The sequence below is a fragment of the Microtus oregoni genome, unplaced genomic scaffold, assembly GCF_018167655.1.
Source record: "Microtus oregoni isolate MIOR12 unplaced genomic scaffold, Mior012 000028F_ref0000031, whole genome shotgun sequence".
Taxonomy (NCBI): Eukaryota; Metazoa; Chordata; class Mammalia; order Rodentia; family Cricetidae; genus Microtus; species Microtus oregoni.
The window spans coordinates 30,872,617-30,944,705 of NW_024543087.1; the positions used below are offsets into that span (position 1 = coordinate 30,872,617).

The 72,089-nt window shown below is 38.2% G+C and overlaps 1 protein-coding gene and 1 long non-coding RNA gene across 7 annotated transcripts; one reads left to right on the plus strand and one right to left on the minus strand.

The window, feature by feature from the left end:
* Positions 1-583: 583 nt before the first annotated feature.
* Plscr4 (phospholipid scramblase 4) lies at positions 584-38,281 on the minus strand. Of its 5 annotated transcripts, none has more exons than XM_041677254.1 (10): positions 31,052-31,135; positions 21,279-21,306; positions 20,266-20,338; positions 19,951-20,061; positions 12,800-13,023; positions 10,507-10,549; positions 9,064-9,290; positions 4,003-4,164; positions 2,642-2,800; positions 584-2,008 (listed from the first exon to the last, which is right to left on the minus strand). In XM_041677254.1, the coding sequence occupies exons 4-10, from the start codon at positions 20,021-20,023 to the stop codon at positions 1,961-1,963; spliced, it is 936 nt and encodes a 311-aa protein (XP_041533188.1). In that variant the 5' UTR covers positions 20,024-20,061; positions 20,266-20,338; positions 21,279-21,306; positions 31,052-31,135; the 3' UTR covers positions 584-1,960. The 5 variants fall into 5 exon arrangements, with proteins under 5 accessions (XP_041533188.1, XP_041533185.1, XP_041533187.1 ...); XM_041677251.1 differs by lacking the exon at positions 20,266-20,338 and adding an exon at positions 22,412-22,530 and having other exon boundaries at positions 31,052-31,130; XM_041677253.1 differs by lacking the exons at positions 20,266-20,338; positions 31,052-31,135 and adding an exon at positions 38,249-38,281.
* Positions 31,018-54,911, plus strand: LOC121464349. 2 transcript variants are annotated; one of them, XR_005976510.1, is made up of 4 exons: positions 31,018-31,123; positions 36,260-36,315; positions 37,111-37,463; positions 54,794-54,911. It is a non-coding gene; the product is annotated as an uncharacterized LOC121464349 (long non-coding RNA). The 2 variants fall into 2 exon arrangements; XR_005976509.1 differs by lacking the exon at positions 54,794-54,911 and having other exon boundaries at positions 37,111-37,707.
* The last annotated feature ends 17,178 nt before the right edge of the window (positions 54,912-72,089 follow it).

Sequence of the window (72,089 nt, forward strand, 5' to 3'; positions counted from 1 at the left end):
CTACCCATGGATGGTGATGCTGTGGACTCTAAAGGAGGAACTGTGACTGACACTTTCTTTTTTAAAAAAATTTATTTATTTATTAAGGATTTCTGCCTCCTCCCTGCCACCGCCTCCCATTTCCCTCCCCCTCCCCAGATCAAGTCCATATACCAAAGCTAAACCAAGACCAGGTGAATGATCTAAATAGACCTGTTTGTCGCGAAGAATTAGAAATGGTTATCAAAAATCTCCCTTCGAAAAAAAGCCCAGGACCAGATGGTTTCAATGCGGAATTCTACCAGAACTTCCAAGAAGAACTAATACCTATACTCCTTAATGTATTTCACAGAAATCCTTCAGAGAAATCTCAATAAAATCAATAAAAAAGGAAAAAAATATCTCAAATTATCATATATAATTGACAAAATATTTAAAAAGGAATGTTAGTTATTACTGTTCAGTGCCTCAGGAATTAATTAGTAAATCTATATAAGAGTGAAAAGAGCTTAGTGATTAATAAGCCATTACTTTTAATATATCACTGGAAAGCATTCAGACTCAGTCACAACTCAGGAAATAAAATACCATCTTGCAATTAGTTCTATTACATGTTTATTTAAAAGTCTAAGAACCTAAGGGGACAAGAAACAACTTAACTATAAAAAAAAGAATCTGTTTATTTTTTAGTTACATTGGTCAATTTTTTACAATCAAATTCCATTATGAGATACAAAAATTGCATGAATTACATTAAAATATGACACCACTTTATTATGATTAAGAATTTTTTTTCTGTTAGAGAAGTATTAGTATCACAAACACTAAAGTAAGAAACACAGAGATGTAAAGTATCCTGACTTGCATTATCAATGTAAGGTAAGTGTGGGAATACAGGGCTGTGGGTGGGTAAAATGACAAGTTCATATACAAGCTCTAAACAGTATGTGCAAAATCTGGTGTATGTGTAAAATATAAGATAGCACTACAAAAAATGCATACATCTAGTCAAGATTAGAGTTGAACTTAAAATATAAGGTATTGAGTTTTTAGAAAACAATCCATATATCATATTTTTATTAAAAAATGAATAGCAGCAAGTAACAATCTGTTACAAATAACCGAATAAACCAAACTTTATCATAAAAAGATTACTGTAATTGAAAGTGAAGCACCTGTTTCAAAAAGAGCGGTGGGCTAAGCCTCTTCTCTTACTCTTCATTTAATAACCTCTGAAAGGAAACATCCGTGGAAGAACACAGTCCACATGCAGACAGAAGCCAGAGTGAGAGACTCACTAGTTGGTGTATTCATACATACACCGACTGTCCTTAGTATGGCCTGCTGGTCCTCCATAGTCCTCACTGATAATTGAGAGAATGTGGAGGCAACATATTTACTGTGTTTTCTGATTGTTTGTGTGTAAAGAATTGTTTAACATGAAAATCAAGTCAAGTACTGTTGAACAATGATACGATTTATACATTCAGTTTTTATAAACTGTCATTAAGACACCCTGGTCATTAGACTGATTTTGAAAACATGTCAAATGAGATACAATATGTAATCCTCGACTTCAGGATAAACATTCGGATATAAGGTGTGTGTGAATGTTAAATGTGCATGTAAGAAAATGTACAAGGTACTGGGACACATATCCTGACTTTATTCTTTTTATTTTTATTTTTTTTTATTTTTCGAGACAGGGTTTCTCCATAGCTTTTTTGGTTCCTGTCCTGGAACTAGCTCTTGTAGACTAGGCTGGCCTCGAACTCACAGAGATATCCCTGCCTCTGCCTCCCGAGTGCTGGGATTAAAGGCGTGCGCCATCACCGCCCAGCTCTGACTTTATTCTTGAACTTATACCGGTGAAAACAATGTTCAAACCAGAGAAATATACTTGTGAATAATTGAAGGCTGGCTGTGAGTCCAATGTACATTTCTCTAATTTTGTTTTCAACTGATGCTTGGCTTGATCCCTCTATACTGATGAACGTCGTGAAGGAGTCCTTTCAAAGTACATGAAGTCCTGAAATGGGAAAAGGATTATAGTATTTAGATTGAGAAATGAATGACAGATAGATAGAAATAATTATACCAAGGCATTTTGTAATTTATCACAGTAACATCCTATTTCAGTAAAAGTAAACAATCTAATGAAATATTTATGAGTATGGCTAACATGTGAGAATGCAGATGGACAATAAAGCTTTTCATATTCAGCACCGACTAATTTTTAGCATTGACTGAAGGAAAACCTCGGAGTAAAACTGAGAGCAATACAACACTGACGAGCATGATTACAGTTGACACACAAGAGGAAAAGGGCAGCTGCTTCGTAGTTACTTTATTATACTAATTATCACCGGACAGCTGTTTAGAAGTAGTGAGAAAGATAATAGGAAACAATGAGTACTGTATCCTCTGTCTGCCACCCTCCAGATATGCCCCAGCAGCCTTTACTTAGCTCAGATCGATCACTCTGTAATAACAGTATTTTTCTCCCCGCTACAAACCTGTAAACCCCATCACCAAGTGCCAAACCTGCACCTAGAAGTGGCACAGACAGAAGCTGGCCTAGCTTCAAAATGAATTTTTTCCTATAGAATACTACTTCTCATCAGACGAAATGATGCTCTCAAGCCCACAGCGAAAGGCTTACAATGAGGAAGCAAGTGCCAAAAATCATCGCTTTCATCTTCACGTCCAGATCCAACGGGAAGCGAATCTCGAAGTGGTCGGCGTTTCCCATTGTTGATAAAAAGCCATTCCACTTCCGGATGATACTGCCGATGTTAGAGGCTCCATCTAGAGAGCTGACCTGCAATGCCAAGAGCGGGACGTTATGATGGCTTAAAAGTGTCAAGGGACATACCTCTGTCCTCTTCTTAGAAGCAGTTTGTGGTAGGATAATATAAAAGAAACCCACTAATGACATCATTTCAAATGAGGAATCCTAGGATGAAGTGTCCTGAAACTGTTAATTACTCACGTGGGATATACCTTAAACCCCCAATCTAGTGACTTTTCCTCCTCCTTAAATATATCTTTTGGGGATTTTTTTTTCCAGAAGGCATGGTTTTAATTGATGATTAAATTGTTTTCCGTAGTAGAGGGTGAGAATTTGGGAATTGGAAGTCACCAATCAAGAGAGCCTCTAAACAAAGCTAGGGGGCGTGTAATACACACTGCACACCACTCAATCTCCTGTGAGCTAAGCCCAACCAGTTTCAGCAGTTCTAGGTATAAGAATGGGCTTCAGCTTCTAAAAAAGGGACTCCAACATTTGACAGTAAAAAATACCTCTTACCTAGCTTCTAATGTCACCTAGTAACAGAATGACCTCACAGAACCTGCGCCGGAAACCTGGTTTGTTGTCATTTTCTACAGTGTTCTAAATAAGTGAATGATGTTTCATTACATGGCGATATAAAATAAAAACTAGAAAGCTTTTTTGTATCATATGAAGTAAAAAAAAGGAATAAATAATAATAATAATGGTAATTTAGTGTGTTGCAAGCCTTATCTTCTTAAAAGGCTTTGAGAAAGACTCCCAAACCTCTGGGCTTTTTTTCCCTAGCAATTTCTTTGCCAGTCCCTGGGAAAATGCAAAACAAAAAATTGCTTTTTGAGAAAATGTTGCACTATAGCCCTGCCATTCATTTATATCCATGCCCTTATGAATTCTCTAAATGTTGTGATTTGATAGATTTTGCAATTAAAACCTTTACTCCCATTCTAAAAATAACTAGGGAAAAAGATGATATATATCAAGAACAGTTATTGATCTAATTATGATGTTTACTCCCAAAAGTATTAATGCTCTAAGTGGGGAAAAAACCCATTTTTTAAAAAGGCAATGCCATTCACATTTAGAAAATGTCAAGTAACCACAAGAAACCATGCGAAAAGGATTTGTTGTCAACTTGTGATTAACTTTTCCTTCATACCATTCACATAAATCTGAAGACAAGAACATTATGAGGTTATAATGGACAAGGTAGAAGCAACATATGTATTGACCTCGAAGACAGAATCTGAACCACAGCCGTAGGTTGCACACGGCCCACGCACTCTCATCATGCTCTCTCTCTCCTGATTTTGGATGCTGTAAGTGGCTCTGCATAAGTTCCAGTGTTCTGCAACAAATCCAATGGTGGCACCGGGAGGACACTGCACTTCCAGCTGCAGAGGAAATAAGAACAGACGTTATGATGTTGTATGTGCACAATGCACACCTATACCATGCATGTGCACACACCTGGACATTTTCATGGTCGTTCTAGGGCAAGGGGAATTAATGCTGGGAGGGGCTCATGTTTCCCCGAGGTTATTTGCAGGGTTGTATTTCCAAAAGCACTCTAAAGACATAAGCTCATGTTTTACTGTGGGGCAAAGGACAGGATTAATTACAACTGAACTGTTTGATATAGATTCCAGTTATCTAAGCCCAGTGTTTCTAACAGGGCATACAGCATTGTCTGGCTAGATTTGCGTCCTCTCCCAGTCAATTCTAAATGGTCTGAGGCAAAGAGGACCTGACATGAATCATTCATATTGCTGTGCCATAATAAAGACCTTTGAGCAAGTGATCGCCCATGTCTTTAATCCCAGCCATTGGGAGGCAAAGGCAGATGAGACTCATGAGTTTGAGGTCAACTTGGCCTACAGAGGGAGTTCCAGAACAGTCAGGATATACATAGAAACCATATCTTAAAAAATGAAAAGGAAAAAGAAAAACAACAATGTAGTAATGACCTTTGTTTCATCTAGGACTTTCATGTCTTTCAACAAATACATTTAACATGACTAATTCACTTAAAAAATCATAAGCAGCAAAACTAAATCTCCTACATAACAACTACAGTGGGAAACAAAAGAGAAAGAAACACTGGGGAAATTGTGTGAAAGTGCCCTTGTTTGACGGGAATGTGTTCCAAGACATTAGTGGAGGTCTCAAATAGTTCCGACCCAATACATACCACCCTTTCTAATAAACACATGCCTATGGTCATACAACACATGTCTATAGCAATGTTTAATTTATCAATTAGCCATAGTACAGCACTAACAATCAATACTCTGTCCTATAATAGAAATTATGTGAAAGTAGTCTTTCAACTGCTACCGTGTGTATGGCAGGTGCACCTTGGATATGCTGAACAAAAGAATAATTCATGATCCAGAATTCGCCATACTATTCAGCTTATGGATTGTTTATTTCTGGAAGTTAGTATTAATATTTCAGACTACATTTGTCTATAGTAACTAGAACCACAAAAAGTAAACCTGCTGGTGGAAGTGGAGCAGTTGCTATTCTGTAACGGTAAGAGCCTGTGTGTAGGGACTGACAATAGCATTTTATTAAAGGCTTCAAAAATATTGTACACAATGCTGTTTTAGTTAATTACCTGTATGTTAAAGTTTTATAAAAAGCTGTCAGGAGTTGTATTTCCAGAGCCGTTGTTCATATATACAAATTTGTACCTATACAAAACATTAAATTTGATAGAGCCAAAATGTTATGCCTATGAAATGAAAAAAAAACCTCAGAACTGTGTAAAATCAAATTACTTTAAAAGTTAAGTTAATTCTATCTTAAATAATGCATAAATGCATAAGAGGGTGTATATTAGTGAAGAAGTATGCCTTGACTAAATGACTAATATATGCCTCACTTACTATATAACATCCTTGAATAACAAACTGCAGAGATGCAGAGCAAATTAGTGATTTCCAATAATTAATGATGGACATGAGAGAGAAAGAACAGCGAAGATATGAAGACTGTTTTTATAGTTATGAAATTGTTGGGACTTTGTTATGTGGTGATAGGTAAAGGAGTCTACATAGGTGATAAGGCTATGTAAGGCAAATACACCAAATGAGTCTAAAACTGTCTTAATAATGACATTAGACAAAAAGTAAGTTTATAAGTTTGCAGTTCTGGTTTGCCTTAATCTATTTCTGATCTCCTTTATGGGATTAAAGGCTTTGATTTGAAAACAAAATGCTATGTATGATTATAAATGCCTGATGTATTGAGAAAAACAAGGACTGGAAAAAGTTACCTCAGATATAAAGGTCCTATTACGAAGATAATAACCGCAAAGAACAGTTGTTCTATTAAGAATAACAGAAACACTGATGGGCCTCAACAGTACTATCTATAATCAGAAATTAAGTTTAGAGACTGGTGTGTACTGAAAAATCTTCAGTCTTCAAAGCAACCACTTTGTCAGAGAAGAACTGTTAATTATAATCTCAAATTTGCAGATAAATTGATAAACAGAGACTGTGATAAACAGATTAATGTTTAGGAACATAGCATGCCATTTAAAATTCTTAGGTAGGCTAATTCCAGGCCTAGACAATAAAGTTTGCAAAGTGGTGAAATTGAGGAGAAATTATAAGACCCATGGAGGGGAAAAAAATCAGCAAGGAATTTTGAGACTCTGAAAAACAATAAGAGAGAAATGATGAAAATGAAATTAGTCATCAGTCAAGTAAATAAAACACACAGTGGAAAGCATAATGACAGGCAAGACCAAGCAAAAGTATGAGTTTGAGGACTCAGGGCAATGGCAATGCAACAATACATATATGTCTGTCTATCTGTATGTATGTGTGTGTGTGTGTGTGTGTGTGTGTGTGTGTGTGTATGTATGTGTGTGTGTATAAAGAGAGATATGTACATTTATATATAATGCATATATAAATTAACACATATGAACAAAGCTTCCAAGATTTCTGGGGTCCATGCAAAATACAAGATCTAAGAATCTCTGAAGTAGAAGGAAGGTATGTGATAAAGCCTAAATTCTAGAAATCATGGTATACCTAGAGAAAGTCATAGCAACAAACTGGAGGCATTTAGAACCACAACAAGGATGAGCAGAAGAGAACCTCTCTATGGCATACCATAATGAAGATGCAAAAAATACAAAAGTAAAAAACAATACTAAAGCTATAAGGGGAAAACGCCAAGTCACAAACAAAGGAAAAGACATGAGAAAGAATAGCATCGACGTCTTGCCATCAACCCCAAAACCAGGATATCATGAAATGAAAATAAACAGCTGCCAAACAAGAGGGAAACACCCAACCAAGCTATATTTTAAATATGATAGAGAAATAAAACATTTAAAGAAAAGCACAGATGAAGACAATGAATGACAACCAAGGCAGCCCTGCAAAAAAAAAAAAAAAAATTCAAGTTTAACAGCTGCCCAACATGGGTGCTGGGAACCAAATGTGGCTTCTCTGGAATAGAAGGTACTCTTTCCTCAACTGAGATGCCCTTTCCTCAAATGATTCTAGCTTGTGCACAGTCCACAAAACCCTAGCCAGCACAACTATAAAATAATTGAAAACATTCTGGCATTAAATATTTAGTCTCTCAGTTTCATAAAACAAACAAAAGGACAGAAGACGGTCAGACAGTGGAAGTGTAATAATCGTATAGGAGAGCTCAGTACCCCATTATCATCTTCAGGATTTCTTCTGGACTGAAAACTACCTAAAAGTCTAAAGAACTTTACAGCTAAACTATGCCATCATTCTTTTAGTGGCATGTGGAATCTTTTATAAAAAATTTTTATTTAATTTTTTTTATTTTACATACCAACAGCAGTTCCCCCTCCCTTCACTCCTCTCATTGCCCTCTCTCTAGGCCTTCCTCCCACCCATTGCCCCATCTACTCCTCAGAAAGGGTAAGGCCTCCCATGGGAACTCAGAAAAGTCTGGCATATCAAGTTGAGGAAGGACAAAGCATTCTTCCACCTTGTATTAAGACTGAGCAAGGTAGCCCTCCAATAACAGTGAGATTAAAGCAGTCATTACTGTATCTCCTTACTAAAAAAAAAAAAAAAATCTTGGACATCCAGAGCTAAATTCGACTAAACTTTCAAGAATGAGTTAATGTCTTAAACTTTTTTTCAAATTGGAAGGTAAGAGAAACAAGCAAATTAATTGAGCAAAGGTAGTATTACCCTGGTATCAAAGCCAAATAAAGGCAGAACAATAGCAACAACAACAAAAACCCACCACCATCAACACCACCACCAAAACCTACAGAGCAATTCTCCTGCTCAACAGCCAAAAACCTATCAGTAAAATACTGGGAACTGAATTCAAGAACACAGAAAGAAGATCATACTTTGTAACACATGATCATATTTCTTGGTCCATTCCAGGGATCCAAATGGCCAAGAACATGAGACTAGATAGGCCATGGGCATGGAGGAAAATTTACCATTATTGTGCTAAAGGAACATATTGTTATAGCCACAGAGCAGAGCCTCGATCCTCATCAGAGAAGCTTCTTGCAGTCGGTGAGAATTAACATAGAGACACAACTGGCCAACATGCAGAGAGTGGGAGACTTTGGAGCACTCATTCATAAAGGGAATGTCTTCTTCAACACCTGGACCTCAAACCTTAGGATCTATTCTGAATAGAGGGTGGAAAAAGCCTGAGAACTAGAGGTGATGGCATCTTCCAGGCACAAGGACTAACACACATGAACTTACTGAGACTGTGACACAGGCGTAGGTTATTTTTCAGTAATGCTTTCTTTTTCTGAACCTGTGTATATAAAAGGGGTCGGACCAACCATAACAAAGAGCATTTGCACTGTAGGTCGAACTCTGCCATCGGCAGGGCACTCCAGTCTGGCATTTCATCTATTTTAGGACTGTTTTTGCACACGGTGTAGGCTGTGATGAGTACAGCAATCAAAAGCTCTTTCCAATTTGACACCTGGGAAATATTTGGGTACCAGTACATATCATATGACTACTGGAAGTCCCTGTAAGTACCTAATTGATCAGAAAGCAGTTGTTCACAAAACAGCCTCAAGTTGTACTTGATCCCCATCTCTCACTAGAGAAGAAAAAGGAAAAGTGTGTGTTTCTGTCCTGTGAAATAACTCAGCTTCCTTCCTCCCCACTACTCAGTTTCAGTTTTATTCTGAATGGTAGGGTCAGAAATCTCCATCCCATGTAGTATTGGAAGGAAAAGGCAGACCACACTGTAAAGGGCAGGTCAGGAAGCAAGTGTCGATTCCGCTCCTGTTCTCTGACCTCTTGTCTTGCACAGGAGCAGCAGAAGCAACAGCAGGTGCATCGGAAAGGCCTCTGCATGGTCATGATCTCTCGGCCCAGGCAGTCAGTGACCCGGAGCACAAAGGGTCGTAGATTTCGATAGGCATTCCTTGTGTAGTCATCTGTGTCTTCAGTTACGATGTAAACCATCTGGTCTATGCTGTTCTTGATGTCATACCTATTATTAGTTTCAAAACCTGTCATCACTAAAAGTTAGAATGGAGAAAGAATCTTAAATTAGAACCAGTCAAGACAGGCCTCAAGTTTCCTTTGCTATTAAAAGAAGAGAAAGGAAGGAAGGAAGACCATAAGAAAGGAAGGAAGGAAAGAGGAAAAGAAGAAAGAAAGGAAGAAGGAAGGAAGAAAGAAAGAAATATGGCTAGGAGTTACGAAAGCCAAATAGCTTTTTAAAATTTCAGGTGAAATCCAACCATGTGAGCCATGAGGGTTAAGCATTTTAAGAATTTTAAACAATTGTTAAGCTTAATAAGAAATTATTTAAGTTTTCCCACATAAAGTAATGGCTAATTCAGTTTTCTTGGAATAAAGGAATTCAGAAAACTTTAGTAATAAAACCATTTTGAAGAATCAGACATCAGATCATGAATTGATCAGCATGTGGAACTGATGAAATGACTTGGGACATGCTCCCCGAAGATAAGAAAATAAATCCAGAAAAATAAGAGCCCTATGTGGTGCCCCAAGGGGTGTGCCCGGCTCCTATCCGAGAGTGAGTAAGCAAGCAGGTAACTGAGAAGAGCACAGTGTCACCTGAATGGGATAATTTATTCAGACTTCCATAGCAACAGCCACAGACTGGAACTCAGAGGTCTTAGACCCTGCTTTCTCTTTGCCACTGACGCTAGTGGAGTGTGGGGCTCTGGCTAGCTCAGATCACCTCTCACCTTCTTCTTGTTGTACTCTTCGAAATAAATCGAATGCAGAGAAAGAAAAATGGACACCTGGTCCAAAGGACTAGCCAGATTAGATGCAAGTCATTTCTGAATCTAAGAGATTATCAGTGTATGGAGGATTGATCGATAAAACTACATAGAAAATTCACTCTATTGCTTTTGTGAAAATAAGGTAATAGGAAATAGTCTTCTCTCTTTGAATCACTAAAAGCTCATCAACAGAAAATAAGGCACTAAGTACGAAGTAATACAAATTTCCATCTGATTAAAACACTGCTAATCAAGGGGTTGGAGAGATGGCTCGTAGGTTAAGAGCACTGGCTTCTGGCTGTTCTTCTAAAGGTCCTGAGTTCAATTCCCAGCAGCCAAATGGTGGGTCACAACCATCTTTAATGAGATCTGGTGCATACATGTAGATAGAACACTGTATATATAATAAATATACATATCTTTTAAAAAAATACTGCTACTCAAAACACAATGCTAGTCAAAACACAATTATACATACCTTCTAGAGGCTCAAAATGTTGAAGCACGTGTATGCTGTCCAGCTGCGGGAACAGAGCAAAAGCAATTAGAAGACAGAAAACCAGAATTAATTTTAATCAGCAAGAGGAAAGAATGTGATGACACGGTATTAAAATCTGTCAACCAGGGGCTGGAGAGTTGGCTCAGCCTTAATAGCACCAGTTGTGTTTCCAGAGGATGTTTGTTTGGTTCCCAGAACCCACATGGTTGCTCACAACCATCTCTAACTCACATTCTAGGGACTCGGACGCACACTTCTGGTCTCCCTGGGTACCAGGATGGAAGTGGTACACAGATACATATGCAGGCAAAGCACCTATGTGCATGAAATAAAATAAAAATAATAATTAGAATGTATCAATTGATGACAGATATCTCTCTGAAAATGGAATGGAATCTAAAAATGTAATCATCTGAGATTATCTTATCAGCATCCAATTAGATGGATATTAACAGAGGTGTCTAAATCAGAAAAACACTTTCAGGTAGTTCCACGTTAAAAATCAGAGAGCTGACTGACATCTGGAAAACATCTGCTTGCTACAGTGACAGCACATTGAGGAGCCAAGTATATGTAAAGGATCTCTGGCTGTTTCTCAGTCAACTTGTCTGAGATGTTCACATGGGAGCCAGTCAGGATGACTTAACATAGACTAGACTCATGGGATGCTCTTGTGGTATAGGGAAGGTGAACAAGCCAGAGTAAGCCTGAATAAGACCTCTGCTCCACATTACCTCCTGAATACCTTTCAAAGAGATTAAGTGCGTGAATTTGCATTCAGCTGCATTCACCTAATGCCAAGTTCTTGAACAAGTGCATACTTTAGTACGGATGCATGAGGGTAGCACCATGTGGGTAGGGTCTGGAAAAAGGCGTCCGGAGGGAAACATTCTAAAGTAGCAGTCATGGAAAAGAAAGTTAAGAGCACCTTAACTTTCTACTTTACTTCTACTTTAACGGTACTGGAATTACTTTGACGATGGACAGTTTAGTGGTTTTATCTTCTGTTACAATTCAGAACACCCCAGCAGAAGATAGACAATCTCCTCTAGGACAGACAGATCTTAACCAACACAATTACAAATCATTTATGTCATGAGGCTATTCATAATCACTGAACCCAGAATGCTGCCTAAAATGTTACATTTCACCAAAACTCATTAAATAATGAAAGGTATGTGAGTGTAATAACAAGAAAAAAAACCAACTGGTTATGGATGAAATTGTGTGATTAGCTACAAAAGGACATAGGAGGACACAGTCCATGCTCAATGTAAAACTTACAAATTGATAAGGGATCATTTCATATAAGATATCAAAATGGTTGCTACAATTGCTTGCACTTTTCCTTTGTAAAATACTTAAGAAATTAAAATATAGAAATAAGGATAAAAGCATTGACTATGTGGCAAAAGTGTCTACTGCAGGGCGAAGTGTTCTGCTTACTGCTGATGCTGAAGTTTCCTAGTGAGGTGCTGTGCCAGCAGGAAATAGACAAGCATGTGGGGTCACTGATAAATACAAGGCTCTGGAAAGATTCTAAAGCTGCTGTGGGTGGAGAAGGCCTCGTGGTAGTCTTATCAAAGTAGCACATGATCTGTATGTGTCACCTCAAGCCACCCAACAGAGAAACGACACAAGAGTGTGACTAATAGTTTCCGCAGCCAGCATCTGTAGGGCATGCCTCTGTGTGTTAACAACATGACAACCATTCCACGTTTATCCACCAAAACGTCTCACAACAGCGCTATAGCTTTTATTCTGGCTCTTTGATTTACATGCACAAGAAATTTGGCAGTCACTGTGCTGTATGAAGAAGACATGAATTTTGACTTGAAGCAGTATCTTTACTTACTTAGATTGATGTGTTTTGAGGCTCAGGAATGTTAAAGAGTCTGAGATGTTGAGAAGAAGTTGTGGGTTGTACATTTTGGGACCCACCGCCTCTCCTTGTCTAGTTTTCCCTTCTTACTCTCTTTTTCTCAATGTGAACACTTTACTTCTAAGTAAATGGTATAGCATCAGGTTAGTGACTCGCATTCTTATTTTTCTTATTTCTTTGAGAAAGTCACTTTTATTTCGTCAAAAAAACTCATGTGTCCTATGAATGTGTCCTTGTACCCATTGTCTACCTGTAAATTCCCCATCATGGCTCTCGGCGAGCCAGCCTCTGTCATCAGTGACCCTATTCACTCTAGCCAACATCTTATTTCCTCTGTTCACACCCCAGGGGCATACTTCAAAGGAAAATGTTTTTGAGGTATTACAGTACCTGAGCTAAGTATTCCAGACCAGAAGGGCAGTTGGGCATAGGAGTTGGTCCTGGCATCCACATTACTGGAGCAGGCTGATTGGTCATGGGATATCTGCCAGGCTGGTACTGAATAGGATGGGTACTACCAATAGGATAATACCAAGAGATGGCACCAGGATGCTGTGGAATGTTGTATCCTGTAGGCAAGCCTGTAGGTGGAGGGGCAGCTGGTCCAGCAGGGCCTGTGTTCTCAAAAAGATGAAAATATCATGTATTATCACTTTAGTGTATTGGAAGTTATATAATTTTTACGTTAAAAAGTAACCATGCAACATGTTCTTAAAGAAAACAAGTCCTCTGTTTTCTGGGTATGTACCTAATATATTAGCAACATACTAAGGGAATTATTCACATATTAGTTAATTTGATTCTCTTAAAACTTGTAACATAATTATTCCCATTTAACAGATATGGAAATAAAGATTGACACACTGAGAAACAAAGTAGCCCTTCACTGTATGAGGCGTCTCCTTTACTGATCATAAACGCACTTCACTGGTTTTAATAGGGTCAGAACAAGGTCTAGCACGCAATTATCATCGCCAATTTTACTAGTTATTGCAAAGGGGTCCTTACCATCTGTGCTGGGTTGCCTTTGCTCAGTCACTTCTCTTTGTCCTTTCATCTAGACATCAGACTGCTTACCAACACTGATATCTCTCAGACCCAACTTCTTAATCTCATTTCTTTATCAGGCTACTGAAAGTGGATTGTTTTCAATGACAAGCTTTACCTTCCCTGGCTCTAAGCTTGGAACTTCAAGGTGAACTGTAAATCCAACCTTCTTCCTGGCCTGGGGAGGGCACTCTTCAAGACTACTCCGATCATCACTCTCTTGCCATCTGTCGTAAGAGCATCAACCCCACCATAAATGGCTTCATCTTGGGACCTCTAGAATCTCCTTGGAAGACTCCATCCCCCAATCCTTATTATTGGGTCTAGCAGGTAAATTTGGAGTAGGGGTAGACAATGTTCAATTCATAATACTTATCCAAAGTTATGGTCAATTCTCAATAGTCAAAAATAACCCAAAATCTAATAAACCATATCTAGGCCATCATAAATCATTCAAGGGCCCATGAACAACATTCCCCAATGTTTTTAGAGGGGTATTCAGAATAATAAAATACCATACAATAACTAATGCATAACCTCCTCTTCCATCAGGCCTGCTGAAGTCATGTTTGCTACAGAGGGAGAATGTATGGAAAAACAAAACCAGATGTAGATTTTTTAAAAAAAGTGGTTGTTTAAATTTACTACTCTCAAACATATAAGAAAATTATTTCAGGATTGTTTGTTTAATTGTGGCTCAGTATACCACAATTATAGTGTTTCAAAAAAATAGCCTGGTGTTCTCAGTAACAGATGCCTGGCTCAGTTTTCAACTATTTCCAATTCAACATAATGAAGAAAGTCATCTTGATTTCTTTCCTTCTCTAAATGTAGAATTCAGTGGGCTTTGCTATTGCTTCAGTGCTAGCAAATTTGAGAACTATCCTCACTGCCTAAATCCAGAAGAGTTATCATCCATTAGCAGCCATTTATGTTTTCCTCTCTCATCTTTTGAAACCATTATCTGTGGTTTTCCTAGGCAGGTCATGCCACATAGATGAATGTGTACAGCATATAACCTGTGTGCTAGGTTTCTCTCAATCTGCACGTTTTTGTCTTCCATCCATGTTACAGCACATGTATAGACAAGTGTCTCTGTGGCATTCTGACTGAAAACTTTTCAGGTGCATAACCAGGAATGATATGGCAGTTCTGTTCACCTTTCTGAGAAATTCCATGATGATTTCTATCGTGGCTGCCTGAATTTACATATTCAGGCCACCAACAGTAAATTAAGACTCCTTTTCTACATCCTCTTTAGTAGAACTTGAGTTCAGTCCACAGAACCCAGAATGAAAAGAGAGAAACAACTTCCAAAGTGAGCCTTTACTTCCACACTCACTCACTCTGGTACTCACTGCCCTCCCCCATAATGAAACTTTAAAAGTGTTTTGGGGTGTTTGTATTCCTCTTCTGAACTGTCCACTCATGCCATTGGCCTGTTTGTTGATTAGATTTTTGTTCATTTTTTATTATTCTAGATATTAATGCTCCATCTGATGTGCAGCTGGCAATATTTTCTACACGTTGTAGGCTGGGATCTTCTGCTGCTTGTGACCTTTGCCATGCAGAAGCTTTTTAATTGCATGCAATCCCATCTGTCCATTCTTGCAAGTGTCTCCTGTGCTACTAAAGCCCTTCTCATAGATGTGTTGCCTGTGCCTTTATCTTAAGTGTTTTTCTACAACAATTTCACCAAAGCCCCGATCATTTAATTTCTTTCCCTAGCATCATTTGTTAAAAGATACTGTCTCCACCCACCGGACCCCCCCGCCCCCACAGTGTATGTTTGTGACAACATTGTAATTTGGTGGCTATATCTCTGAATTTATCTCTAAATCCTCTATTCTACTGACTTATGTGATGGTTGTCAACTTGACACACTTCTAAGAGAAAACTTTCATTGAGGAAATGCTTCCATCAGACTGGTCTGTGGGCATCCCTGTGGTCTATTTTCTTGGTTGGTAATTGATGTTGATGTGGGATGGCCCAGGCCAATGTGATCAGTGCTATCTTTGGGATGTAGACCTGGGTCGTCCTGGGCTTTGTACAAGGAAGGTAGCTTTGCAAGCCAGAGGAAATAAGCAGTCTTCCTCCAATGTCTCTACTTTAGTTCCTGCCTTGAGCTCCTACCCCGGCTTCCCATCTATGATGGGATGGTGGACTATGATCTGTAAACTGTAATAAATGCTTTATCTGTCAGCAATAGACAGTAAATTAGAACCACCTGTGTCTCTCTTTTTGCATGCCAGTATCATTCAATTTTTGTGACTACTTGTCTCTAATACAATTTAAGATTATGCATTTTGATATTTTCAGCATTGTTTTTTCTACTTGGGAAACTTTAGGCTATTCTGACAGTTTAGCTTTTGTATGAATTTTAGGATTATATGTTCTAATTTTGTGAAGAATACATTGAGGTTTTGTTGGGGATTGTGCTTAACCTGAAAAACATTTTTAATAATACAGCCATATTTATAACATCAGCTCCCAATTTATGGTCATGAGAAGTCTTGTGTTTTCTTCCACTTCTTTCCTTCATGGCTTCACTTTTTGCAACTTTTATGGTTAGGGGTTTTATCCTTATGTATTTTATTATATTGAAAGCATTGTGAATGGAATTTTTCCTGAAAAGCTGTAATTGGTGTAAAGTAAGACAACCGGTTTTTTGATGTTGTCTTTACATCCTGATATTGTTCTGCAAATGTTTTTAGAGATAAGTGCTTCATGCTAGAATTATTAGGGTCTTTTAAGGATAGAATCATGTCATCTGCAAATGGGAGTGTTTAGATTTTGTCCCTTTCTCTTTGTAGTCCTTGAATTTCTTTTTCTTGTTTCACTGCTCTAGCTTAGAGTTCAAGCATTATGCTGAATAAGATGGAGAGAGTGCGTGCATTTGTTTCAGATAAGAAAATACTCATTTTTTCTTTTGAGTATAATGCACATTATATATGGGCCTATATAGCCATTATTATATTCAAAGGTTTCTTCTATTTGTGTTTTCTTCAGGGTTTTTTTTTAATCAAGAAAAAATGTTGAACTTTCAAAGACCTTTCGTGCATCTATATTTCTTCATTATATAACATTTACTGAACACTTAGCTATATTACATCAATACCCCACTGTATCATAAGCAAACATGCTATCTTAAGTAAAAATAGGAACACTCTCTAAAGGATTTTGTGGAGGGCCTTGGGTTTAGCAACTTTAGTGCCAACAGCTATCTCAATCCTTAAATTACATACACACATCCCAGTCATGGAATCAAAGAGGTCTCGGATTAACCAATGCTGAGAAAAATCAGTACAAGGAAGACACAATCTCAGAGCTTGAAGAAGTTTCTTTAAGTGAAAAATAGCAAAAGATATCATCTTCTGCAAAACGAGTTGTGTAAAAGCTCAAATCCTTGTGATGTAGACATTAAAGAAGTGTAGTTTTGAAGTAGACATCAAGGAAGAGTAGTTTTGAAGCTAAGGGAATCTCTAACATTCCAATCTCTAATAAAAAGCAGACTAATAAATAGTCATGAATGACAAAATCAATTCTCTAATACAATCTCAAAACAAAACAATGAGATATACATCACTTTGTCTAGGAAGCATTTATCATACCAGCTTTGAGTACCAGCAGCTATAACTGAGGCTAGAAACAGACCTAAACACATATTGGTATTTTGGAGCATATTCATGCTAGTAAGAAAAGCAAATGGTCATTATAAAGTGTAGCATACCGATGTGGGACGGGATGGGATTTACAACCACGTTAAAGTGCACAAAACTAGTGGGATTGTCAAGATGATAGAGAGTGTGGAGGAGAGGGGGAGCCAGGCGAGAATGGGGAAAACTAGCTTTTAAGGATAGGGATAGAGCTCTTGATAAAGTATAATTAAATGATGGAGAGTAGTATTTAAAAATGCTTTAAACTTAGAACTAAATGAGAGCAAAGGTGAGTAGCTATGGAAGAAGAATGAGGGACAGTTTGAGTTTATCATGAAGAATGTACTTTCATCCCCAAAAGGACTATTGTAAGAGTACCCTTACAATAATCAGTGATCCTCCTCAGAGTCTCAAAGCCCTCGGTTAAAGAATACTGATCACTATATTATGTGAAGGAGTTAATTACCATATCTTGTACTTTTAATATAAAAGCACTTGAAGCAATAAAAGTTCATGATCAATAGCCTGAAGAAAAGTAGAATTTATGTTAAGGACTTATTCAATATGATTAAATTTCTGTAGTTATATACCAATTTATACAAATGAGTGAGTTTTGTTATAAAGATGTATTAATCCACATTAAATATGAAGAAGAAAAAACGTGGCAAAATTATGTGTAAGAAACTAGTAAGCTATGTTTTTCTGAGTTGGAAATTGCCCTTAAGGGTTTTGACTGTTTCTGCAGGAAAACAAACTAAAGCAAAGCAATCCATGTTCAAATTTGTGTAACCACAAGAGCTCACATTAATTTACAGAAAACTCTAGCATAAAGCCACCTACCAAAGTCATTGTGAGAAAATGCCTATGGGATCTCCTTCTTAATAATTTTTAGTGTTACCATTGTTTTTTATTTCAAAAAACCATGACATTTTTTCTTCTCAAATGGATTCCATATAACAATGGTTTATTTATTAACTACTCTTTTAAAGAATAATTCTGGACAGCATTGCTTTTGGTTGGAGAATACATTCAGAACTAGAATGGAAATTTAAATTAAATTTGAATCTAAATAATTTCATTAAATCAAATTTTACAAGCATATTATTTCTGGTTTCTGTGAATTAGAAGAACACAATTTGTGTCATAAGAATTGACACATCCCTGAGTTATTGGTCACGGAGGTGCCAGAGGCTCTCGAAACAAATAGGTTTTTGTCATTGCTCTTGGTCCCTCAGCTGAACTTGATGGGGCAATCTTACTGCCAAAACACAAACCATATCCTTTGGATATAGACAGAGACACAGAAATCAAGCTGGAAGTGAAGTAGAAGCTTCTTCCCAGACTGCTGGTTTTCACACTGCCAGACGGTGTTATACAAGCTGCTGGGACAGCCATTGACAGACATCAGTCGTCTTACCCAGTGAGGCACCCTGTGAGCTACAACACTGACTTTCCAGGAAAATGTGCTCACTGGCAAAACAGAAGCATTGTCATGAGGAACAAGGAGGCATGATGCAAAAAGCCATCTTGCGTACACAGCACAGGAGTTGCCTTCACGAACCCACTGCACCTGTGGCTACCTCCTCATGAGACCTCACATCTCCCTGAGGAACTACTAGCAGTTAGTGGTTGCTGGGAAAACAGTATCATGTTTTTATAGTTTATACTCTTGTAACTATGTAGCCTCCTCCTATCTTCATGCAAGCAATGCTAACCATACTCTGGGACATACACACACGCGCACACACAAACACACACATGCACGCACAAACACGTGAACGCACACACCAGATAGAGACCGAGAGAAGGTCAGAGGGAGAAACTCACAGAGACAGAAAAGATGAGACTGAGTCGCACACATACGGAGAAGGGTGAGAGAGATACCCAAGTAGGACGGGACTTCCAGGGAAACAAAAAGAAGATGGAGGGGTGACAAAGTATCACAGATGAAAGCTACTGAGATTCACCACAATTCACCGGATCCACATGTGTGGAACTGTCAACCACTTTTGAAGGATATGGCCTAGCCCCTAGATGGCGATCACAGTGACTTTTTCCTGTAGGGACAGTTCATTAGCAGTGTATTTTCAACATTTTCAACCTACCTATTTAATTTGAAGGCTGCCTCCTGCGACTGAACAGGGCCTTCATTTGCTAGACAAGACTCTACCAATGAGCTAAATTCCCAGTCTCACCTATTTCTGATAAAGAGGAAAGCAAGTATTTCCCATAGTGACCAATTCTAACCAATGTTTACTTCTTGGAAATGGTATAGTTACTTCCTAATGTGACTATACTATCTAAAATTTACTCTAGCACTGTGAGAACCCCTCCTCCTGAGTCTCCACCAATAGTCTTTTTTTTTTTCTTTCTTTTTGGTTTTTTCGAGACAGGGTTTCTCTGAGACACAAAAATCTATGCCAGTGCCTTAATCAATGCTCATAGCTATGTCTTTCTATGTCTCTGCCCCTTCCTGCCATTTACCAGAGCTTCATAAACACTTGTGTAACTTTATCAAATTATATACAACAAAGCCTGCTATATTCAATCGCAGCTACCCTCCAATCCCTGGTAGGGTCCGACAGCAGCACCCTCTGTGTTTCCACCATACCCTCCCTCTTCATCTGTCCACTAGGAACGTGGAGAATGCTATCCTTACTTTGACAACTTCCTTCCTCAGTGCCTCCACAGCACAGCCTGTGATCACAGGAATATATTAAAAGTGACACTCTCTCAACATTCGGTACATATTTGCTGAATCAGATGTTTACTGAGAAAGTAACCTTAACTGTCGCTATGGTGTTCGGGAGGAGGGTTATTCTTAAAACTTCACCTTACCGGGCACAAAATGAGAATTGTAGTCAGGAGGGGCATCGGGCACTGCAGTTGGTGATATTATCTGCTTTTCCATCTCTCCTGCAGGCTGCTCAGGGTCTATGGGGACCACACCTTGAGGAAGAGAGGAACAACCCACACAGTAAGTGATAGCATGATTGTAAAATGTACTCTTTTCCTCTTACAAGTACCAGCCAATACACTCATATTTCTTAGGAAAAATATCTATTTATAAGTTTCATAAATTTTACATTGACCGTAGTTTAGAAAATGAGGCCAAGCATCAGCCTGAGCTTTCCTGTTCCTGCTTCAGCTGACCTTCTGTTGACTCCTGCTTGCAGTTAGTCCATCACAGATGATCGTGATTCACTCTCTTATTATGTGGGAAACACTGGAAATAGAAAGGTGATTCTTCATAGTCTTTTGGGAATACGGTGTCTAAGTTCAAAACATTAAATAAATTCTCACTCGCTAAGAATTTAATATAGTCATAAACACATCAGTCAGAGTTGGTACAGCCCACACCTGTAATGGCCCACATTCTTATTGTATTTTTCCAAAAGCCACTTGGTCACAGTGTCCCGGTGGTTGCTGCGAGGGTAATAAAGAAGCCAGTTCATGGTATTATAATTTGCTCTCTTGATATTAAAGGAAATCCGTACTTGACTCACTATAAGGAGGGGGAGTCTCAATTTTATAAACAACTGATTGAATTTTACATCAGAGGAAACAAAAGACTGTAGTGTGATGTTCTCTTCTTATACCCAACAAGAAGAGCCAACATTTCCCTCTCCCACATCCAGATCAAAGGCCCCAGCTCTTTCTGTCTGCATTTGCTCTCCCATTTTTCTTTTGTTTCATTTGAGTTATTCTCAACATTTCAAGAACTTTCAGGTCTGTGTGCAAACACGAGCTGCTTTTACTCCTCTTCCAGAGGGTTATATGTACAAAGAAAGTCCACACAAATATACCGAAATGCTAACTAGTTAAATATTTCAGAATAAAATAGACCTCTTCAAAGAAAACAATCACATAATTCACATGTGAAACAAAACATTAAAAACTAGTAAAAGTAAAAGGGCTGGAGTGAGGGCTCAGCAGTTGAGTCCTTATTGCTTTTGCAGCCCTCATTTTGCTTTTTCCAGTTTCAGATCCCAGCAACCATACTAGGCTGCTCACAACTGTCTGTAGCACCAGCTTAATGGGGATCAGATACATATGGCCTCCATGAGCATCAGAACTCACATGTGTAAACCCAAACACACGCACACACACACATACACACACCTCAAAATAATAAAATAAATCTTAAGAAATTAATAAAATTGTACCTGACATTTTTATGAATTCCAATTAAACCTGAAAAATAAAATACGTTAATGAATTTATGTATACAAATACAATATATGTGTACAACAACAGAGATAGCAGAAAGTTTACAAATTCATAGAGACCAAACAACTCACTACTGAGTGAAAAATTGGTCAAGATAGAAATAAAGAAGAAAATTTAAAACTTTTTATAATTGAATGAAAATGAAAACACAATATATCCAAACCTATGGGACACAATGAAGGCAGTTCTCAAAAGCAAGGTTCTAGCACTAAGTGGTTACATTAAAAACAGAAGGAGAAAGAAGAACAGGAAGAGAGGGAAGGAGGGAGGGAGGGAGGGAGGGAGGAAGAGAGGGAGGGAGGGAGGAAGGGAGGGAGGGAGGAAAGAAAGAAGAATGGATAAAGCAAACAAACAAACCAACCCTGGAAAACTGCATAATAATAACTTAGTGACACACCTACATCCTCTAGGAAAAAACAAGGAAGAAATAGTACCATCAAAAAGAGTAGAACGTAAGAAATAAGTCCAAGGCTGATATCGATGACTTGAAATAAACAGGAAAAAAAATACAAACTACAAATGAAGTGAAGATTTGAACTTTTGGGAAAACTAAAGAGATTCACAAATCAGTAGCCATATTAATTAAACTGGAAATGAAAAGGGAGATTGCAGCAGAAACTGAAGCAATTCAGAGCACTTATACAGACACATTTTAAAAATCTGTATCCTTTCAAACTGGAATACCTCAATAAAAAGAGTGAGTTTCTTGATGTATATAACCTACCAAAGTTAAGTCAAGATGAAATAAATAATTTAAACAGATCCATAACCCCTAGTGAAATAGAACCAGTAATTAAAAATTCCCTAGTCAAATCAAATATGAAAAAACACACCCCTCCACAAAATCAAGGCCAGACTGATTCAGTGTAGAATAAATTGTACCAGATCCTCAAAGAACACATTATTTCCCCAAAAAAATATAAACTGAAGGAACACTTCATAAATATTTTTATGAAGCTATTGCTATCTTGATATTTAAACATACAAAGACCTGGAAAAATAAAGAAATAAAAATATAGACCAATATTCCCTATACATACAAATAGAAAAATTTTCATAAAATACTTACATATAGAATTCAAGAAGATATCAGCAAGATTGCCCACAATGAACAAGATGGCTTTAGCTCAGAGATTCAGGGTGGCTCAGCATACATCCTTGCAAGGCAGTTTCTACTTCAAATGACACCTGGCAACAGCCAAATGCCTATTCAATACCACACATTCTAACCTAATATAATTTACTTGTTTTTATTTTTTGTGCACTGATGTTTTGCCTGCATATATGTCTGTGTAAAGGTGTCAGAACTAGAGAAAATCCTTAGCAAATTTGTATTATTATCAATTCACTAGTAAATTAGGCATGGGTAGAATTACTATTTAAAATTCTCTGTCACTCCATCACTCTCAGCATGTACTCCTAAACAGCCGCCAGACTGTGCTGGGTTTGGGGAAAAGACTTAACCTCTCCCAGAGGCTTAAGTTCTAGCAGACAGAATTGTAAGTTTAGGAAGGAACATGCACCTAGCTGTAGGCAAACAATTAACAAATGTTGGCTAATACAATTTGTTTACTAAGCAGTATATTTTACAAAGAAAAAAAAAGCTAGCTACAAATCAAAAGGACTCTGAGATTTCATCTTATACAAGTCATAATGACTAAGATCGAAAACACAAGAGACAGCTCATTCTGGAGAGATGTAGAGTAAGGGGAACACTCCTCCACTGCTGGTGGGCAGACAAACCTGTACAGTATGGAAATCAGTATGGTAGTTTCTCAGAAAATTGCGAACCAATCTATCTCAAGACCCATAAATTGGGGGTGGAACAGAAGGGGTTGGGGGGATATGAGAGGGAAAAAGGGAGGGGAAACTGTGGCTGGGATGTAAAATAAATAAATAAGTAAATTTATTTATTTTTTATAAAACGTTAGCTACGTTAAAGTCCTACCCCGTTTAGAGATAAGGTCTCTCTAGGCAGCCTAGGATACCCTAGATTTCACAGTGTATCCAGGTTGTCCCTGAACTCACGGAAAACGTCTTGCCTTTGTTTCCCAAATTCTGGGATTACAGTACTGAGTCACCTTACCAAGCTCATTGCATTTTCAACATCATTGTTCTTGGACTAGAGAATCAACTACATGCCTTAGCATAGTACTCACAGTTGAAACCTAAGTGTTGCAGGCATCTAAGTGATACTATTCTCGTGTGGGAGTCATATTACATTTAGTGAATATGAAAAGAGAATATCAAAATTAACAAAATTAGAACTAAAAAGAGGGACATAACAACAGACACTGAGAGAATCCAGAGAATCACAAGGACATGCTTTAGAAACCTGTACTCCATCAAACTGGAAAATCTAAAAGAAATGGATAATTTTCTCTATACCATTTACCAAAGTTATATCAAAATCAGATAAACAAATTAAATAGACCTGCAACCCCTAGTAAAAGAGAAACAGTCATTAAAAGTCTATCAATCAAAAAAAGAAAAGAAAAGCTTAATTAGAATATGCAGGTCTCTTCCTATGCTCATATTTAGCTTCATATGTCACAAGGATCCAAGACAGTTGAATATGTATTGTTTTAACAGTTCTCAGGAAGTGCCTGGGCCTTATTTAATGAAGGAAGCTCTGTTAGGCTTTAAGTTAAGTGCATTAAGGGCATTTACTAGGTCTTTAAAAAGATATCCCTAATTGGTCTTAAAAAGGGAAGTTTGCTAGGGCTTGCTGCCATCCGAATTATTATTTTCTTTCACTTCCATTGAAAGCGATAGTTATTAAACTTTTGTTGTTATATATGCAGTTTAGTGCTAGATAGCAACAAGCCAATGTGGTTGGTTTTGTTCTGGGTTCTAAACCCTGTCTCAGTGACAGGTTTATTCTTGTTATACATGGTGACCCCTCAGATCACACTGGAGGTTACATAGGGGGGGTGACTCAAGGTGTAGTCTGGTCATGCCAGAAAGACACATCACATGTTTAGAGGGTTAGAATGTTCTTATTTGACTGACTGCTAGGGAGGTGGGGGACTAGGTGGCTGGACTTAGTCTAACTCAAAGCCAAAAATTTTAGCTCTCATCCTAAGTACTGAAACCCCAATATAAGCTGAGCACTGAGGCTCAAGTCAGCTTCCTAGCTAGTAAATCCCGAAGTGTCAGGAAAGCAATCACTGCAATTCCACTGGGTGAAGAGGTGAAGGTTTTGCTTAGGGCAACAATCCAACCTTTACACACACCCTATATGTGTAAGTGAAGACCGTAAAAGAGGCATGGCGGCTGTGCGGAGGTCAGAGAAAAACTTTCAAAAGTCAGTGCCTTCTTCTACAGTGTGTGTTCCAGGGACTGAACTCAGGTCCTCAGGTTCAAGCAGAAAGCACTCAAACTCATTGAACCATTTGCCAGCCCCTCCCTCATGTGTGTTTTATTTATCTAATTTTGATTCGTGTTCTTAGATTAAATCTTTACTCACCTGTAGAGGGCTGTCCTGAGTCCTGTGAGTTGTTACAGAAAAGAAAAGGACACCCCTGAAGGGGTGAGGGGACTCATGAGACTGTCAAGAGTGTTGTAAGTGATCTGGAATCCTCGAACTCGTGTCAAATGCCTGATGGGAGGGAAGTCTTGTGGGCTGTGAAAGTACAGAGTCGGTATTGACTCCGGGTAGTCAATGTCAGAACTAAATTGAAATGAGCACCCAGATAACTGAAAAGGTTACTAGCCCACTTTGACTATAGGGATATAATCAGGAACACAGGGCAAGAAACTTCTAGTTTGTTTCTGGTACTCCTGGTTTTATATTATTTCAGAGTAGCCTGAAATATGGGGGCAGACACTTGGTTGTCATCAGAGCTTGCATGCCTTGTGGTTCTGGTTTGGGCAGGCAAGGGTTACTCTAGAGAACTCCCAATAATGTTTCCCAGAACCTAACAAAGACCTGGAGAACTAAACAAGATAGAACAATGCCCAGTGTGAGACTGAGTGCTGGGTTACGTCCACTCAAGAGCTAGCTGAAAGTCACAGAAAATAAAGCTGGCATTGAAGCCACACACTCAGAAGCTGCCCAGGGAGACAGACCTCAAACCAAGTGCATGAACCGCCTGGCAAAAGAGAGACTGCTGACTTTCTCCCTGGAGTTTAATAAGGCTCGGATTGTCCTAAATCATACTCAAAATACCCAGGGAACAACACAAAATTATAGCACAAAAAGATCCAGACAAGGTCAACTTCTAGAAAATAATATCAAAATACGTTAATGCTGGTGTGATATCAATGTTGACTTTCCTGAAAATAATATAGTTTTTTTTTTGTTTTTTTTTTTTTTGATTTTCGAGACAGGGTTTCTCCGTAGCTTTTGGTTCCTGTCCTGGAACTAGCTCTTGTAGACCAGGCTGGCCTTGAACTCACAGAGATCCGCCTGCCTCTGCCTCCTGAGTGCTGGGATTAAAGGTGTGCGCCACCACTGCCCAGCTTAATATAAGTATTTTTAAAATGCTCCAGAGCCTAGAGATGGCTCGCTGGATGAAGGAGCTTGCCACACAAACATGATGACCTGAGTTTGAGTTCCAGAACCTACACAAAGTTGGCAGAAGAAACTGACTCAACAAGGTTACCCTTTGGTCTCCACATGTGTGCCCTGGGCACAGGATCCCCCCCCCACCATCACACACACATAAATACACATCGTGTACACAGATGCTAAAACATTTAAAAATGGTCCAGAAAGTCTGTAAAGACTGAAAGTCTCAGCAAAGAAATGAAAGATACGGAAGAGTAGACATAAGTTTTAGAACCAAGACAATACAAAAAAAACCAAAAAAATCTAAACATAATAGGATGAAATCAATAATCAAATGGAGAATGTGAAAAAGCTACTAACTTAATAGCCAGTCAGTGAGTGAAAATTATCCAGCCAAACAGAGAAACTATAAGAAAAACAAACAAACAGACCCATTATAGAAAAAGAAATGATCATGACCAAAGGTGGAACTCAACGGTAGAATGAATTCTCAAGGTGGATGAGGTCCTGAATTTGAGCCCTGCCCTGCACCATGGCAGTTTTGCCTATTTTCTAAATGTCATATTATAATATCCTTACTATAGAAAACACACACACACACCCGGAGAGAGTTTAGCTCAACTAAATGACACGGCCTTCCTAGAAAGACACATCACTAATGGCGACTTGGTAAAAACAGAAAACCTAAACAGAATCACAGTGAAACAATGAGTCAGCATTGAAGAATCTTCCCACATTGAAGAATCTTGAGAAACCAAGAATACAGGACTTATCTGATAAACCACAAAGTTCCTTAAAAAAAAAAAAAAAAAGAATGAATGCCAAGCTTTTACAAATCTCCCAGAAGAATGATTGCATCCCAATTATCTTGGTCAATTCAGAGTGACCCTCCTATAACCAAACTCAGAAACTATGAAAAGAGAGCTATATTAACACTGTTTAAGCACTTAGACCTTCAAAGTCAGCAAAACACTACAGAACAAACTCTATCCATATCACTATATGTACACTATAACCAAGTGGGATTTATCTCAACAACTATACAGATTTTATTTAATTGAATATACTTCCTTATTACATTTTCTTAAAAAATTTTATTCATATATATTCTTTTTATAACAAGAAATATAATTTTAATATAAAAATCAGCAGCTGTACCATATTATTAAAATGAAAAGCAAAACTTCATTCAAACTCAATAGAGCCCTGAAAAACTTCTAAAGGATCCAATTTTCTGTTTTGGTTAAAAATGTATAAAGCCAAACATTCAAAACCTAGAAAGAGAACAGCATCCATATTTTCTGAAAAATAATCCAGACTGGAAGCAAGCTGTAACCTGCATGACGGCTAATACTGTCGCATGCTGGCTGGGAGGGCACCTCACAACAAAACATAAACTAAGAATCCGTGGAAGCATAGACACAAATGGCTTTGCAAGAACCATAAAATGTTTACAGCACAATCTGTAATATTACAATATAGTTTGTCAAAATACAAAAGGGAGAAAATATGTCAAAAATAAACCCCATTTCTTCTTTACATTATCTACAATTGGTATATTATAGTCTAAACTTAAAAGAAAACAAACGGAAAACAAAGCTGCCAATGCATTCCTTCACAGTGAATTCCTAAAGAAGTAATCCTTAGAGTTTACCAGACAGGAAAGTCGAAAGCATACCCCTCATATAACTTTCTCCATCGATCTTACGCCAGTTTCGTGGCTTCTGGGGTGTGAAGTGTTGGTCATTTGATGGGTTTCTCTGTGATGAGAGAACTAGTAGTGGAGGGACTGGATGGTGAGTCAATTAATAGTCACTACAGGGCCCAGGCAGCACATCCCACAGTTCTGTAGTGGAAGAGTTGCTCGTGTGGGGGCTGGAGCTGAGAAATTACCCAATGCAGGCAGTGTAGATAGGGGTTTCTTTTTATTGTCAAGATAAAGGTGGCAGTTATGTAGATAAGCTCACCAGAATTAGATGCATAACGGATATTCCTAAAACTTCACCACATAAATGAAACCTGACAAGAAACTGGAGAAGCCGCTTGTCAGTGAACAAATGAAAAGCATTGAAAAAAATCAAATATTGGCGTCGCATTGATAACCTAAAATATTCCTTATCTTACTCACACCGTGTATCCTCCCAAAGAAAAGTGTCGAGTTGACTATTTCCTTCCCTTTACTGAAAGTTAAGAGTCCTGTGTATGGGGGATATATTCCAAAATAAGGGTGTGGTGATATGGAAGCAGAGTGAGTGTCAAATCCACAGACAATCATTAATATTAAACCTATACAAACTGTTGGACAAGATGATTCGTTCTTTTCACAAACATGGTATGTACTCATTCACATGTGGATATTAGATATAAAGCAAAGGATAGCCAGACCACAATCCACAGATTCAGAGAACATAGGTAACAAAGAGGACACTATGAGAGATGTATGGATCACCCAGGGAAGGGGAAATATATAAGATCTCCTGGGTAAACTGGGAACGGGAGATGATAGATCAGAAGAGATGGGGAATGAGAACATGAGCGAACAGGAGAGTCGAGATGGGGGAGGGATAGGGTGGGAGAGCAATGAAACAGATATCTTGATAGAGGGAGTCATTATGGAGTTACAGAGAAACCAGGTGCTAGGGAAACTCCCAGGAACCCACAAGGATGACCCCAATTAACACCCTAAGCAATAGAGGAGAGGGTGTCTGAACTCGTCTTCCCCTATAATGGGGAAGAATGGTGACTACCCCAACTGTCATTATAGAGCCTTCATTCAGTAACTAGGGGAAGCAAATGCAGAGATCCACAACCAAGCACCGGGCCAAGCTCCTGGAGTCTAGTCGAAGAAAAGAAGGAAGGATTATATGAGCAAGGGGAGTCAAGATCATGATGGGAAAATTTAGAGACAGCTGAACCAAGCTCGTGGGAACTCATAGGTCTAAACTGACAGCTGTGGCGCCTGCATGGGACTGAAGGCCCTCTACATGTGGGCAAGAGTTGTGCTGCTTAGTCTGTTTGAGGGACCCCTGGCAGTGGGTCCCTGGTGCATGAGTTTTTTGGAGCCCATTCCCTATGGTGGAATGCCTTGCTCTGCCTTGATGCAAGGGAGAGGGGCTTGATCCTGCCTTAATTTAATGTGTCAGGATTTGTTGACTCCCCACGGGAGGCCTTATCCTTTTGGAGGAGTATGGAATGGGGGGTGTGTTGGGGGGAGGTAAGGGGCTAGAGGAGTTGTGGGAGGGGAACAGTGGTTGGTATGTAAAATGAATAAAAATAAAAATAAAGAAAGTAAAGGCAAAAGAGATGGTTTGTTCTTTTCATTTTTGCTTTCAAATTGGGGAGTGTTTTTATTATACACAGTATACAGAAATATTCTCACTACATTTATATAGAACATTGTATTAGGCCCTTTTATATAAGGATCAAAACCTAGCTTAGTGCACTCTCAGGAGTGTTGCCAAGTCATGACTGCATTGTCTTCTGGCTAGGTAAACAGAAAGGCAAGTGGCTTACTTTAGAAAACCTTGAAAAGCTACTTGTACTAAAGAGACCTTATAAAGCATACACGATCTGAAAGCACTTACACAAGCAGTTAAGCAATTGCATAAAACAAATTCACTCCCTATTTCTCATCTGTATATTGAACTTTTTGTGATTCACCTATATGTATTTCTGTGTAGTATATGATACTCGATATACAAAAATTTTGTGGTTTTTTTCCCCTTTATAATAAACATCATAACCTTCAGTATTCTTGAAGAAGAAATCTGAGTTTCCCAAGGGAGTATCTCAAAGAATCTTTAAAAAGAGAAAATGAGAAGAAGAAGATGAAAATCCTCATGAGAGAAAACATTTTTTCCATAGTAAATAATAGCTACTCCATCCAGAAAAGAAACAGATACATGAATTACAAACCACAGATGCTCACTTCAATGTTATTAATTTTCTTATTATAACGTCAGATTTTCTTTATAAACATGCATACATAAATGCATAAAAGGATATGAACACCTTAAGTAACAATAATTCATTCTGTATTCCAAATGTTCTCAAGGGCTGCAGCGTCCATAAAAGCTGTAACTGTGCATCCACGTGATGTGCATTCTTTTGCTCACTTTGTATTTGAACTAGTACTTTGCCATACTTCCACGTTAAAGCATTAGGTCTTCCCAAGGTCTAGTGCTTTAGACTATATATCTTCTATCTCCTGATGCAGCATAAAATAGTCTACAAAACTTAAGAGATTTTTTTCAATTTTGTGCTATTTTATACTATATTAAAGTCTATTTTTTTTCTGTACATTCCAGATTACCTGTAGCTGAGTCTTACATGATGTTACTAGAAAGTTTACTAAACTTTCTTATTGTCCCCAAATCAGCTGCTCCTTGTGGACATTTAAAGAATGTACATATATTATCTAAAAAGTGGCAGCTTTCTGTCCTCTGTTCTGGTGATGCCATTAGTCCATATAATGTCACAGTGTAACTAATTTAATGGTAATAGCATTGCTTCCTTATCTCCCTGTGACCAGGTGAAGGAAGGTGGAAGTTTTGTGTTTACTTCTGTAGTAGTATCTGGATCCCTGCAGTACCCTGGAAAACAACCTTACTGAATAATGTCTTCATTTGTACGTCTGTTACCAGCTCTACATAAAATACTCTACACAAAAGCACAAGCAAACTGCAGATAAAGTTTATACACATTCAGACAATAAATATAAAATTCTAAGTCCCAAAAGGCAAATACTGTACTCTGTAAAATAACAGGAGAAACAGGCTGTATCTTGTAACAGCCTCTGCCCATCAAACTTTGCAGTTATCTGAAGACATCTTAACCGGGCAGAGGCCTGGAGACCTTTGAAGCTGGCTGCCACTGGCGTAAGAGGGAAACAACTGGAGAGGGTTGCCCATATAGGGCCCGCACCCTCAGGAGTTCATGTCACCAGGGTTACCAGGGTCGAATGACTCTCCCAAGGAGCCTTAACCTGGCTCCCCATTGCCCTATCAGAGCAGGGGTGTACACAGGATCCCAAGGCAGGAAATCCCGCCCCACACCACCACGCCAAAGTTGCGCAACCACCTGCTGCTAAAGTCCTGCCTAGGGCGCTGCCCCGCCTCCACCAATGCCAGGGACCCGGCGCCCTCCCGCATTCCGCAAACTTCCCGGGACCCCCGCTCCCCGACGGCCCCCGCTCACCACCCGCATCTGCAGGCGCCTCCAGCCGCGATCCACTATTCCTCCCCCTGGAAGGCAGGAGGTGCAGAGGAGGTGGGGCGATCCACGGCGGGCAGCGGGCGAGGCTCCCGAGAAGGGCTTCCTGAAGGGTGGGGCACCGGCCTCCTGAACCGCAGCCAAGCGCGGGGAAAACATGTTGCGGTCGCCAACGGAGCCCGCAGGGCAGAGCTCCGAATCCGCTCCTCTGCTTTGGGGTTGGCCTCACTGCTCTGATCTGGGAGGAGGAGGGACAGCCAGGAATGGAGTTCTGGTGGGGGCAAGAGCAGGCTTGCTTATGGTTTCTGACTCTAGAAAGAGGGCATTAGTTAACTGGTTAATTAACGCTCTCAGGCACAAATACTGTATCAGACTAATGTGGGTCAGTCCAATATAGGAAGATGAAGGAAGAGGGTGAACCCAAACGTCCGTTGATCTCACACAAAACCACAGCTGGACACAAACAGATCTGAGAGCTTGGCCTTGCTGTGCTCTGGGAGGAGTGTACAAGGGGCAGGCCCTTGGGAGTGAAGTATTGGAATTTTCCATTTTGCTTAGCACGTGATTTGTCAAAATTGATTTAACAATTAATAATGTTTTGTCAGTAATAGCTGCCAAGAACACGTCTCAAATGAAGAAATGGTATTGTATTGAAAGCATAAAACGGAGAATTTGACATCAAAGTCTTAGCAAAAAATTAATGCTTAGCTTTGTTTTAAACTTGTTGAAGGGATCAAGAAATTGAGCTAATGAGTGCTAATATCAGCAGTGGCCACATGAGAGACACCAAAATTTCCAGATCAAAACATGTCTGTGAAGCATTGTTTGGGATACAAAATAAATGTGAGAGCAACCACAAGCCCCTCTCACAGGCCTTGAGCCGCAGGCAGAATGACCAGCAATGAAGGGGTTCTGCTTTTTTTGAGCTTCCAATATGAACCCTTCTGTGGGGGAGTGGGTGATTGATACACTGCCATCTGTCTGACTCCCTGCTGCTTCCCGCCAGTGTCTCTTTGAAATCGGGTTTTGGGTTGTTTTTGTGTCGGATTTGCAATTCTTTTTTTTTTTTTTTTTTTTTTTCCGAGACAGGGTTTCTCTGTGGCTTTGGAGCCTGTTCTGGAACTAGCTCTGTAGACCAGGCTGGTCTCTGAACTCACAGAGATCCGCCTACCTCTGCCTCCCGAGTGCTGGGATTAATGAATAGGGTAGTTTAAATATATTGACTCCCTAAACTCATAGGGAGGAGCACTATTTGGAGGTGTGGCTTTGTTGGAGTAGGTGTGTCACTGTGGGGGTGGGCATGGAGGTCTCCTTTGCTTAAGCTTTGCTCAGTGTGACTCTCAGAAGACTTTCTGCTGCCTGCAGATCAAGGTGTAGAACTCTTAAGCTATCTCTCCAGCACTATGTCTGCCTGCATGCTGCCATTTCCCACTATGGTGAATATGGACTAAACCTCTGAGCTATAGGCCAGTCCCAATTAAATATTTTCCTTTATGAGAGTCGCCATGGTCCTGGTGTCTCTTCACAGCAATAAAAACCCTAGCTGGGACAATTCCTATTGGAGTAGTCCAGTAAAATTAAATTTTTAATAATGGTACCTTGCATTTTTCACAATCCTGTGTTTCTGTTCTGATGTTGACATACACATGTTATAAATGGTACAAAATATGAGGTTTACGTCAGCAGTCAATCATTTGTCTTTTGCCAAAACTTAGAGAAAAAAATAAGATAGCATGTATAAATTTCCATGGATGTGATTTCTTGTAATTTGCTGGTTTTGTTTGTTTGCTTGCTTATGTCTTTATTTTCAGTTCTCTTAAGCCTGGAAGTGAATTTTTTTTGTAGGGCACAACCATTACAGGTGATTGCACAGTTTTTATAAAATCTGAAAATATTTTATTTTATACAGAATAAAATATTTTATTCTGTATATTTTGTATTTAAAACTTATACATAAGCACACAAAGTAACGGATTGCATTGCACTATTTTCTTACATATATGTCAATATACTCTGTTGTTATCCATGCTGCTCTTCACTACCCTGTCCCATTCTCCTTCTCCCTTCTTGTAAGGTCTCTCTTCTGGTTAGGAGCCACCCCACCCCACCTCAGTCCCCTTTCTGGTTTCATGTTCATACATTCCATTAGCTTCTGTCCTCATTAGTTTCTTCCCTGTTGTGATAAAGATCTCCAGCAAAAGCTATTCAAGGGAGCAAGAGTTTATTCTGGCTCACAGTTCAAGGCTGCAGCCCATCATGAATCAGAGTCAAGACAGCAAGAGTTGGAAGTAGGGGGTCATACCACACACATGATCAGAAAGCAGAGAATAAAGAGTTCGTGCTGATGCTCAGATAGCTTTCCCATTTCCATGTAACCCAATCTAGGGAAAGGACCACCCAAGCCCAATTAACCTGATTAAGATGATTTCGCACAGGCATGCCCAGAGTTTCACACATTCCTTCACAGATATTTGCAGAGGATGTTCTCCTATGTAATTCTAAATTCTAATAAATTGATGGCATTAGCTATCACATGAACCCCTTTTTATTTCTCCCATGATCCACTGCTGAGATAGAGAGGAAGAGGTTAGAAAGGGGAAGGGAGAGACAGAGCTATTTACAATGCTAAAATTTCATAAACAGTATGGCCTATGATTACTTATTTGTTAATAGAAGGAAAAATCTTAAGAGTGTAGATAGGAATTCTCCTGTTTCAGTAAAGTAGTCGCTGTAGGGTCACTTCCAAAATTCCCGACTTCACTAGCTATAAGCAGTTGGCTAGGTTACCAGTAGCAGGCATGGTTTCCCTAATGTTGGGTGGACCTCACATTTAAGTAGAAAGCTGCTGGTTATCACCAAAGTTTGTGCATCACTACTATACCCTTAGTGTTATCTCCCGATACTGGTCATTGCTGTGGCTCATAGCAATCACAGCTTACTAGGGCTATTGGTTGCTTCCTTCCCTTGGGAGCTTCCACGGCATCTTCTGGTACTATGTAGGCTAATTCTCGAGGAGGAGGCTTTTGGCTTAGAACCAGCTCAGCTCTTCCTGGTTCTGTGTCCAAAGTACATGGTGTCTTCAACAATAGGGACTCCATATGGTATTTGTCTTTTGTAATATGGTTTTTTACACTAAATGTAGTGATCTTCAGTTTCATTCTTTTTTCCTACAAATGTCCTAATTTATTTTTATGGCTGAATAAAATAAAATGGCATGTTTTCACTTTTTCTTTATCCACTCACCTTGATGATGATCTAAACTGTTTCTATTTCCTAGTAGAAACTAAATCCACAAGTATCTCTGTGTTTAACAGTTAGAATCCTGTGGGTATAAAACCAGGAGTGGTAAGGTTGGCTCATATGGTAGTTTAGTGTTTTAGGGAGTCACGATAACGATTTTTCATAGTGGTCACACGGGTTTACAGAACTACCAAGCCTAGATAGAGGTCTAACTTTCGTACATCTTTACCACATTGCTTTCTTGTTGCTAGGCATCCTGATTGGGGCACATAGGAATTTTAAAGAAATTTTAGTTTTCATTTCCCTAATGGCTAAAGATATCAAACATCTTTAATATTCATTGGCCATTTACATTAGACCATTTATTGATTAGATTTTTTGTTTGGCAGTTATTATTTATACATTGTAAATACTAACCTCTGGTCTAATATATAGTTGGCAAATATTTTTTCTCATTTTGTTTGCTGTCACAGAGGATTGTTTTCTTGGCTGTATAGAAACTTTTATCATCTTATAGTCCCATTTGTCAAACCTGAGAATTGGTTTCTGTGACATGCATTTTCTTTTCTGAAAGTCTTGATGTTACAACTTACCTATATGCTAGTCTATCTATATTAATGTCTTACATTAAAGTATTTTATTTATTTTTAGGTGATATTTGTGTTGGTGAACTATATGGATCTACTTTTCTGAGAAACATTTACTGAAGAGCTCACCTTCTTTCACTAACTAACCACACGAGGTGTTTTGAAATGTTCATGTTTTTTATGTATAAGTTCACTTCATCCACAACAGGGATACTTTGACTTCTTTTTTTCCCACTTTCTCCTGTCTATTTCTTCCTCTGATTTTATTGCAGAATAAAAGTTAGAGCAATGAACTAAATAAGAATGGTAAGAATGATTTTTTTTTGCTTTTTCCTATTTTAGCATAACATTGGGCCTAATTTGTCATATTTGCCTTTATTATGATGAGACATAGTTCTCTAGTTTTTCTGGAGCTTTTATAATGAGTAGATACTGAAATTTGTCAAAGAACTTATCTGCATCGATTGAGATGAGCACCTCATTTCTTTCCTCAAGTCTTTTTCTGTGTTAAATACAGGAGTTGAGTTGGGTGTGTTTTACCAACCTGCCATGGGATGAAGACATCTTAGTCATGGCACATGATGTTCTTAATATATTCTAAAACTTGTTTTGCATGTATGTGTTTGAAAATATTTGTGTCCATGCTCGTAAGGACAATTGATCATAATTTCTTTTGTTGGATTTTTCTCTTTCTTGTTTTCTAAGCCAGTTTTGTTACAAAGGTAATACTGGTTTCTTAAAATTAATTTAATAGTGTTCCTTCCATTTCTATTGCCTGGAAGAAACAGAAAAATATTAACATTGTCTTTTCCTTAAATGTTTGGTAAAATTGGGCAGTAAATTTTCTTAATCATTGACTCTTCTTTTTAGGGGATTTTTATTACTGTTTCAAAGTCATTATTTGTTATGAATCTTTTTTGTTGCTTATGTCTTATTGATTTAATTGTGGAAAATCATGTGTGTCTTGAAATTTTTCCATTTCTTCTAGGTTTTCTAATTTCTTAAAATATAAATATTCAAATACTCTTTAATTATTCTCTACATTTCCTTGAAATCTGTTGTAACACATCTCTTTCATCTCTAATTTTATTAATTCATCTCTTCTCTCTATTTTTGCTAGTTTGGATACAGATTTGATAATCACACTCATTTTTTCCAAAGAACCAACATTTAATTGATTTAACCTATGTGTTGTTCTTTTCATATCTTTCTCATTAGTATCTTCGCTGTTCTTTATTATTTCTTGTCATCTACTATTTGGGGGTTTGGCTTATTTTTGTTTATCTAGGACATTGAAGTACACTGTTAGTTCATTTATTTGCCATCTTTCTCATGCTTTTTTTTTTTTCATTTTTGGTGTTTGTAGGAGGAGGGCAGGCCTTGGCTTGTGTGTAGAAGTCAGAGGATGATGTTTCGTGCTGGGTAAGTTATCTTCATTTGAACTTCTGTTTTCCAGTCTATTTGAGTGGAAACCTCCTGAAGTAATGAAAACCACAATCTGATGTTGGATTCCCCTCTGTATGCTGTGAATACCATTAGTTAATAAAGAAACTGTCTTGGGCCTGTGCAGGGCAGAATAGAGTTAGGTGGGGAAAACTAAACTGAAGGCTGGGAGAAAGAAGGCAGAGTCAGGAAGAAGCCATAGAACCACCAGAGGGAAAAGACACGAGCTGCCAGACGGAAGCTTGCTGATAAGCCATAGCCAAGTGGCAATACACAGATTAACAGAAAAGGGTTAAATTAAGATGTAAGAGCTAGCTAATAAGAAGCTAGAGCTAATAGATCAGACTGTGGTTTAATTAATACAGTTTCTGTGTGTTGATTTCAGGGCTGAACAGCCAGAAAGAAATAAGTGGCCTCCTACTACAACATCCTGTTATTTGCTTAGAGCGAAAGGCTCTTATGAATTTCACATATATTTATGATAATGTTCAGAAACAATGTCACCTATGTTCTTTTGCAGGGGAAGATGGGGAAATATAGTGTCATCAACATCCTATCCAGCTCTAAGGTCTAGGAATGAGACTAACCTGAACACAATTCACAGCTGTATATTTGGATCTAAGGCCCATTCAGTATGAGGGAATTCATGTCCAATACCTCACTAAATGCCCATAGCTGATGATGTCATGTTCCCCAGAGGATAACCTACAACTGCCATTTTCCTAAATGACTGTAATTTCTGACTGCATTCTAAATATTGCTTTTTATCCACAGAGATAAATGAAGCTCTCACCCTTCAAAAGCTTCTTCTTTCGGTAGATGGAGACCACCACAGAGAGATGCAGCTGATCAAAAAGTAGAGAATAATGAAGTGATTGTGAGATGACTATCCCCAGATAGTATATCTACAATAAAAACTCTGTACACCTAAGACTATCAGGACATAGAAGCAACACACATGTAAGAGCCAGAATATCCTCTGTGAGGCATGACAAGGAAATTACAGCCATGAAACCTCAACTTTGTGGTCACAAACAAGATCTTCACAGTGACAACATTGTGAATTGGCATGTCAAAATGTATAGAGGAAATCTCACAAGACCCCACCCCTAGATGAAGAGCTGCAGGTAATTAATGGATCCTGAGAGGGGAATCGATCTTTCTCAGGGGTTAGTCCTCAATATTTTATCTAACCCCATGTGGTCAACCTTAAATACATACACATATAAACAACACTGAAAAGACTTTTCAGGCTGTTATTTATATCCACATATGTATGTGTATGTATGTTTTTCTAGGACACATCACAATAAGGAAAGAATAAGTTATGAGATCATGAGCTTGAGGGGAAATGGTAAGGGATGGACACAGGAGGAGGTGAGGGGAGAAGAAGGTTTGGAAATGATATATAGTATACCTATATTAAATTCTCAAAACATTGCTAAATGAAAAGCATTTAGTGCACAATCTTTTAAATCTGAACTCCTTAATAAATAAGGCCTAAAAAGGGAATGGGAACAAATGAAAAGAGGAAGTAAAACAGGAATGAAAGGGGAAAATCTATGGGTTAGTAATGTGAGAAATAATAGATTTAAAAATTGCAGAATGAAGCCGGGCGGTGGTGGCGCACGCCTTTAATCCCAGCACTCGGGAGGCAGAGGCAGGCGGATCTCTGTGAGTTCGAGACCAGCCTGGTCTACAAGAGCTAGTGCCAGGACAGGCTCCAAAGCCACAGAGAAACCCTGTCTCGAAAAACCAAAAAAAAAAAAAATTGCAGAATGAATACAGAAAAAGAACAGTCATAAAAGCCTACCCAAGGAAGATACAAGCTAAAAGCAAATAAAAGATTGAGATAGAAAAGTGTACATTCAAAATGGTAAGTTAAATTTAATAGTACAATACTGTCACCTACCTGGAAGGAAAGAGGTTCTTCTCATCTTCTTTGGATTTTCAGCATGTGGCAAGAGGACCTTCTAGTCTTGGTAATTCAAAATTGATGGACAGTCCTATTTACTGGATGAAATTTCTGGATGGAGTTTACCATTCTGTAAGAATGTCCCAGTCAAAGACTCTGCTTGCCAGCCATACCCTCTCTTTGAAGAGCTGGGCATCTTACTTTCCATGGAGCTTTTCTGTGTTTCAGACTCTAATATCTGCTTTTACCTTTGCCCCTGGGTGTTCCCTTCCTGCCAGCATCCTGGCCATTTTATTAGGCAATACCCCACAGGTTTTCCCTGAGATAATTGTATTGGCACACTTTTCAGGATGATGTGTTAACTACCTAGGCAGTGATGCATGGTAGTGCCTTCTATACATTCTATATATTCTTAAGGTTGGTCACTGAGATTCTTGTGAAGAATACAATCTTCAGGCGGCTGTGCCACACTTCTACCGAACTTTCCAGAATCAGTCGGGCCCAGGTAGCTCTCTGCCCATTTTGTAGTCAATTTCTATGCCCTGGTCAGGTCTCTGCAGCAATCCTTAGTCTCTTTCCAGCTTGCCATTTCTTTGGTGCCCGAACTCAGGAGAGACAAGATCCTCTCTTTCTTTCATTGCCAACCAGTCCAGTATGTACAGCATGGTTCTTTAAGGGCACTAGTTGGTGGCTACTCCTTTCTACTTCTCCCACAGAGGAATTTGTAGCTCTTTCCTCTGCTTATTTCCTCTTTCTGCAGTATTCACCAAACTCCATTTCAACTGTTGTGCTACTCTTGGCCATTTTCCTGCTTTGTTTCTATTGTTCTTACACTCTTTCTGTATTAAGGATGGATTCTACTCATTTCTCTCCTGACTTTATCCTTCAATAGATCACAGAAGAAGCAACTTGTCAACACCAGTTTATCTAGAATGTCATGCGTTTTTATGAGTATTTTCACTGAGAATGGAATTCTGTGTGCACAGAATTTTCTTTAATTTCTCAATAGTTTTTTATTTCCTTTTATCTGCTGGGACTTAAAGTCATGGTTCTAATATTTACTATTGTGCAGCTAGTCTACAATGTTTGATTTCTTTGTATTAATGCTATTTGGAGTTCTTTAAGCTTCATAAATGGCTTGGTTTCTTTCTTCAAATTTGGAAAACTATAAACCAGTTTCTTTTTTTTTATTCATATTCTCTTCAAACATTTTCCTTCTTTTCCTGCTGGCATTTCAGTTAAATATGTGTCAGGCTAAGAGATTGTCTAACAAGTCTTTGTTTACACTTTTGTCATTTAAATTATATAAACTTTAATATGCTAGAAAGTCTATGGCAAATATTGGATTTGTACTGTCTCTATATGATTTCTTCTTGAAACATTCATATCTCTTCATGAAAGTTCATAACTAGTAATTAATGACAACCATTGTTTTCTTTGAATTCTTGAACATCTTTTTAAGATTTCTTTTCTACTGTATTTCAGTATTGTTTCTGTGGGCTGATACTGAACTTTGACAATGAGTCATGCGCGCCTGTTTCTTAGAATGCATTGCAAAGTTATGTGTGTGTGTGTGTGTGTGTGTGTGTGTGTGTGTACACAGGATATTGTGGGTAATAAAGATTTTGACTTCTATCTTACTCCTCTGAAGAGTTAGTCATTTGGGTGGTCATAGGCTAATCATTAACTTCTAGAGCTCTTTATGTATACTTTGGTAAAGCAGGTCTACTAAATGCCTGAGGCTAAAACTTATCTATCTTTGCCATTTTTCAAATCCCAAATTCTATCTCCCTTGCTGTGGACAAGACTTGAAATCTTTGTCTAATCCTTCCATCTGCTGCTTTCAATCTCCTACTGATATCATAGGAGTCTCTGCTAACCTTGGTCCTTCCAAACCCCACCATGCAAGAGCATGTTAATAAATTCTCATTCCCTAGCCATGGCAACCATTGAAAGGTAGCAGAACTTGTAGCCAGTGAGGCCTCATGGAAGAAAAGTGGTTACAGCTATGGCCTTGATTGGGATATTGAGATGTAGCTCTTCCTCTTCTCTCTTTTGTTCATGGAACATCTCAGAATTGGGGGAAAGGATGTAAGAGGTGGTGAAGGAAAATGAGAGCTGTGAAATGCTGACTTCTGAAGAAGACATGGTAGCTGCATATATAACTCATAGCATCTATGGTTACCTGCATCAGACCCATGCAGTCTCAAGTTAATCAAAATCCCAACATGAATGATAGGTATCAAGAGATTCTACCCTTGGTAGAGTGGCTACTTACAGTGGGTGATTGTTGAGAGAGTAAGACTCTCTCTCTCTTTGGGGAAATGGCTTATGGTAGGTTGTACATTTCATTGTGAATAGCAGTCTGCCCATGAACTCATGACAGTATTAATTGGACTTAGGGGTTTTAAGAACAAAACTGGAGGACATGAAGTTGGAAGGAAGATAGGGTAGGGGTCACTAGCAGGAGTTGGAAGGATTTATGGTAATAGAATCATCATCTGGAACAATGGTCTTGTATATCCTTGTCTCCAGGGATGGGAGTTATAATTTGTTGCTGTTTTTAGTATGTGTAGTATAAAATCATTTTTTCAAGTAGCAGAAGTGTACAGTAGATATAAGAGGTGGCGAAATGACTCAGTAGTGAAAAAGGTTTTCAGTGCAAGTCTGATGATCGGTTCAGTCCTGCCCAAATCATGAGTTTAGGGTGAAAGGAGAGAATTGACTCCTGAAAGTACATGCCACACATTCATCTGTATTTATTCACTCACATACTAATAATAAATAGAACAATAAAACAGATGTATTCAATATGCACATATACATACATAACACAATGATAGTACTTATATAAACCTGAAAATGTTAAGCATAAATCATTGTTTTAAATATAGCCTATGTTGTAGAACACAGTCTTTGAGCAAAACAGCCACCATCTTCAGTGGATCAGCTGTGCCTGACTGTGGAAGATCATCATCATGGGGATTGTTGACTGTTGACATCCTTTGACTAGAAGGAGGCGTTGGAGCCACCACTGAACTCTCTCCTGAGACTTCAGCCATTTGTATGAAACTCTGTTTTAGTTTCAAACTGTTGGCTCATCTCTGGAGATGTTAGAGAAAGTAGCTGGGGAAGGCTAACTGAAAGGGCTCCACCTACGCTCTTATAGAGAAACCACCATACTGAGTAAGGCATTTTTCCTCACCCATGGTCTGTAAGTAAGACCAAGATTCCTCTGGTGGAATCATACTTAGATTTGTGCCTGGGATCTTGTGATAAAAGGATAAACAGGAATTCATGGAAGAGGCCATCAGAAATTCATCAGTGGTAAAACATGACAAGGAATAAGGATAGTGTGGCTTGAGAGAATCGATTAGCGTGGCTACACTGTAATGGGTCAAAGGTCCGAAACAGAGTATTTATTAAATCTACACTAATTACTTAAGCTTTTATTGAGTTATAATTATGATAACAGATTCAATACAAATTTAATTGTATTATATCTCCTTATTTATGGCCTTATTAGTGTAATAAATACTGTTTACTTATTATACACAGTGGGGAGCTAGGGTGTGTTTTCCTTTGCTTATTACATGTTGACTAATTTGTCTGGCCTGTCCATCTAAATATATTTAGTTATTTATGTATAATTAATTCAGGAATAACTTATTTATGTGTTCAACATTTATTTATAAATTTTGTAATAATGCTTAATGTAATAATGTTTCAAAATTATTTAATGCAATTTGACAAAAATTTCTGGAACTACAAAATGGATCAGCATTTCCCCAAAGAAAAATAGTGAAAAAGAGGTATTTCTTCTAGTCTGGAAGTCCATTCATGTGTGGATTATAAGATAATTTCAAACTCAATTAACCCATGCCAGGTTCCCAGTCTATGAAATTACTCTAATATGGAGGGATTTATCTCTTGTCATTAAATACAGGCAAATAATGAACTTAACAGTGTCCTGTTTTATACAGGGACTTCATCAGAGTAGGCTGACACCTAAAATTATATTAAGCAATAGGAACTTTTATAATAAATTAGAGTTTTAAAATAAGGAACTTTAAAAGAATGTTTTATGAGTAGGTCACACAAGTAAACGAAATTTAGTTTCAAACACATATGCATATTTTCTCCCAAATTTTCTTTAATAAATTCATTTTTAAAGAAATATAAAGTCTTATTTTCAAAACGAATTTAGCATTTATCCCAAAATGGAGAGTCCTGACTTTTTAAAGGCATCTACTTATCTGGCCTACTACCTACCATTTCCTCACACGTGCTCCGTGTTGTGTTCATTCTCTGTCTGTTGCGTATGCCATATATCATTGCCTTACCATGCTCAAGACTTTGAATATTTTACTATTGATGAAAAGAGAGAGAGATGTGATATATTCCTGGAAAATACTTTCAATATAGAAGACTTGCATGACTCCTACAAAAATGTGGAAGATGTTAGAGACATTGCTTGAATGATAGTCTGTGGAAGTTAATCTGAAAAGAAATATGTGGTAGCCAGCTCTTGTAGAAGGAGCCCAAGAATTGCTGATACTTCTCATGACACACATATGAACTCACAGTCACACATATGATAGAAGCAGCAGGCACGTGGCCTGCAGGGGTCTGTCCTGATGGGATCCTAGAGCAGAAAGGAACAGTAAACACAAGCCCCAATCCCTAACCAAAAAGCTCTTTTCCATCAATAGCTACTTGCAAATGAAAATTGAATTTTCTCCAAGAAAGTCTCAAGGAGAAACAAACTACTCTTAAGAGTAGGCCTCATGACGGACAGTAGATGGCCAACAGAAGACAAACTCAATGGCATCTTTGGAGGTCCTTTTCTTATAATGTTATGTCAGTGCTTTTCTTTTTGTTTATTTTTATATTTTTAATATTTGTTTTTATTTTACTCTATAGGTTCTTTGTGTGTGTACACTAAACCAAAGGTAGGCAAGCTTAATTTTTGTCAAGAAGAAATTCGTAAGCTTAAGTGTTACAACTGTCATAAACTTGAGTTCACTGACACTTGTATTAATTCAAGAAGGTTGTTGTAACAGTGCGCTAATGACTTGATTTTCAGTGGGCCACCCCTTTTAGTGCATCATATGATGTCCACTAAAACATCAAAAACATAATTGAAGAGGGAATAGCCAACACTGATGAAAATAAACACTATATAAGAAAACCCATAGTTATTCATCTCTTAATCCAAATGACACTGTGATTGCATGTGAGTGCTCAAGATGTTGATGCACACTTAGACTATATTAGTAGAGACCGACTGTCCCTGCACAAAAAGTAAAATTGGTTATACACTCTGCAATGATGAGAGTGTTTTTGGAGCATCATTTAGTTCCTGTCGCTTTACTGCAAACGAGACTGTGAAAGGTGAACGTGTCCCAAAGAAGGGTACTGAAAGAAGAGGGTACTTACAAATGCTTTAATTTTAACAATGCCATACTACAGACAATTAGCTCAGAGAAGTAAAAATTTAGGAAAGAAGGATGTGTCACTTTACCATGAGATAGAAGAAATATTTAGAAACAACTTTGAAATCTTGGTGAATTACAGACAGAAGCAAGTAATCAGATTCTTGGGGGAAAAGCAAACAATTTTTTTTCAGTATATAACTTTGTAATATTCAGAAGTTTTGATGGGCTGCCTCCCACACAGCTCTACAGAGTTGCTTTGAAAGACTCTGTATGTAAGTATTATTTCTATTCTGCTTCCAACAGTTTAACATGATCACGAGTCAGCGCATTTCCTTTGTAGCTCAATAAATGATATTTAATTCTTTAACCATAGAAAGAGCTTTTCTGGAAATGATAACAACCACAGCTGGGACAAAATGGTGATAGTAAAAATGTCACAATCATTTTCCCTCAGAGTTGAGAAGTTAGAGACTGTACATTTGTTCTCTTAATCTTTCTCCATTTTTTTTTTTGATGAGTAATTCAAACTAGTATACTACATTCTACTGTGGTACAATACCCTTCGGTGATCAGAAGATAGAATCAAAGACAGAGACTCAGTAAATACCCTCCCATGAAAGCTGTCTCTTTAAAGGAGAGAAAATCCTGGAGCTAATGTTTATAATTCTTGTCCCGTGTCATCCTGGCAGAGATGAGAATAGAAAGCTGTTTCTGCCCAACTCTGTGTTGCAAGCTGAATGGGGCTCATTAGGGCAAGTCTTGAATTTCCCAAAAGATCAAACAGAAGGGAGGATTTTGTAACACAGATTTACAAATTTAAAAAATGGTCTGTATTCTTTCCAACATTGGTGGACAGGGAGCAGATACTGTGTTGTTCAGTCAGACAAGACCAGACATTACCAACATGCACTTGACCTTCTATATATGCCCCTTTTGCCAGAAAATTGTCAATCAGTAGTACTGATGGATAGTTTTGACATTGTATCTATAAAGGACTTATAATACAAAGTTCTAGAAGTAATTTTTTATAGCATCAATGATGCTTGTCTCAAGCAAAAGTAATTCTAATTAATGAGAGCTTTCTGAAGGGCTCACACATAGGATTGTTATAACATCAAGACTTGGGCTTTTTGGTTTTTACAATCATCTAAACAAAACTATAGTTTATTAAACAATGTGGTCTTATTTTTTTTTAAAGTACTGTTAAAAGTCAGGTAAGAATCCTTCCAGTCTCACCCCCAGCTCTGTATCAGGAAATCTGCTGGAGTCTCCTTTACCTCTCAGACCCTATCCTCAATAGATCACGAGGATCTTCTCCTCCAACATTCTTTTCCCAAACTCATCCCATTATCTCAGTCTCCAACACCAGCAGGCTTTCACTGGGAACACACCAGCTGAGCAGGCCAGGGAACCAGGTAAATCAACTGAAGACCTTCGCTCCTGTCACCCAAATCCAATCCCCAGTCTTAGCCTTAGCTCTACAACAGAACACCAGCTGCAGCTTTCCTTCCCCCCTGCCCACATCTCCTGTGGAGCCCACAGACCATCCCCTCCAAACCTCTCTCTATCTACTAGTAACTTTATCTCAGCCCTCAACTCCAGCAGGCACCGCCTGCTAACCCACAGGCCACACCTGCCAGAAAGCTAGATAGATGCCTGCAGATCCTTGCTTCTCCCATTGTTCCCCCAGAGTCAATGCCCCAGCCTCATCTGCAGCTCTGCAGCAGAACACCCGTGTCAACCTTCCCTATCTCCCCCGTTCCTATCTACTGTGAATTTCAAGATCTTCCCAGTCTACCCCCTCTCTCCCCACTTTTTGGTTTTTCTCCAACCCCAACTCCAGCAGGTACCCCTTGCTAACCCACAGGCCACATCTGCCCGAAATCTAAGTAGGCTCTTTGCAGTTTTTCTCTTCTCCCTCTGTTTGCCCAGATCCAATCCCCTAATCTCCTCCCTGGTGCAATATCAGACCTTTTGGAGTGACCTCTCTGCACTGTTTCTCCTCATTCAAAGGAGATGAGATAAGCATGTCCTGGTTGAACATTGCTCTCCTCCCTCTAGTGAAACCCTTTAGATTCCTAGCCTATCCTAATTTCTAAGTGTCAGCTCTCAATAACTGAAGCACGATAAAAACTCAGAGACAGAAATTGTTGTTCATCCTGAAGATCCCAAAAGCAAAGCAGCCAACCACTTGCTCTTACCTTGACCTCAGTCTGACATGGTAATCCTGTCTCCAGGAATTTAAGAATGAGATTGAGATTGTGAGCTGTCTTCTCCCATTTTATCATTTTCTCTAAGACTGGAGTAGAAGGTATGCATAATTGGGATTAAAGGCATACACCACCCAGTTTCTATGACAACTAGTGTGACTACTGGGATTAAAGGTGTATGTGACCACTGCCTGGTCTGTAAGGCTGACCAATGAGGCTGTTTTACTCTCTGATCTTCAGGCAAACTTTGTTTATAACAATACAAATGAAATGCCCCTAAAAATAACCAGAGACATATTTTATGTCAACCCACCAATGGCCACAACTATCAAGTTCAAAGAAAATTTTCTATTAGGCAACAATACAACCATCACACTCTCTGAAAATCCAGAGAAGAAACCAAAACCAAAGGTAAAAAACACCTATCCAACAAAGACAAATCCAGAAACCAGCACCTAGACATAGAATCATCCCAATCCCAGATGCCTAAACACCAGTGTAAAAGCACAATCATAACAACCAGGGCCATATGACTCCATTGGAGCCCAAATAACTCATCACAGTAGGCCCTGAATATTCCAACAGAGCTAAAGCACAAGACAAATGTCTTACAACCACCTGTATGAAGATGATGGAGGTCCTTTTAAAAAAATTAATAAATCTCTTGAAGAAATGCAGAAAATATAAATAAGCAGTGGAAGGAAACAAATAAGAGCGTTCAATACCTGAAAAAGGAAATAGACACTATAAATAAAACAAAAACTGAGAGAATTCTGGAAATGAAAAATTAGGAATCTGAACAAAAACTTCAGAGTTACACTTCACCAACTGAATACAGGAGATAGAACACAGAATCTCAGGCATTAAAGATACAATAGAAAAAAAAAAATGGATATATCAGTTAGAGAAAAATGTAAAATCATGATAGAAAATATTCAGGAAACCTAGGATACTATGAAAAGTCCAAATATAAGGATAATGGGAATAGAAGAAGGAGAAGAAACCCAGCTCTAAGGCCCAGAAAATGTCTTCAAAATAAAATTATAGAAGAAAGATGTCTTAACTTGAAGGAGGATACGCCTATAACGGTACAAGAAGCATACAGAACACCAAATAGGTTGCATGAGGAAAGAGTCCGCTTGACACATAACAAAGCACTAAACATACAAAACAAAGAAAGAACAGTAAAAGCTGGAAGGAAAAAGATCAAGTAAGTTATTAAGGCAGAGCGATAAGAATTGTACTTCACTTCTCACTGGACACTCTAAAATCCAGAGGGATCTGGATGTGCTGCAGACTCTAAGACACCACAGATGCAAGCCCAGATTACTACAACAAATAAAATGTTCAATCACCATAGAGAGAGAAAATAAGCCAAATTTGAATGTTTAGCTACTAATCCAGTCCTACAGAAGACACAAGAAGGAAAAATCCAAACCAAGGAGGTTAATTATGCACATGAAAATAGAGGAATTAAATAATTTCACATCATCAAAACCAACAAAGGAGACACACACACACACGCACATACTCACACACAGAGACACCCTACCACCAACACCAACGGCAACATTTACACCAACACCAATAAAGCAATGTAATAACAGGAAATAAAAGTCATTATTCATTGATAACTGTTAGCATCAATGGCCTCAATTCCCCCAATAAAATAACACAGATTAACAGAACAGATACAAAAACAGGGCCCATCCTTCTATTGCATACAAGAAACACACCTCAGCAACAAGGAAAGATATTACCTCAAGGTAAATGGTTAGAAAAAGATATGCCAAGCAAAAACACCTAAGAAGCAAGATGGTGTAGAGATCTATAAAACAAAGTAGGTTAGCCATTTTAATATCTAACAAAGTAAACTTCAAACCAAAATTAATCCAAAGAGATGGCAAAGGACTCTGCATATCCATCAAAGGAAAAATTCATTAAGAAGGTATTGCAATTCTTAACATCTATGCCCCAAACATAAGGGCTCCCAAATCTGTAAAAGAAAGATTATTACAGTTTAAATCACATATTGATCCTTACACACTGATAACGCTGAAGACACAAGAACCAACCCTCATCACTGGACAGGTAATCCAGACAAAAACTAAAAACACAAACACTGGAACTAAGAGATGTTATAAACCAAGTGGACAGATTTTTTTTTTGCAGATATTTAAAGAACACTTCACTAAACACACAAAAAATACCTTCTTCTCTGCACCTCAAGGAATTTTTTCCAAAATTGACCACATATTTTAACACAAAGCAAGTCTCAACAGATACAAGAAAATTGAAATAACTACCTGGGTTTTGTCAGATCACCACAAATTAAAGCTGCATATCAATAACAGCAGAAAGAGCCGAAAGCTTACAAACTCAGGGAAACAACTCTCTACTGAATGAAAAATGGGTCAAGACAGAAATAAGAAAAAAACTTCCTAGAACTCAATGCAGATGTATGCACAACATAGTCACACTTGTGGAATACAATAAAAGTAGTGCTAGAAGGCAAGTTCATAGCACTAAGTGCCTAAATTTTTAAAAAAGTGGTGTGATCTGATACTAGCAACTTAACCACACACCTGAAAGCTCTAGAATGAAAAGAAGGGATCACACCCATGAGGAGTAGACAGAAAGAAATGATCAGACTCAGGATTAAAATAAATAAAGTAGAACAAAAAGGATAAAACAAAGAATCAATGAAACAAAGAGTTGGTTCTTTGAGAAGATCAAGCACGTAGACAAACTCTTCCTCAAAACAACTAAAAGACAGAGAAAGAATACCCAACTTATGAAAATTAGAATAGAAAAGCGATGTGGGAGTGTCATATATCAATCTGTTGAGTTCATTGGTTAAGCAATAAAGAAACTGCTTGGCCCTGATAGGTTAAAACATAGGTGGGAGGAGTAAACAGAACAGAATGCTGGGAGGAAGAGGAAGTGAGCTCAGAGACGCCATGCTCCCCTCTCCAGATGCGATAGCTCTGCTCTCTGAGACACACGTGATGAAGCTTCGACCCAGAATGGACGTAGGCTAGAATCTTCCCGGTAAGCGCACCTTGGGGTGCTACACACATGATTGGAAATGGGCTAGTCCAGGAGCGAGAATTAGCCTAGAAGAGGCTATATAGTAATGGGCCAAGCAGTATTTAAAAGAATACAGTTTGTATATTGTTATTTCGGAGCATAAGCTAGCCAGGCGGCTGGGGTGCTGGGGACACAGCCCCGCAGCTCTTATTACAACAGAAAAGGGAGACATAATAATAGACACCAAGGAAACCCCAATAATCTTAAGGACATAGTTTGAAAACCTGTACTCTACCAAGTTGGAAAATCTAAAAAAAATGGATAATTTTCTCAATAGATACCACTTACCAAGGATAAATAAAGATCAAAATCAGAGAAGAAAATTTAAATAGACCTATAACCTCTAGTGAAATAGAAGCAGTCATTAAAAGTCTCCCAACCAAAACAAAAGGAAAAAAGTTCTGGGCCATATGATTTTAGTATTGAATTCTACCAGACTTTCAAATAAGAGTTAATACCAACTCTCAAATTATTCCTCAAATTATTGCACAAAATTGGAACAGAATAAATCTTGCTCAATTCCTTTTTATGTCCACAGTTATCCTGATATCAAACCCACATAAATTCCCAAAGAAGAAAGAGAATTCCAGACTAATTTTCCTGATCAACATAGACACAAAAATATGCAACAAAATATTTGCAAATTGAATCAAAGAACACATGAAAAAGATTATTTACCATTATTATTTAGACTTTAATCCCACAGATGTAGAGATAAAAATCAATAAATGTAATCCACAATATAAACAAACTTAAAGAAAAAAAAATAAAACGCATGATCATCTCATTAGATGCAGTAAAGGTCTTTGACAAAATATAATACCCCTTCATGATAAAAGTCCTGGAGATAATAGGAATACAAGAGATATACCTAAACTTAATAATGGCAGTTTACAGTAAGCCTATAGCCAACATCAAATTAAATGGAGAGAAACTCAAAGTAATACTAATAAATTAGAAATAAGACAAAATTGTACACTCCCTACATCTGTATTTACTATAGTGCTTGAAGTCTTGGCTAGCTAAAACAATAAGTCAACTGAAGGAGATCAAGGGGCTACAAATTGGAAAGGAAGAAGTCAAAGCATTTTTATTTGCCAATGATATGATAGTATACATACGTGATTCTAAAAATTCCACTGGGGAACTCTTATAGCTGATAAACACTTTCACCAAAGTATCTGGTTACAAAATTAACTCGTAAAAATCAGTAGCCCTCTTATATACAAATGACATTCAGACTAAGAAAAAAATAGGGAAACAACACCTTTCATAATAACCTCAAACAATATAAACTCCTTTAGGCATAACTCTAACCAAGCAAGTGAAAGTGATAAAAATCTTCAAGTCTTTAAAGAAAGAATTTGAAAAAGTTATCAGAAGATGGAACTAACTCTCATGCACATGGATCAGTAGGATTAACATAATAAAAGTGGCCATCATATCAAAAGTGATCTAGAGATACAATGCAATCCCCATCAAAATTCGAACACAATTCTTCACAGAACTTAAAAGAACAATTCTCAACTTTATATTGAAAAACAATATATGTATATAAATTTTTCTTCAAGAAAACCATATGCGCATGCAATAGAGTAAATTTTAGAATTTCATGGAAAATGTAACAAGAAATGGACAAGTACTTCCCCAAAAGGACTTAAATTTTAAATAGTACTTTAGAATACAGGAAATATAAACAATGTGTTTTGATAGAGAATCAATATTTAAAAATGTTAATTTAATGTACAAAATTCACAGTAGCTGAGTCACTGAATATTGTCTCACAATAACACAATTAAAAACTACTTACTGGTTATGTCTACAAATGTATAGCAATTATAAATTATTTTCTTTATCTACTTCCAAATCTTCTTGCTAAATCTACATAATATGCTTTCTTTTTGATCATGATTTTCTTGTAATGAAGTTTTAATTTTTCTTTATTTTTGAGTCATTGAATTCCTATGTATTTATTACTGGTCTGGATTCACTACAGAGTCTAGTCTTATTTTGAATTCCTATATATTCATTACTGGCCTGGATTCACTACATGGTCTAATTTGACTTTGAATTCCTATGTATCCATTACTGGCCTGGAGAAGAAACTGCAACAAACTACTTGTCAATAGTTGCTTTATGTAAATATATTTTGTCTCAAATATTTCTAAAATAGTTTCTTCCTTAAACTCCTCACTATCAAATAAAAAGTAGTCACATTGTCTTAATCCTATACACAATCATAACAATGTAATCAGATGCAATTGTGGCTGCAATTAGCTCCTACTGAAACCCTTCAGAGTGTCACTGACACATCCAGGGTGGTGTAGATGCTCTTCTGTCCCATTTTCTCCCATCAGTTCCTAACACTGTGCCCGTCAGAACCTGACCAAAGGCAAACACCATGCACTGAGATGTTTGCCACATGTCTTCCTTCTCTCATGCTCCTTCCCCTTCTGGAAACCAGACTGCTTAGAGAATCCGTTTCTTCTTTTCCCCATGTGACTCCTGCTTGAAACTGGCTCCCATCATTCACAAGCCTTTTCAGCAATTTTCCTTGTTTCCCCCCTTCTCCACAGAGTTAAAGTCATTCTTCATTTTGACATGCTCCCTGTCAATGTTACCACTCATCCCATCATCATTGGTTTTACAGGTTTATGCATTATTAGTCTTTTTTCAGTTGGCTTTGAACTCAATTGGAGGGAAAATGAATGATATTGGCACCTGTATGTCCCAGTTGGTAGCAAGTGTTGTTTTCAACGTAGGGATTATGAATAGATGTGTTCATCTTATCTTTTGAGTAGAATTCTTAGTCACTGTGTTCTAAGTACTAAGTACCAGATACTCCATGGCTCAGGACATGCAGTCTGTTCCATATTTCTCATTTTCACCTTGTTTCAATTATATTGAAATCAAAGAACATTTAAAAACACATCCTGGAAACTAACAGTGCACTGAATACATTTGTTAAGTTAAAGGTTTCAATGTCCATTTCTGTTCCAACTATTTCCTCCATTACTACATGACAATGTTAAAACTAATTTTTTAAGGATTTAATTGTGTTTATACATCCCTGTTCATTTACCCTGAAGAGTTTTAATAACATCGCAACATTCTTGAATGTAGGAAAAATATAACAAATATTGTTACATCTGTTGGGAAATTAGCCATGAGCTAGACATGATTTAATGATAGCAATTACATTCTTGTTTTTCATTTAGTATTTGTTTATGGTCACCTAAGCCTGCAATGAGCTTTGAAGAATTAGCTTAAGTAATTGATTTCAATAAATAAAGATGCACTAAGTGTGTGCTAGTAAGAAATAAAACGGGGGAAAGGTAAGTAATTGTGATTTCGTTATAGCATATATCTGCCTAAAATATTTATAAAACAAGAATATCTTTAAACATGAATTTTAATAAGGTTTGTTTTATCTGATCCTTCCCTTAAATTCATATAGTGTAATTAAGAAATATGGTTTTGATATTCCTGATAGTTCTGAATGCCTTGAAACAAGAAGTGAGTTTCCTTTCTCATTTTAAACCAGGCAGTTCTTATATCACGCTGTACTGGTCAAGAGTGATGGTATGACCCCTACCTTACTTTCCTAGGTCTAGATATCTTAATCATGAGATCTGAGATTATAATACAATTACATCATTTTCCTTTCTTTTTCTCATGCCGAACCCAAACATCCCTATACTTCCTGCCTTGCTCTCTTTTAAATTCATTGTCTTTTTCGTCAATTGTTATTACATGTATATATACGTGTATATATATTCATGTAAAAAATATGTGTGTGCGTATTCATAAACACAAACTTCCCAGTCTGTATAATGTTACTTGTATGAATATTTTTAGGACTGATAATTTGGTATAAGATAACCACTTGGTACATCCTTCCCTGGAGAAGACTATTTCTCCTGCTTCAGCATCATGAGAATTCAAGTATGTTATTAGGTGTGGCTGGTAGAGGCTCTTTTACTTTCAACTCCGTAAACCCACAAACATTTTATGTGAACATCTGAGACCTTGGAATTCTTTAGTATACAGTTTCTTGCCACATTTGCCCCTTGTGGATTCTTTACCATCTATCCCAAATATATATTTAAAAATTATAGCTCTATTGATGAAAAATTGTTTTATTTATTTGTACACTACAAAATCACAGGTTTCGGAGTAGTGGGTTTCTGTGTGTTCAGATATTATGTAATTGTTACCACCAAGCACAAAGCAAGCCCTGGACACACAACACTCTGGCTGTCTTCCCAAACATTCCCTCCTCTTGTGTTCCTGGACTGCCTCCTTCTAAATTCCATTTCCATCTGTTTCCTGACTCTTTTGTGCCTTTCCTTGCTAAGTTCTTGCCTGTGCCCTGGAAACTTGGCTCTGATTTCTATTATCTGCCTGGGGATGGCCTCCTCAGTACACTGCCCTAGAGTTTTTCACCAGCTTTCTTCTTTTGGAGGTTCTCTTCACATGTTTTGTCTGTAACAATCTATCCATGAGCCTAGTGCACCTCAGCCATCACAGTCAGAAGAGTGTTTCAGACATTTGCTGACACTCTTCTCCTTCTTTCTCCATTTTAGTAAAGTTATATCAACCTGGATGAGTTGGGACTCTTTCTTGAGAGTGAGAGAAAGAATTTAGAATCTGCCCTCAGGAACATAGTAATTTTCTATCATTTCTTTCTTCTCTCTATTTACCTCTCTCTCTCTCTCTTTTTCTCCCTCCCCCCTTTCTTTCTGCAAATCCTGGCTTATGAAGATAGGAGGTAATCACAGTGAGGTAATATAGCCCAGAAAGGTTCCCTATTGCATTTGGCTTCTGACTAGCTCACCCTCCCATGATCAAAAATCAAGCCTAGGCACAAGACCCTGACAAGTTCACCCTCCAAATATCCTGACAGCAAGCCCTAACATGGCAGCATGATTCAGTCACTTCCCCCAAATACTCAGATGGTGAATCTCGGCTTTAGAACCCAAGCACTCCTATTTGAAGAGACAATAGGAAAGTTTTGTGGTTGTCGCTCTAGTGGGTACAGTTTAATTAACATTATAAGGGCAGTTACAGAGATGCTGGTCCTCCTGCAGTGCACAGGGAAAACTTTTCCAGGATGTTCAGGTGTTCTTCATGACCCGTGTCCTTCGTGGGACTTTAAATGCCTAAGGCAAACATGAAGCAAGCATGTCATTAGTGCTAAAAAACCTGATGTTTTGAGGGTTATTGTTCATTCTATCACCTGTCTAGCTTGTTGCTACTTTTGACCTTGAGTTCTAACCAGTGCTTTGCATATCACCCCTGCGTTGGTCTGTGGGCCACCCCTTGCACACACAATAGAATTCTTGGGGAGGAAGCCTTATGCTCCCTTATCTGGGGGTAAGCTATGTGGATGGTCCGAGGATGGCCATGTTTCAATAGCTTCTCCAACTTTGAAAAAGCCTTCCTCTGCCAGTACTTGAGTTTCAAAACAGCTTGACAAATGAGGAAAAGGACTCTCAATCCGGCTCCTCGTTTTGCCTCTAGCTCTTACTGCAAAACTGGGTTATGCAATGGAATGGGGCATCCACATAGGGGATATGTGTCCCTGGCCTGACCTGGAAATTCTAAAGTTTGTGAAGTAGAAAACCCACAATTTTTGCTTGAGTCCAACAACATATGTAGTCACTTCTGCTTCTATAAGACATCTAGAAAACCAAAAGAAGTTGGTGTTCAGTATGAGAAAACAAAACTAATCACTGACAAAATCTTGGTGCCATTCCATTTCTTTAAACAAGTCCTCTCCATTTAACTTTTCTCTTGGCCAGGAAGAATGGTTCCGGTGTGCTCACTCGATGCTGCAGCCCTCTCTACCCTTGGTGTCAACTCCCGGAGTTTCCAGAAGGACCTAGCTCCCGTTGTTGCTCTTGAGAAGATTGTGAATTTGACTTGAGCAAATTCCAGGAAACAAGTAACTTCCTCCAATTTACTGAGGGCAAACTTTTGCCCATTTTGGAATTCATCTCCAAGATTCAAGACATGGGAAGATAGAGGAAAGGTAGGAGAGAGAGCCAAAGAACAAGAGGAACTAAGAAAGAAGGAGGAGGGGGAGAGGAAGAGGAGGGGAAGAGAGAGGAAGGCAGACTCAGCACTATTTACAAGTGGTGTCCTCTGTCCAGAAAGAAGACATTTCCCCACCATCATGTTGTTTTTGTTTTTGTTTGATTTGGGGTTTTTATTGTTTCGCTTTTGTCTTTTTTTCTGTTTTTTGGGGTTTTTTTTGGGGGGGGGGCGTTGAGACAGGGTTTCTCTGAGAAACAGTCCTGGCTATCCTGAGACTCATTCCGACTGGCCTCAAACTCACAGAGATCCACCTGCGTCTGCCTCCTGAGTGCTTGGATTAAAGGCACGTGTGCCATCACCACTAGCTCCATCATGTTCTTTAAGGACCTCATAAAAACCCCTTCCACTGTCCATCTGGTAAAAATTTGAATTTGTTATTTCTTTGCTAAGTAGGAAACTATTGACTCATCAATGTTTATACTTGGCTCACATTTCTAAAAATAATTGATGAGGTATTTGGTAAAATTAGGTGTAGTGAAATGTCAAAGTTTTCCAAAATTAGTGGATTTAACATTTATAGACATTCCCAGGTGAATATGTGAGAACTCTCTCCAACTAAAACGAAAGGAAATTCTGAAATGGGTGTGTAAATGCTTCATCACTTAAAGGCAATCTTTGCAATTATCTTCCTCCTTTGAATTTTATTTTCTGAGTGCAATTTAGCGAATGTTTCCACTATTATGATCTTCAGCCTGTTATATGAGGTGTGCTGCAGCCAGTTTGTTTATGCCAGTTAGAGATCAAGCTCACATTACCCATACTTAACTCTGTATGCCTATTGTATAGCAGAAAAGGGGAATTACAATTTTTGACAAGTGCTGTGTACATATCCTGGTGAAACAACATTAAAATTAGGAAAATGTTTGAAAAAAATAAGAAGAGGAAGAGAAAATGAGAAAACATATGAATAATGAAATCTAATAATATGTACTCTCTTTGGTTAATTTACTTTGAAGCTAGTTCAACATGGTTAATGTGAAGCAGATGTTAAAGATAACTAATGAGACAACTAGAATCTAATCCAATGTTTTATTATAATGTCTCCCAAATGTAGAAATGTTGGAACATGTTTCAGTGAATACCCATGTATTCTCACCTAGAGCTAAGGACTACCTTAAAAAGAAATTCTTCCAGGGGATTCCAATCAGTTGCTAAGTCTAGGGTCACTACATTATTGTATCACTTTTTACATTTTGGTGATAATATTTTCTTGACAGTTTGTTAAACACTTTCTGATATGTTTAGAGCAAGGCGAGGTCCTTGAACTTGCTTATTAGACACCATGCCTGTTAATGAATGTTGGCTCAAAAGAGAGAGAGATAATTTGAAAGCAGGGCTAGGGTATTGTCTTGCAAGGTATGTGCGAAAAGCTAGGAGTGAGTGCCTTTGTTGTCTGCTGGGGGACAGACCTGCACTTCTGTTTTTGAGACAGGAGAGTAGAGCATAGTTCAAGCTAGATGAGGTTGTTGGTAGTGAACAGAAAGTTCAAAGAGGACTGTGGGGGTGGTTTCAAAGGTTTGAGGCTACAGCCTAGAATGGTCACAGAGCTTTGTGATGTGCAAAATCGTGAGGCAGAACTGAGTTGCACACCACCTTACTATGACAGGGAAATGTATAAAGTGGGCACAGTAGCTCAAGGAGTGTGTATAGTTGTGACCACACTGATTTCACCATAAGTTTTCGCACACAAGACCCAGAAAGCAATGTGCATTGCTGGTGTTCCTAATGTGTGTGGAAGAGGAAAGCCAGGCTACTTAAGAGATGGATCCGTGGATCTTTGGGAGACATGGGATCCAAGCTAAACTCTCTCAATTTAATTGAAAATGAAAAACTCTTCTCGAGATCTAGATATTTGAATGCAATCAATTTCCCAAAGTTTTCCTGCAGACTTTGCATGGGGGCACAGATGCTAAGCAGCTTAACTTTCTGTTCATTGTATTGTGGCAGTTGGTTGAGAATACTGACCTTAAAAGCAAGTTTCTTTGCATTGCTGTGACTTACTCAACTGTGTGCATACATGACAGTTGCTCTCTCCATTGCCCTATTGATGGAAAACTATTTCCAGGCTTTAGATATCATGAGAAAAGTGCTAAAATCACTCTTTTGTGAGTATTTCTCTATACCAGTGGTTTTCAACCTTGCTAGGGCAAGGTTCCTCATATTGTAGTGGCCTCCTGCCATAAAATTGCTTCATTGACACTTCATAACTGTGATTTCACTATTGTTGTGAATGGGAAAGTAAATATCTGATACGGAGGATATCTGGTATGCAACACCCAAAGGGGTTGCAATCCACAGACTGAGAACAGCTGCTATAGATAGACATTCATTTTTTTCTTGAGTAAACATTTACAAGCCAAATTCCTGTGTCAAAAAAATAAGCAAATTTGTAAGTTTGCGGTTTATAAGAAATTAGCAGAGTGTTTTTCCAATGTGCTCCTATTGCTTTATGCACCCTTTGGAAACATACGGGACTTAAAACTGTTTGTACATTCTTTCCAGGATTGGCTGAGGTCATTGTTAGTCATGTTAGCCATTCTGGAGACACACAAGGATATTTCTTTGTGACTTGATGAGGTGTTTTGCTGATGCAAATTGACACTGAGCAATTTTTTATGTACTAATTGGTTACTTATATATCTTCCTTGCTGAATGTCCATTGGAACATTTTACTCACTTTTCTATTTTTGTCCTTCCCTGCTTCATGGTAAAAAGTTGTGATGTATATTTGCATATATTCCTTTCTAGTCTACCACTGAGTATTCCTGTAGTCCTTTAATGGCATAAGTGTTTAGTTATCATGAAGTTTGGCTGATCTGTTTCCCGACATGTTTATATATCTCATTGTTTACAACCATTTTAGCTCACTGTATGTCTTACATTTCTTTTAGACTTAAATTCATGTTTTAGCCCAGAGTTTAAAGTATAATATATTATGCAGAGAAATCAATGCAGAAGGATCATGAACCAGCTGTTCTCACCACACCCACAGCCAGGATAGAAAATGGAAGGATCTGTGCATGTCCATGTTTATTCAGCTTTGTCTTCTGCAGTTTGAACAATCCAGCATTCCAGGTCCAAGGAAAGACCATTCCTGGGTGGGGTTAATCTGTGTATCACCATGCCAGTTAACACAACCAAGAGAATTGTCCACGGGCGTGCTTAGAGTCAATTCCCCCAATGATTTTGCATCCTCTCAAGCTTCCAGTTCAAACTAACCATCACATCATTAGCTCTTTGATCTCTCCTTATCATCAACAAACTATACCTGACATGCTCTTATAAATCCTTATATACCCCAATGCTCAGCTTCCTAAACCCAATTATACTTTTCCTACCCTCTGTTTTCCCAAAGTTAAAAAATACATCTTCTCATGATTGTTCTTAGATATTCGACACATTTCTTAACTTTATGACTTTTCCTTGCCCCACAACCTCTGTACAGTTGAGCATATGCCCCTTGACCCCAAGAGAGCTTATTGTGTGCTAAATATCATTATAATTCTAGAATCTTTTGGCTTCATATTGATAACAAAACTAGTATCATGTGGCCACTGAGTGGGGGAAGGCCATGAACTAAGACTGCCCCCCATTTACAGAATGTTTAAATCAGAATTTTGGTGGGACAGGGTGGGACAGGCCATACACAGCAATTTACAAAGTAAGTAATTTTTATTTTGTCATCCTAATTGACTAGCTGTCTGCTCTTGTATCAGCAATATTGCCTCATTTGTTTATTTTCTAAAATAGTTTGCTTAGTTCTGGACCTTGCTAAAAGCAGAAGAAACGGAGATCAGTGGCTTTAACTAAGACAGTTAGAAAAACACACTTTTGGAACTTTCAAGAAAATAGTGGTTTCTGTAACTATTCCAAGATAAATTCTCTGTGACTTGAGACACAATAGTGACTATTGTATGCATTTTCAGTGCATAGTAAAATAGTCATGAAAACAACATTTGCAAGGAAAGTCATCTCAAATAGAAAACAAAGGGTAGCCTTTTAAATTATTGCAAGCAATAACAATTCCAAGGTAGAAAATTTTTTAAATTTAGTGGTGGTGTTATAGCATTCTTGCCTATGTTAGTCACACATAAGTCTGTATGTTAGAAAAATCAATCATGCCAAGTCAGTTTTTGCCAATGTTACAAGGTAGATGAAACAAAAGAAAACCAGAAGAACTGCATTAAGTGTAATTGAAACTTCTGCATGCAAAGAAGGACTCTAGAGAAATCTTTGGAGGTAAAAACATAAGTAGTGGTTTTTAAAATCTGAGTTATACAAGGAATGACTTTTTTCTTTTTTGTAGCTTCTTCAGGGGCAAGATTCATTAATGTTCCTAAGTAAGGAGATTTAATTTACCCAGCCATGGACTGGTACAATGGAACAAAAGGCCTTAGGAATATTGTAAAAGAGATTTCCATAAAAGAAGAACCCTTAAGCAGGCACATCCTCTATTCAAGATGGACTTGAAACCACTCATTACAAAAGAGAAGCAAACTAACAGTTGACTGTTTGGGTCTGTACTGGAGGGAAGGAACAGTTTGCTGTAAATTCACAATCCCAAGTTTTGGGTGTTGTATTTAAAACATCCACATGGCATGGGAGATTGCAAGCTGGAGGAATGGTACCCAAAGTGCGCTTAAGATGGTAACACAGTGGGGTAACCAGCAGAAATCAGAGTAAACCTCTTTTAAACTTTGTCTCATCCTGAACTTTCAAACTGAAGAGGCAACAAGCCACAACTCACTGCCTGTTTTTGCCCCTAAATTTCTATGGGAACATGCAGAGGGACTAAACATCAAACAGAGATGAAGGATAATAATGCATTGTAGGATATGATGTTGCCTATACTTAGTTATGGTTTCACAGAAAACTGTCTGGTGCGGATAAAATACCTAACCAGCTTTTTTTTTTCCATGTCCAAAATGAAAATTACATATCTACCTTATAGGTTTGAAGAGTTAAATGTGTTATTGCATGGAAAGTGCTAATGGCCACAACCATGCTTGGAACACAGGAGACACTTAAAAAAAAAAAGAAGAAGAAGATAAAAGACTGGCCTCTTAATCATTCTTAGCATTATGGATATCATTCATGGTATCCTGCCTTGTGTTGTTTCTAGTACTACATCTGTGCTTGGATACTTTCATCTCGTTGGTAATGAAATACTGAATCAAGCATGGAAATGATGTATCTTAAAACTATATGACTTTTCATGACTAGATTATTTGTTGAGAAGCAGCAGAACTAAAAGCTCTGAGGAAATTAGGCTAACTAATTAAAACATGTCTCTTTGATTTTTATTCCATGCAGTTAATAATTTCAGTATAAGTCATTTGCTTTACCACTATAGGTTGATATTGCTGTGTACATATTTTGATATTTCAGAATCTGAAAAATACTGTATAAAGAGAGATACAGACAATGAAATAGATATGCATGCATGTATCTTCTAGAGTATCTGAATGTACTCTAACATACATATGTGCTTGAGTAAAATTCCTATAACTTTTATATCAGACAAGATTTAGAAGGGTCATGACAGCTGTATTGGATAGTTTTATGTCAAACTTAACACAAGCAAGAGTCATTCAGATAGAGGGACCCTTAATTGACAAAATACCTCCATAAGGTTGGTCTGCAGGCAAATCTGTAGTACATTCTTGATTTATGATATTGATATGATGACTATGATTTGGATAGCCCAGTTTACTGTGGATAGTGTCATGCTTAGCCTCAGGATCCTAGGTACTGTAAGAAATCAGGGTAACAAGCCATGAGGACCAAGTCAATAATCAGCATCCGTCCATAGCCTCTGCATCAGTTTCTGTCTCCAGAATCCAGTCTTGAGTTCCGACCCTGACTTCAATGAATGATGTAGCATATGCTATAAGCTGAAATAAACTAGTTCTTCCCCTCACTGCTTTTGGTCATGGAATTTTAATATATAAATAGAAACCCTAAGACACCAGCCCTACCACTTCCTGCTTCTGGCTTTGCATTATACACAAGTGATCACTAACTATAAATTCATTAAATCTATGACTGGCAATTAGGAAAGCAACCTTAAGATAACAGGTGTCTCACAAGGTTTCTTTCAGTATCGCAGGACTCGGCAGCTCTATAAACCATCATACTCTTTAACTTGTACTTTTCCTGCATCGTGTCTTTCAGGAGTTTTCATGCTTCCTGCTTTCTTAGCAACTCTTTCCACTAGGATGGCAGCCAGGAAGGAAGAGAGGGAGAGAGAGAGGGGGAGGAAGGAAAGAAGGTGGGGCTCACTTCATCTGATAAACCTTCAATGAATTGCATATTGCATCTTTGTCTTTGAACAATGGAGTCAGTAACTCTCACGCATTTATGACAACCATCTGACATACATAGGTAAGCTATCAGTCTGCATTTGCTATATAGCTGCAGTTCTTATTTCATGCTATAACTATATTTACTTGCTTTTCAGTTTATTAAGGACAGAAGGCTAGCCAAGTATAATATCTTGCAAATATTAGGGAGTTTGCTCATTCAATTATTTAATTATTCAGCAAACATTTCTCAAGTATCCTGCTCACACACTGTTCTTGGCTTAGATATGTATTAAAAAAATGATCAAGACTTTTTACTTGACCTTTTCAACCGAGGCCTGTCACAGACATGTAAGATCTGGGCAGAGCTCCAGATACTCGGTTTATTTCTTCTCCAATGCGCTAGATGGTTCTTAGGAAGAAAATCACATTCTCAGGGAAACTTAGAACGACAGGCTCATAATGAAGAAGTGAACACCAAAGGTCATGGCTTTCACCTTCCCTTCAGGTCTAGTGAGAAGTGAATGTCAAAGCAGTCAGCACCTGCCACTGATAATAACAGACCTGCCCCCACCTCCTTATGACTCTGACAATATAGGACACACTCACTACCAAGAAATCTGACCAAGAAAAGCAAGAATGTGACTTTGTGGTAGTCAAAAAGTGTTAAAATACATGTTTTGCTTTTCTAACGCGAAGCAGCTCATTGTGAGATAGAATAAATATGTTTCAGGAATACAATAATTACAGAAGTCGGGAAATTACTGCCAAGAATAGTTAAGTGCCTTGGAATTCATGTATCTCCAAGTTGGGATGTATGATTCTCAGAGCGGTGCTCTCTCCTAAATTTTAAGGCAGGTATTACAAGGAGCTTTTTGCAAAAGCTAATTCCTAATTTTTGTCTGGCTTGGGAGTCACAAGGGAAAGCAGAGAGGGAAGGAACTTCACAACATGAGCACTCAGACTGGTGAAAACTAAAATGACTGTTCTCTCAAGGACATCAGAGGACTTCTGTTCCTCAAATAGAGACTGCCATACTTATCATGGGAGAAGCATCCTCATGTTACATGGCTATGGGGCTAATACACCGCTCTGTGAGCTGGCCCACCAACATTCCACACAACCTACCTACAGTGGACTCTTTGCAAAATCAACATGTGTGCACTAGTGTAGGATGGTGAGAAATAAGTTTACTGGGTCTGTATGATGTGGCTTGCTGTTCTGCAAGGCCTTCAGACACAATTTTTTTTTTTTTTTTTTTTTTTTTTGGTTTTTCGAGACAGGGTTTCTCTGTGGTTTTGGAGCCTCTCCTGGAACTAGCTCTTGTAGACCAGGCTGGTCTCGAACTCACAGAGATCCGCCTGCCTCTGCCTCCCGAGTGCTGGGATTAAAGGCGTGCGCCACCACCGCCCGGCTCAGACACAAATTTTTAAGAAATTTGAGAAATATTTATGAGAATTTATTTTATTTGTGAAAACAATTATCTGAGGTAGCTGATATAACCATAAAAAGATTTTTCACTGAAAAAAACTGTAATATGACCAGTATAAGTTTTTCTGCCTTTTTTGTGTGTATATTTCTTGTAGACAGGGACACATGAACATATGACATGAACACTTGACATAGGCATGTGAAAGGCCTGAGAAGTGTGGTAAGCTTTGGATAATATCTGTGTTTTGATTACTTGGGTATTAAATTCTCTTCTATAATTCACAACCAAAAACACTGAAAATTCTTGATGTGAACTTTTATCCTGAGCATGGGACAGAGTAGAAGGTTTTGAGGATGGGGAAGATAATGGAGCCAAAGAGGAGGTGATTACTTACTAGGGGCCCATGAGATGCTAGAGAGCACCAAAATGAAAAGAATATCTAGGCAATTTAAGGGCAGACCCAAGAAAGTGGGATGAGGAAACTGGACTTGAGCTAAGAAAGCCAGGGATTTCTTTCATCCAATGCCTGGAGGAGGCTCCCTGAGTGGTATAAATAAGCCTTAAAAGAAAAAGCTTCTTTTATTACCTGGGACTGAAGGCTACATGGACTAGGGACTGGGACTGAGTTTCTGCATTATCCATTTTTTATAGGTTATCCAATCTGTTGACTTGTAATTTTTCATAGTAGTCTATTGAAAGAATCATTTTTGGACAAAGTTGTGTTAGTGTTTAGAGAAAAATTGATAATCTCATAACACTAAAGAACCACAGTAGGACCATTGGAATGAATTATTATTCAATACCTATCTATAGGCCTGTCTATCTATTATCTATTCATCTGTAAAGTATACTTGAAATTGTTTTCATGATTGAGAAATTTAAATAAAAATATATTTGTGAAATTTTTGAAAAGTTGCAATTATTTTGAAAATCATAACATAAAGGTGTAAAATTCTAGATCAAACATTTAAGCAACATTTTCAGACACTCCTGGTGAAAATTTTATTTTTAACAAAGGTCTCAGCCAGTTCTTATAATCAGAATGTTCTAGAAAGCTATACTGTAAAATAATAACAGGTCTCATTAACTCATAGCCCTCAGTTTTATCTTTGTAGATTTTAAAATATGGGTTAATTAAGTTATAAGAACAAGTTAGGAACCATCCTAAGCTAAAGCCATGCTTTAATAATTAATAATAAGTCTCCAGGTTATTGTTTGTGGGCTGGCAGTATAAAGATAGTTCAACAAGAAGTCTGCTACAGTTCCGTATCAATTTCAGTCTCTCTTCTTTCTCTGTGTGTTCAGTATGCAGTTGTTAATGCATACTGTCTTTTGTATTGAAGGAAAGTGTGCTGGGTAGATTTTTTTTAGATCAAATTGACACAAACTACAGTCTGTTCTGGAATATTTTGATCAATCACACTCTGACAGTCCACCAAAGACTGTCAATAAAGTTTACGTTGAATCTAAGGGTTGAACTAGCTACTAACCAGCTAAATAAGCCATAGAGGTTTTGGAGGACCCAGGACACATAGAGAGGCACAGAAAATAGTAAGGAGGAGTTTAGAGAGGTGCTTTTGGATCAAGGACGGAGAGAAAGTGGAGGTAACTGTTTGCTTCTCCACCACTTCTCTGATCAATAAGGTTCTTACCATGATACTTGACTCCTGAGTTTTTATTGATAAAGAATAATTAGATAAATGCTTCAACAGTAATTAAAGGGAAGAGAACTTCAAGTGAAAAAAAATGCCTCCATCAGATTTGTCTGTAAGCCATTTTCTTGATAAAGCCAATAAATAGCATCCCTCCACAGCCTTGCTTCAGATCCTGCATCCAGATCCCTGCTTAGCTTGGTTTCCGTCAGTGATAGGCTATAAGATAAAATAAGCTCCTTCTTCTCCGAGTTGCTTTTGGTCATGGTGTTTATTATAGAACTGGAAAACAACAAAGACAATGAGATACTATGGAGGAACAGAGAAGACTTGGTAGCTTGTAAACGGCGTGTGCCGATACATTTCAGACAGTAACTATAGATGTCCAAAGGATGGGTACAAATCTGAGAGCTGAGCTTAACATTGGAGAGACCATGATCACGCCCCTCTTTTCAATGGGCCAGCTATATGAACTGTTAATAAAAATAGTAAATATTGATACTTAAGAGGAGTATTTTGAAAAATTGTCAGTCATTCATGATTAAGCATTTATTACTAAACTTCCATATGTAAAACTCGATCCCTTTCTACTCCACAGTCTATGGTATTGACAGCTAAGCTTTCCTGTGCATTGTTTATACTAAGCTTAAAACCTGGAAGAAGGAAAATAGAGACACGGCTGAAAGCTTACTTGTTCTTTCTACCTAAATGAAAGACTAATGTGTTGTAGTGCCGCATCTGCTTTCACTCAAGAAGGTGTCACCATGTAATATCATCCAGATGAGTGGGTTTCCCTGGCAACGGGCTTCTTTTAAGAGAAACAACGTAATGAAAGTAGTTAGAACCACCTTTGGGAAACTAGGGAAACAATATTTACCAAGCCTTTTGCTTTATTTACTAAGTATAAAATACTGAGGGTGTTTTCCATTTGTTTTGTATAGCTTGTACAGACCTTACTGAAAGAAAAGACTCCATTTTGCTGCTGTCATTTTCCATTGAGGAACAAATGCTTCTTTTGTATACATGGTAGACAGGCTCTCTTATGGTTGATAACTGAAATATAGATAGTTGATTACTTTTATTTTGTATTGTTCTAGTATTTAATACTATAAAGCTAATATGTTTATTTATGTAAACTTTGACTAAGTTATTAGTAAATATAAATATTCACACCCCGGAAGTGTTCATAACACTTTCATAACCCTTTTATTTCACGCCAAGAACCCATGTTGTGTCCCTCCACATTCATGTGCCATTCAGGAAGAAAACAGAAACATTAAGGTTGGTTCAGTGTATTTAAATGAAAGGGAGTTTTCTATCTGTCCACTTGAAAGTTCATCTGAGAACTGGCTCTGAACATACTGTCCTTTGGCTAACCTTTAATGACCTTTCTTTGCTGTGAATGAGAGAGCCACAGATCTTTTCTAAAAGACAGCTTCAGCTTTGCTCCGTTTTTGACAGCCTCAATCAAAATTTCTGAGAAACAAACGCAGTGACTTCTAGCCTTCCTTTTGGCTTAAGTCCTAAACAGAGTTTCCATTTTCTCTGAGCATGGAGATACAATTTAAGCCTACTTGAATGCGTGTCTCCAAGGTTGCAGACCTAATTAGCCTCAAAGAAATGTGATCTTCCTTGTCCTCAGCCAGACAGATTTTATTCTTGCTTGACAATGCTAACAGTCCTAATTAAGAAAATATGCTGTGCTTGAAAATAAAACTTCGGTCTTTGTAATAAAGGCTAAAGGTTATTCTTGCCATATCTACAAGCAATAAATTCTATTCTGTGATGGGTGCCAAGAAACAAAAATGTTGACAAAGTTAGATTTTTACATTAACAAACACTTAGTACACCTTGCTTACAAACCCAATATATTCTATCTATAAAAAAATGAGAAACTGAGAAGCATAATTAAGAAATGAACTACATTTGTTATCCTATTTTTCAAAATAACCATTCTTAATATAATATACAAATATTTTGTGAATACACAAATGTGTATAACAAATCCCTAAAGTTATGTAGTCATATCTGTTGTGGTCAGAAAGAATGAAAAGTGAAAGAGGATCTTTCCTTCTTTTTCTTTTTTCTTTTTTTTTTTTTTAAGACAGGGTTTCTCTGTAGCTTTGGAGCCTGTCCTGGAACTAGCTCTTGTAGACCAGGCAGTCCTTGAACTCACAAAGATCCGCCTGTCTCTGCCTCCCAAGTGCTGGGATTAAAGGCATGCACCACCACCACCAGGCAGAGTATCTCTCTCTCTTCTCTTGTTCACTCTCTCTCTCTGCATGTGTGTGTGTGTGTGTGTGTGTGTGTGTGTGTGTGTGCATCCCACAACGCTTATGGAGGTCATATGACAACCATGTACAGTAGAAATCTTTGACTTCATTTGTTTGTTTGGTTTTGGTTTTGGGTGTTCTTTTGTTTTGTTTTATTCTGATGCATACTGAGGCTATCTTGCTCAGGAACTTCTGGAAATTGCTGTGTCTTTCTCCCATCTACCCAGAAGAGCTATCACATCTGGGTTTTATATGGGTTATTTGGATGTGAACTCAAGTCTGTCAAAGCCCCTTTACCCCTGTACCACCTTCCCAGCTTAATATAAAAGTTTCAATAAGGAACAAACACAATAGACAAAAAGAATAGCACAATTCTTAGGAAGAATGACACCTCTACAAGAAATGGGGTTTATTATATTAGTTAAGAGAAGTTGTTGCTTGGCTTTGCTTCCAGGGCCATTTGCGGGAGGTTTTATTTTTATGGATTAGCAAGCAGCTCACAATTTTGTTGTATGATATGCTTTATAACATCATTTGCTCTTCATGAGACAGACTATTCAGAGACACTCAGTCCTTAAGGCTCTGGAACTCTGCCATCCAGCAGATCTGCAGCTTCTGGTCTTCAGCTCTTCATAAACCTTGTCATCTGCTACCTCATCCCCTGTCCTACTGCTAAAGCTCTTATTCTGCCTTTTCATCACTGTTGCTCCTCTGGCTGTTCTGCCACCATCATGACTGTTACCCCTTCTACAGTTACTGCTGTAGTTCTCCATGTTACCATGTCAGCACACTCTACGAATGGTGAAGCTTTTAGGAAATTCCCACTCAACAGAAACCTCTGTGTTATAACAGCAGGGGAAAACACAGGGGTGTCTCGGTGGTGAATTAGAGGACAGGCTGGCTTCCAAAGACAGAAAGAAGGTGTGGGGAACATGTTTATTTCCGTCACAGCAAGCTTTCACTTTAATATCAGACTGTTTGTACCAGTTACAGCACAGGTCTTCATCCAAATGAGATGTTTTAATGAATAAATCTTGCTGAAGATCAAAGTGCAGAGCTAAACAACTAGAGGTCAGGGAGTGGTAGCATACACCTTTAATCCCAGGACCCAGGAGGCAGAGGCAGTGGGATTTCTGTTATCACAAAGGTGATCCCAGCAATTGGGATCACACGCCTTTAATCCCAGAACTAAGGGGATAGAGACAAGGGTGATATGTTGGGCGGAGAGAGGAATATAAGGCAGAAAGAGAAAGGTCAGGCAGTCTGAGGCTTGGTGGAGACAATTGCAGTCTGAGGATGAAGTCTGAGGACAAGATTGTCCCTTCAGTATGAGTATTAGTAAAGTCCCTCAAGTGAGACTATCTGGAGGCATCTACTCCCTTGTGTTTGCCTACCACATTAGCTCTTACATTCTTTCTGCACCCTCTTCTGCAATAATCCCCGAGTTTTCTGAGGAGGGGACATGACATACATATTTTATTCAGTGTTGAACATTCTTCAATCATTTTTCTCTGTACTTTGGTCAATTTTGGGTCTCTGTAGTAACACCATAATTTACAATTAAAAGATTTTCTTATGAAAGCCGAGAGACACATTAATCCGTTGATATAATATTAAGTCATTTTATTATTATAATTAGGAGTCAGTTTAATAGTTTTGGTTTGGCAGCATAATAGTGGTTCTCTGCTAGAGCCTAAGACCTGACAAGACAAAGATTTATCAACAACAATGGTGTCCGGTGCATGTTTCAACTTGAAGATTGGACCTTAAATTCAAGCAGGAAGTGTTTGGTTACACCAATGATGTTTGTGCTACTGTTGTATGAGTGGGCATGTCTTGACAGGCTCTTCAGTCTTGAGCTAATACGGTTCACAGATGGGTCAGACTGATGAATACCTTGGTCCTCTGAGAGTGTACACAGCACATTCTAGCACTAGGAAATCTAGAAAGTAGGCATGAGGCTTCTAGGTCAGTAAAATTCTAATATCTCCACAATCTATGACTCAAGTATGTGGTACATTGCACAATAGGGTCTTTCTGTCAAGTTCTGGAAGGTAACCAAAAGCATTGACAATAGCTTGTTACACTTGGGGGTTTTCAGGGACTCCACTGAGAAACAACTACAAAAGCAGTAACCCTCCTCACATTGGACTTTTTATTTCTTTGCCTGTGGCTTCTAATAAAGACACTAGCATAGTCATGCCATTATCGGGTAACTGCATTCAACTCTTGTAACGCATATATGTGAGTTAAATAAGGTACTTATAAGTTCTATAATATATTCATTCTTACTCATAGTCCCTCTATGCCACACCCGCATCACCCACCCTAATGTAATAGTTCCTGTTTCATTAATCCCATTTAAGCCGTCATAACACAGCTTTCTATAGCCTCTGTCTTGAACTGCCCCACTCATTGCTACTTGTGATTTTTCCTGACCTACGAGTACTCCAAATTAAATATCTCAAGCATCAACACTAACATCCACATGTTAACATTTGAATGAGAAAATACAGGTAACATCTGCCTTTCTGGGTTTGGGTTATCTCACTAGAATCATTGTTTTCAGTTCCATACATTTACTGAAGTTTTCACTTTTATTTTTCCTTTTATTTTGTTTCCTCATACATTGTATTCTGACCACAGTTTCCCCTCCTTCCAGTTCCTTCCAGTTCCATACCATATCTACTCTTTCCCCAGATCTACTCCTCCTCCATTTCTCTTAAAGAAAAAGAACAGGCCTCCCAGTGATATCAACTGAACATGGCATAACAAATTACAATAGGACTAAGCACAAACCGTCATATCAAAGCTGTATGAGCAACCCAGTAGGAGGAAAAGGGTCCCAAGTGCAGGCAAAAGAGTCAGAGACACCCTGCACTCCCAATGTTAGGAGTCTCACAGGAACACCAAAGTACACAATCATAGCATATATGCAGAGGACTTAGCTCAGACCCATACATTCTCCGTGATGGCTACTACAGTCTCTGTGAAGGCTAGGAGCCCTGCTTAGTTGATTCTGTGGGCTGAGTTCTCATGGTGTCCTTGACCTACTCTGGATCCTACAGTCCTTCCTCCCCACTTCTGCTGAGCTCCCCCAGGAGCCCTCTAGGGTTTCGTCTCTGCATCTGTTCCTATCAGTTGTGGATGATGTCTCTCTGATGACAATTGGGCTAGGCACTGATCTATGAAAATAGGGAAAAAGCAGAATATCATTAGAAATCATTTCATTGACTTTTTTCCTTTTTTTGCCAAGGGGGTTTAAGTCCATCCTGGGTCTCTGAGCTGTACAGCCACATATCTGGTTCCTGGCCATCCAGGCAATGTCAGGCTTGGACTCCCTTTAGTGGTGTGGGTCTCAAATTAGACCAGTCATTAGTTGGCCACTCCCACAAATTCTGTGCCACCCTTACCCACGTACATACTGCAGGCAGGGCAGATCGCAGGTCAAAGGTTTTGAGACTGGGTTGATGTCCCAGTCCCACTGCTGGGAACCTTGACACAGAAGACACAGAACACTGATAGTGCAGGTACAAAGGAAAACAATCAATAAATAGGAACAAGTGTAACCAAAAAGCTTCAGTAGGTCAAAAGACACCATCAATAGGACAAAACAGCACCCTACAGAATGATATAAGATCTTAACCAACCCCACATCTGACAGAGGGCTAATATCCAGAATATATGAAGAACTCAAGAAACTAGAGAACAAACCAAGTAATCCAATTAAAAATGGGGTACAGATCTAACCAGAGACATCTTAATAGAGGACTCTCAACTGGTCAAGAAACATATAAAGAAACGTTCAAATCTTTAGCCAGTAGGGAAATATAAATCAAACTCCTTTGAGATTCCATCTCATAGTCCCTCTACGCCACACCCGCATCTCAAGCATCAACACTAACATCCACATGTTAACATTTGATTGAGAGAATACAGGTAACATCTGCCTTTCTGGGTTTGGGTTATCTCACTAGAATCATTGTTTTCAGTTCCATACATTTACTGAAGTTTTCACTTTTATTTTTCCTTTTATTTTATTCCCTCATACATTGTATTCTGACCACAGTTTCCCCTCCTTCCAGTTCCTTCCAGTTCCATACCATATCTACTCTTTCCCCAGATCTACTCCTCCTCCATTTCTCTTAAAGAAAAAGAACAAAATGTTCTTGTCAAAATGCCAAGTAAGAATATAAAAAAAAAAAAAAAGCACAATGACAACTCAAGCTGGCAAGAATGCAGAATGTTCACTCCATTGCTGGTAGAAGTGCAAATTTGTAGAGACACTATGGAAATCAATTTGGCAGTTCTTTAGAAAATTGGGAATCAAATCGACCTCAAAACTCAGCTATACCACTCTTGGGCATATACCCAAAGGACACTCCATCCTACCACAAGAACACTTACTCAACTATGTTCATAGCAACTTTATTCACAACAAACAGAAGCAGGAAACAACCTAGATGTCTCTCAACCAAAGAATGTATAAAGAAAGTGTGGTACATTTATACAATGAGTGTTGTGCACCTGTTAAAAACAATGACATCATGAAATTTTCAGGCAAATGGACTAAATTAGAAAAAGTCATCCTGAGTGAGGTAACTCAGACCAAGAAAGACAAGCATGGTATGTACTCTCTTATAGGTGCATTTTTATTTTTTTATAGAAGAATAATTTTCACTATGTAAATATACCATGTTCATTATTCATTCATCAGTTGATGGACACAACTCTACTCCTAACATTTCCTGGCTATTGTGGCAAGAACAGCAAGGAACATTAATGTCGTGGCCCGTGAGGGTCCAACATAAATTCCCTAATTCCTTAAACCGGCTGGAACGGAGTCGCGAGGAAAAGAACTGACACAGCTTACACTGTCATCATGGAAAAGGCCAGGTCGCCGTTTCTTCTCCAAACATTTTATATACCCACACCAAATTGAGTGGAGAGGGAGAAAACCAATTACGCCATTACCTAGGCAACCAGGTGCCTGGGCTCAAGTCACATCCGCATCTAGCAGTCAGGTAGGCCCTGAATTAGCATCTCTATAAGACATCCTTCCAAATTACAAAAGGAAGGAAGCACCAAACATCTGAACTCTTAAGTCATCAGCTTCAGTCAAACATCTCTTCTCAGGTAATCCATATTTTAACAAAAGAAGCTAGGAGGAGGCATCCTGGCTTTGTTAAGGGCAGAGATAGCTTGTCTGCTGAGCTACGTAATCGTAATCAGCTCGGATTGGGGAAATGGCTTTTGTGCCATATCGAAATATGGGCCCACACATTAATCAATGGGTACATTTATAGTAAGATGCAGAATTCTTTGAGGATAAGCCCAAGAAT

Bases quoted from the DNA above. Each gene is read 5' to 3' on its own strand.
- Plscr4 (XM_041677253.1), bottom strand. The intron at 9,291-10,506 runs GTATGTATAATT...TCTAACTTTTAG, and splicing joins ACATTTTGAGCCTCTAGAAG to TGATGACAGGTTTTGAAACT. The intron at 4,165-9,063 runs GTCAGAGAACAG...TTTCCTCTGCAG, and splicing joins GCTCCTGTGCAAGACAAGAG to CTGGAAGTGCAGTGTCCTCC.